Raw genomic sequence first — 72,089 nt, forward strand, 5'->3', positions numbered from 1 at the left:
CTGGCTTCTGCTATGTTTACTGCTGCCCAACAACTGTCATACATTGGTATGTGCAAATGAACATTAGCATTGACATCTGATGATGAAGTTGTAATAATACATTTGTGTAAGTACAGACTGACTCCAGATTGTTTTGTGAATCAAGGGTGTTTATTTCAGTGCTAATAAGTAGAGGGGATGTGCAATGGGCTGGGGTGATGGTGGAGGAATGCCCAGGATAGAGTCCAGTCTGTTTGTATCACAGGTGCATTGTCCAAGGGGGCATGGGAAGTGGAGCAATGGCAGTTCAAGGTGGACAGTGTGACAGAGTGGGAAAGAAGGGTGACAATCAGGAGAGTCCTATTTCCTAGCGGGTGTCTTGGCAAGGTGTCTTCAGCCTGGATCGCAGGGACCATTTGCGGGGTGGTTCTCCTTCTGCAGGGGGTGGGGTGCTGGTGGCCTGTTGGTCCTGTGGCGGGACCTCCTGTCCACTAGCGTTGCGGACTTGGAAGGCTGTTCATCGTTCGGGCTGGTGTCAGGGGCCCGGTGGTATGCCACTGTCTCCCTCATGGTATTGGCCATGTATACCAGCACCCCTGCAATGGTGACCATGGTCGTGTTAATGGACTTCAAGTCCTCCCTGATTCCCAGGTACTGTTCCTCTTGCAGTCGCTGGGTCTCCTGAAACTTGGTCAGTACCGTGCCCATGGTCTCCTGGGAATGGTGGTATGCTCCCATGATGTTTGAGAGTGCCCCGTGGAGACTGGGTTCCCTGGGCCTGCCCTCCCCCTGTCACACAGCAGTCCTCAAAGCTTCCCTGTTATCCTATGCCTCTATCCACTGAACCGTGTGCCCACTGCCACTGACCCCAGGTCCCTGATTGTCCTGTGTGTGTGAAGTTGCCTGGGGTCCCTGTAGTGGTGGGCACACTGCTGATTGATGTGTCCTGGGGACATTGTCACGGGCCCACTGAGTGGGTGCTGTGGTGGTGTTTCCTGAGGGGGAAGGTTCTGTGGTGATTTGGGACTGTGGCAGGGGAACCGACCGTCCAGAGGTCCATGATGGGCCGGGCTGGTCATCTTGATCCAGGCGTGCAGAGCTGGTGTCGTCACTGTGGGCCTCTTCTGTCGGGGGACTGGATATGGCTGGCACCTCCTGTCCGGTGACGTTGTGTAGGGGTCCTGTTGGGGTGTAAATGCATTGTTATTGTATAATGTGTGCCATCTTGTGCAATGGGTGTGTTTCCGTCCACTACTGTGCTTGCAATATCGCCTTGGCCCTTGTGTGAGTGGTGATTGCGTGCCCTGGGTGAGTCTCTCCGTTGGACATGCTTTGGTGATGGGTGTCCATGCAGGTCTCTGATGGGTGTCCATGCATTGTTGTCACATGCAGGGCTTGGTATTGGGATGTGTGGGTTGTTATAGTGGGGCATATGTGACATATATGTGTATATGTGAGGTGTTGGGGTGATGGGAATGAGGGTAGGGGTTGTGGTTTGTGGTGACATGCAGGTAGGGTGGGGGGATATATTAGTAGAGATATTACTTACCAGAGTCCAGTCCTCCTGCTACTCCTGCAAGGCCCTCAGTATGCATGATTGCCAAGACTTGCTCCTCCCATGTTGTTAGTTGTAGGGAGGAGGTGGGGGTCCACCGCCAGTCTTCTGCACGGCTAACTGGTGTCTGGATACCACGGAACGTACCTTCCCCGTAGGTCATTCCACCTCTTCCTGATGTCATCCCTGGTTCTTGGATGCTGTCCCACTGCGTTGGCCCTGTTGACAATTCTCCTCCATAGCTCCATCTTCCTTGCAATGGATGTCTGCTGCACCTGTGATCTGATTAGCTGTAGCTCTACCCGGATGATTTCCTCCACCATGACCCTGAGCTCCTCCTCAGAAAACCTGGGGTGTCTTTGAGGTGCCATGATGTGGTATGAGTGATGTGTGAGGTGATGGTTGATGTGATGTGTGGGGTGATGTGTTGGGGTGTGTGGTGTTTTGTGCGTGGATGGTGTATGAGTGATGGTGTTGTGTGCCTCTGAATGCTGGTGTTGTCTTTGCTTTTCTGTCTCTCTGCTTCTTCCAGAAATGCCATTGTAAGGGGTTGTGGGTAATGTGGGTGTGTGTTTTATAGTGGTGTGAGTGTGTGGGTGTGGTGTGTGTATGTGTATCAGGTGTGTGTATTTTGAATTGTCCAATGTGGTTGTGTTTTGTAAATGTGTGTGTATTTTGAGCGCGGTGGTGTGTACCGCCAATGGTTTACCGCAGTTGAATGAATGCTGCTCTGATTTGTGGGTCATGATAGTGTGGGCATATTCCTGTTGGCGTGACGGTGTGGGTTTTGGTACAGCCAGTTTATCACTGACCTTTGGTTTGGCGGACTTGTGTAGGTGTCTGTATTGTGGAGGATTTCTAAGTGTGGGTCATAATACCCGTAACGGATTTCCGTTGTGGACACGGTATGTTAGAGGCCGTCAGCACGGCGGTGAGTGGACTTTACCACCAGGGTTGTGTTGAGGCCCTAAGTGTTGCACTGCATGAGTAGTGCCACATGGTAACATGGAGGGCACAGTTTGGCTGTGTAGGGCTACTATGGTGTCTCTACATCTGACACCACTGTGGTGCAAGGAGGTGGTAGGTTCCATCCAACAATAGAACACTGCTTCAAATATGGACTACACAATACATCTTTGCAATGGTTTAACCATCAGCTGGAATTAATATGACTCTTCCCTGGTCCCTGAGCTACTACTCAAGATTGTCATGTCTATCAACAGAGACCTATGAAACCATTTTTAAAAAACAGGAACATACACTATACCACAAGCAAGTCTGAGTCACCACTCCACCTACAGATAACAACTGCCATGGTATATTCCAAACCACTCTCAAGGTTTACCAACACATCTTTTCTCATTCCTTTGCAGCCGATCAAGGTTACTGCATATAGCCATAGGTAATAACTCCATTTGCCAATCCCACAATGGTGGAAGGGAGCGCAGATAACAAAGCGCATAGAAGAACACGCAATGTGGTGGAGAGGACATTTGGGCTTCTGAAGTCAAGGTTCAGGTGCCTGGCCCTGACAGGAGGAAGCCTCTTGTATGCTTCACCTCTGGTATGTAAAATCATACTGGCATGTGCAATCCTCCATAACATATGTATAAGAACAAATGTTCCCTGCGATAAGCAGGTTGAAGTCCCGAACGAGGAGGAGAATGATAATGGTGTAGCTAAGTTGGAGAGAGAACAACATAACAATCCACATAGCATAGAACTTTTATACATAGTGACTGGACTATCATCAGCACATTGTAAATAGCACCAATAAAATACTTTGCACCTGAATCTCCTTGGTGTACTCATTCTCCACTACATATACAATTGGAATGTAACTCAAACCTCAGGGAGCACATAAGAAACACAATAGTTACAAGTATTGTAGCAACATCGTTTGTGAGGTAAGAGGGTCCATTGCCTCCATTTCACATATCATTGACACGCAATTCATGTGCATGTGACTCTTGAAGGCCTAGATCCATGCACCACAACATATATTGTGCCGACAAGTGGGGAAGGTACTAATTCCTAGCCCTTTCCCCACATCATCACTACGCCTACCAGGATGTATGCAAGGGGGGCACACATTTGGTAGGGGCTTTGATCAAATGCGTTTAAGTAATGTAGGATGTGAACGCTGTCACATTGCAGGGTGATTGCTGCTTTGCCTGTACGGTTCATGTGTGACAAGGGGGGGGGCATCATTGGTAATGTGGACCTTCAATAATTGTACAGGGATTGTGACCAATGTTAGAGACAGAGCCTGCGCTGTGTATCCATGGGATTATGTTCTGACACTGCCATTGGGCAGAACCCTCCACTGGCTCCCCATCAAAGAACGGATCCATTTTAAATCTCTCTGCATTGTCCATAGGGCCCTACATGGTAAAGGTCCCATCTCTCTAAGGAAACGGATCTCCCTGCATACTCCTTCTAGGAACTTACGTTCCTCCTCTCTTAGGTATGCACACATTTCTCGATCTAAGAGAGCCTGGGGCAACAATTCTTTTTCCAGTAAGGCCTCCCACCTTTGGAATACTCTTCCTTTGGAGCTCCGTTATGAATCCTCCGAGCACCTCTTTAGGAAAAAGCTCAAAACTTTTTTATTCTGTAATTAGCATTGATCCCCCCTCCTATTTGTGCATTGCTGCTTTTAGCGCTGGGATGCCTTCGGGTCGCCATGCGCTTTACAAATCTTATAAACTAAACTAAACTAAACCCTGACACATGGAGGGCTGTACTTCACTTATGGCACACACACGTTGGCTGTGGAGTGCGCTATGGGTTGCCAGACAAATGATGCAGCTAAGGGTGCTGCATCACTATCCAAACATATGACCCACTGTCGGGATCTAAGAAATATAGGGGCACTGCACCACCAAATAATTGTCTGGGTGGAATGTAGGCAGAGAGTGCTATACTCCCTATGTACATAAGAAGCACACTTTTCACACAAATCTGCTTTCTTGGCACATGCCTACAGCAATTCCAGATAAACATCTGAAAATTGATGTACGGGTGTATGTTCTAGGTAGCAAAAGGTATGCTAGTACCAACAATGCTTGACATGTGTCAGTATGGTTACCTAGTATGCTCTGTATAACAACATCGCACAGCACATAGCAATACACACCACTCATTGTCACTCACATGCCAGAACAAGTGCAAGGTAGCAACAGTTACAATTGATCCCATGCATGTTTTGGACTCCAACATGGCAATCAAATGTGGGATGTGCAACTATGTCCAGTAATGTCCACACATGTCACAGAACCATCAAAAAAATGAATGGGAGTAGAAGTAGCCATATATGTTGCATTTGGCTAATGCAAAAAGCAGCACTAAGATGATTTCCCACATCAACATCATTCAGTCATGGTAGAAGTTACCTAGGTTGTGGCATGCTGGAATAAATGCATACCCTTGTTTAACAGAGGATGTGGATAGACAGCTGAGAGATACCCACAGATACTTGCTAATACAACATGGGAGATGACTTGGAGACTACACAAGTGCTGTGGCAGGTGTAATGTCATGTGTATGTGGCACTCATTACATCTCACAAATACCGACAATGGGATGGTAATTATAATGCAGCCAGTAGTAGATGTGTACATCTACAACTTACACGTCACATGTTGCACCCTGCCCATGTATGACCAGACAATGTTGCAATAGAAGATGTGTACAAAGTGCAAGCAGCCTAAAGAACGGGAGCAATGTAGGAGACAATATATACCTTACAAGTAATGCGGTAAAACATGGAGAAGGAACACTCATAGAGCAATACTTACTGTGCAACACATCAATGTCTACATGTGAACATCCAACATGTGCACAGAGAGGGTGGCCAGGTCAGTACATAACCCAGTCATGTTTGCCACAACCATAACCTGGTAGTTACCCATCGCATGCTAACATGACAGGAGGCAGTGACAGAGAACACCATCTGTCCCCTGGCACGCTACCAAAAAGTCACAACAAAGATACAACCCCAAACCAAGCTGCCATGGAAATTCCTAAGAACACCAAATGATGAGACATGTCCAACACGTGCAAGTACCCAGTCCTCTGTACATAAGAGGGGAAGGCTGACATTCAGTACCACAGAGGAAAATGTGATATCCTAGTCCGTTTGATCACAATTGTGCATGTGTCTGTCTGCAGGGGAGTGTGCATTGTTCTGCTGATTAGCAATCATGAAGAGGCTAGATCCTGATTCAAAAACCCTAACACCACTGCTCTGGCTACATAAAATAATGACATTGTCAGAGGCCTGATTCATGTGCACAGTGAAACTGAGCAATGTGGATCTCTGTAAACCTGTCCCTTCACTTGCAACCATAGTTTTGTGTTGCCAGACAAACTCCCACAGTAGCGATGAAGAGTGGGCTGCCATCTATGCCAGACTGCAACACTGATACACAGTGGTATGCCATTGTATGTGACAGTCATGACAAACATGATGTGGACGAATGTTGGTGCCTAGTTGGTGGCATGCACACATATACTACATATCTCAGCACACATACTACTAAAATGGCTCAGGCATGGTAATGTGTATATGATTCTGAACAAAAGGCAACCTACCAAATATGTAAGGGTATATGTCTCACAAAATCACTGACTGAAAGAAATGACCCTCAGATGTGTTCCGACAAACGGAAACATAGGTCGCACTGATTTGGCTACACAGGCATATATCAAAGTCCATCATGAGTCCATGCAGGAAGATAGTTATGTGAGGTTTCACAGTCCATAAACACACCACTGTGGTCATATGTTACTGAAATGACACTACATATATCTTTACACACACATGGCATATAGCAACCTTCAGTGACATGCGTTCAAACCAACTCATGCAACTAAGATGCATGGGGAACTATATGTCACACATGTAGCAGAGCATCTTGAAGGCAAAACCAACAACACACCACAGAGTGGACGCACATGCACATGCAACTTGCCTGGGGTAATGTGATGTCAGACCAGTCCTAGTCCACTGCATTCTCTGAGTACAAATTGTCATGGCTGTCACATGCCTTACCATGTTTTGGACATACGCCATCATATATTTTGCATTGTTGGTATGCGTACATTTGTATGTCAGGCATAGCAATGTAGTACTCCCACAAACAAGTGCTCAAAAACATATGTACACTCATAGTATACATGCGCTAATGCACAGTGTAGCTACACATGCGCATATGCACAAATTATGAGTAATTGCATGCAGGAGACACATAAACAAACCTATAGGTTCAACATACCAATGTCACCGTAAAGATGTGACAGGATAGTTACACAGATGTAACCATACCATGATTACAACATTGTTACATCACCCATGTGACATGGTAAATGAATCTGGGTACACTCAAAGCCTACATTGCAAAATTCCTTGAATTTTTGTCATGCATCAAAAATTAATGACACAAATGGCTCAAATCTACACTCTGCAACACCATAAAAATGACGCCTGGCCCCTGAGCGTCCATCAGACGTTCACAGGCCTTTTAATGCACAATGGGGAAAAATTAATCGCATGACTGTCATGCCTCAAAAATGTATACTCATATGCCTATACCATACTTTTCTCCTAAGCAAAAAGATGTCTAGCCCCTGACCATATATTGCACGTCCACAGGCCTTTTCACGCACAATGGGAAAAGTTCTACGCATGACCGTCATGCATCAAAAAAACAATGCATAAATGGAAACGTAACACACAGGCCCAGGACGTGATGAAACAGGACATCCTGCCTGCATACATGGTACAGTGAGTCCACTTTCACTGTCACTTCCCAGTCTTATTGTCTGTGACTGTATGAGGGTGTGTGGAGCTGGTGCTGTAGGTGATTTGGAGTATTTGGACTGTTTCTGTGCTGTGTCCTGTAGCTGTTGTGTATAATTTGTCTTTTAATCTGTCTGTTGTATAGTAATTGTTCTGTATCTGTCACTGTATTGTGGGGTGTTTGTCTGGGGTAGGATAGTTTGTAGGGTATTTGAGGGAGTTGGGATAGTGTTAGGGCATTTTTTTCCCCTGCCAACTGCATTTGCAGTGCATGAGGTCATGAAAAGGGAGGATGGTCAGGATGTCAGCCGATGAGCTGGTGGGCTTCATTTGGCTGGTACAACATTGCCTCCCCATGATGCTGGTACTGGGTGCCCTTGTAATTCAGGAATACCCCACAGAGGCCAGGAAGCTGTGGTGGGGCAAAGTGCCCCACCACCGTACTAGAGTTTTTGCCACTGGAATGGACAACCACCAATTAAAACACCATTGGGCTGACCTCATAACAAAGGGAGCAAGATCTGCTGGATCACCTGGGCATTGAGATTGGTGGAGAAGTTGGTAAGTATCCCATTTCCATACGAAGGGCCAGATGTAGGAAAGGATTTGTGAGTCGCAAACGGCAAAAATTGCCGTTTGCGAGTCGCAAAATGCATTTTCCTATGCAGAAATGCATTTTGCGAGTTGGGACCGACTTGCAAAATGCATTTCCTTATCGCAAATAGGAAGGGGTGTTCCCTTCCTATTTGCGATTCGCAGTGGTATGCAATACCATTTGCGACCGCATATGCGGTCGCAAATGGTGTCGCAGTTACCATCCACTTGAAGTGGATGGTAACCCACTCGCAAATTGGAAGGGGTCCCCATGGGACCCCTTCCCCTTTGTGAATGGACCACAAATAATTTTTTCAGGGTAGGTAGTGGTCCACGGGACCACTACCTGCCCTGAAAAAATACCGAAACTAAAGGTTTCGTTTTTTTTTAAGTGCAGCTCGTTTTCCTTTAAGGAAAACGGGCTACACTTAAAAAAAAAAACTGCTTTATTTAAAAGCAGTCACGAACATGGAGGTCTGCTGACTACAGCAGGCCTCCATGTTTGCGAGTGCCCATAGTCGCTATGGGGCCGCAATTTGTGACCCACCTCATTAATATTAATGAGGTGGGTCTTTGCGACCCCATAGCGACTCGCAGACTGTGTCTGAGACACCGTTCTGCATTGCAAATTGCGACTTGCAATTTGCGAGTCGGAAGGACTCGCAAATTGCAAGTTGCAATTTGGCTACATCTGGCCCCAAGTCCACTATTTGTATGTTTATGACAGGTGCTGATACGGTTGAGTGCAGCATGTCATGTTTAAGGATCTGGAGATGTCATATGCTGCCTGTACGAAGTACCCAGCACTACCTTAGGGCTGCCATTCTAATGTACAATAATGAAGCTGAGGCAGAGCAGATGTGCCATCTTCCCTGCACAACCACAAAGTGTTGTGATGCATGCATAGGACAGCTCGGATTTGACAGCACAACATGAGGCCTGTGCAATGCATCATGTATGGGAGGGGGGGACCAACACCCGTTTGGGGGGCATATGTACAAGCCTCTGGTTAAAATGAGAAATATCTAAATCCCATTTTTCATGCACTTTGAATGGCTGCTGAGAGCAGGTGTTATATGGGGGCTTTTAAAGGTATCTGATGGGCCCCTATGTACTCATCAGAAGTCGTGATGATCTGTTTAGTTGCAACTTTTGCTGGGTACACCATTTTCCTCCATATAAATGATGCAGTTGGACCCTACCTGCATCATGCTGTGCCTTAATTCTCATTAGGCAGACACATGGCAGGGGTAAGGGGTGCACTGAGGACCACAAGGACTGTAGTGATGCACTTGGTGCTGCACCACTGTCGTTCAATGTGCCCCTTTGTGTCATTGGCCAAAGCCATGTAAGTGAGTATGACTATGCACTGAATCCAGACTGCTAGCACTTTCTTCTTCCTGTACATTGTTTATCACATACACCCCAAACTATGGGGGTGATTCTTACCTTGGCGGGCGGCGGAAGCCGCCCGCCAAAGTACCCCCGCCAGAATACCGCACCGCGGTCATAAGACAGCTGCGGTGATTCTGGGTTTTCCACTGGGCTGGCGGGCGACCGCCAAAAGTCCGCCCGCCAGCCCAGTGGAAAACAACCTTCCCACGAGGACGCCGGCTCAGAATTGAGCCGGCGGAGTGGGAAGGTGCGACGGGTGCAGTGGCACCCGTCGTGAATTTCAGTGTCTGCTGAGCAGACACTGAAAGTCTGTGTGGGGCCCTCTTACGGGGGCCCCTGCAGTGCCCATGCCATTGGCATGGACACTGCAGGGGCCCCCAGGGGCCCCACGACACCCCATACAGCCATCCTGTTCCTGGCGGCTCTGCCGCCAGGAACAGGATGGCGGTATGGGGTGTCAGAATCCCCATGGAGGATTCTACAGGGCAGCGGAAAACCGGCGGGAGACCGCCGGTTTTCCCTTTCTGGCCGCGGCTGAACCGCCGCGGTCAGAATACCCTGTGGAGCACCGCCAGCTTGTTGGCGGTGCTCCCTCCAACCCTGGCCCCGGCGGTCCATGACCGCCGGGGTCAGAATGGCCCCCTATGTGTATTACCACACATAGGCCCATATTTATACTTTTTGACGCTAAACTGCGCTAACGCAGTTTAGCGTCAAAAGATTTTGCGCCGTCTAACGCCATTCTGAAGCGCCATGCGGGCGCCGTATTTATGGAATGGCGTTAGCCGGCGCAAGCGGACCGGCGCTGCCTGGTGTGCGTGGAAAAAAACCACGTAGACCAGGCAGCGCCGGCGTAGGGGGAAAATGGCGTTAGGGCGTCTTAAAATGGGGCAAGTCAGGTTACGTCGAAAAAATAGTCGTAACCCGACTTGCGCCATGTTTTTTCGACGCCCATCCCCCATCAACATGACTCCTATCATTGTAAAGATAGGAGTCATGCACCCTTGCCCAATGGCCATGCCCAGGGGACTTCTGTCCCCTGGGCATGGTCATTGGGCATAGTGGCATGTAGGGGGGCACAAATCAGGCCCCCCTATGCCACAAAAAAAAAAAAAAAAATACTTACCTGAACTTACCTTAATGTCCATGGGATGGGTCCCTCCGTCCTTGGGTGTCCTCCTGGGGTGGGCAAGGGTGGCAGGGGGGGTCCCTGGGGGCAGGGGAGGGCACTCTGGGCTCATTTTGAGCCCACTTGTCCCTTAACGCCATGCCTGACCCAGGCGTTAAAAAGCGGTGCAAAAGCGCCGTTTTTGGTCACGCCCACTCCCGGGCGTCATTTTTGCCCGGGAGTATAAATACCACGTAAAGGCCTGGGAGTCATTTTTTAAGACGGGAACGCCTCCCTTGCATATCATTAACGCAAGGAAGGGGTTCACGCTAAAAAATGACGCACTCTCTGGGCACTTTGGCGCCCGAAGCGTCTAACGCCATAGTATAAATATGGCGTTAGTTGGCGTTAGTTTAGCGTCGAATTTGCGTCGAAAAAAACGACGCTAATTCGGCGCAAACGGAGTATAAATATGCCCCATAGTACCACAGGCCTGCCACATCTTACTGACAGTATGGGGCTGCCCTGCATCTGCTCCATCACTGGCACATTTCTCAGAAACCTGCTCAAACACATGCATCCTTGGACCACGGAGCAAGTGTGTCTGTGTTGAGGCATATGTCTATGCTCATGTTCTTATCCCTCCCTGGTCAAATAATGGTATACCATGCCAACAATGGCTGGCCACACAGTATTGGCAATACATTCATAATTTCAATCAGTCAATGTGCAGGTAGGTACAACTATTTAAACATAAATAAACTCCCATGGCATTATTGCTTGTGTGTGTGTGTGTGTGTGCCTTGTGATGGTGCACACACACATTAGTAACTACAAACAAGGATGTATCACAGCATTCCTCAACACTTTGGAATACCCACAACACTTTGGAATACACACACAACCCCTGGGCAGTTGTTTGTCAGTTTGCAGTGACAATGAGGTAGATGTCTTCAACATCCGGGGCAGGCTCAAATGCTATGGGTGTCACAATGAGATGGTCACTGCACCAACAATTGCATGGCCCTCAGAATCAGAATATGGTGTCATGCAGTTGCATATGGTCATTGAGGTGTAGAGCTAACAAACACCTGCATGACAATGCCATGTATCTATGCTGCAGTGAAAAGCACCACAGGAGTGTATGGGAAAATGATGGTTTGCAGGTGCCTGGGTTTCAATTATATGAGACTATGGCCCTCATTAAGACCCCATACTGCCATGGTGGTATGAACCGCCCGGCTGGAGATGTACCTCTCCGACACTGCAGTCCACAGCAGACAGCCGGCGGCATTATGAGCCAGCCTACTGCCATGGTTTCCACGGCGGTAGCACCACCACGAAAAGCATGGTGGTAGGCAGCTCCCCCACCCCCCCCCCAGCAAGCACCTGACCTCCCCACCCCGCTACACACATAGCGCCCCCACCTCCCTCCCCGCATACATGCACACACACACCCATACGCGCCACGCATACATACACACACACATCCATACACACCACGCATTCACCCATTAACCTCCACTTTCAGACACGCAGCCTCTCACATTCATCCATACATGCATTCACTCACACATACACAAATTCAGGCACACATCCACACAAACATACTCACATGCATGCTCACACTCATACACACTGACATGCAGACGTGCACTGACTGCAACATTCATACACGCATTCACTCACATGCATACAACCACACATACACCACAACACTCACAGACACATTCATTCATGCACACACACATTCATACACACAGGCAGACACCACAGAAAACACCCCCCTCCCCTGTCGGACACCCGACTTACCTTGTCTGACGCGGAGGTAGTTTGGCAGGGAACGGGATGGGGCGCTGCTACTGCCGGCCGCTCCCTGCCAGCAGGACACCACCCCGCCATATTAATGGTCTTAATGCGTCTGGCAGCATCCTTCTGGTGGGCGGTGCAGGTGACAGTACTGCCCAAGCACCTCCGACTGCCAGCATGGATACTGCCGGACTTCCGCCCACAATGTTGCGGAAATACAGCAGTACCCATTATATGGCGGTGGTCTTCTGGCGCCTGTGGATTCGGCGTTCTTAAGAAAAGACCGTTGAAGTCATAATGAGGGCCTATGTGTGATTGACTGATCATAGATAGTTGTCAGTTGCTCTGATCTACCACTAGGTTGACTTGCTCACTCAGCCTAACAAGTTGATAGTAAACAATGTTGTCCATTAACTGATATGTACAAATATCACTAAGCAATGTTTTCCATTCATGTCTTGCAGGTGGACCTCCACCCTACACCATTGGTGAAGTCACCAGATTTGAAGACTTTGATGCAGCCAGTAAGTGTCATCTTGTGCGTCATGTGTGCCAATCCAGGGTTTGGTGTAAGTCAGTCTGATGTGTGGAATGCTATGAATAATGGTTTTGCCTGACCTATGATATGATAGCATTGGAGTAAGGATGGTGACATCATGTCTGTTGGAATGTTGAGCATTGAGAATGGTTTGGTTGTAGCACAAGGGTCAACCTGTGCTGGCATGGAATTGTGGGTATTGGAAAATGGAATAGCTGGCCACATAGTCATTGATGTCTATCATGATAGTTGTTAGAGCAGCTGTTTATGTAAATAGTATGCCTGTTGACAACAACTTTGTCACAGCACTATTGACAGCACTGTGTGCCACACATAACTTACACATACTCACGAGACGGTACAGATGTAGGTCATATATATAGAGGTCTCAAGGGGGCTTATGCAGGAGACACTTGCACCACAGGTGCCTCAGTACACTTCAGATATATATTGGTGCTATAGTACTGCAATGACCCATATTGTGCTGGACGACAGCCAGTAGTGTACACAATTAGGAGCCAATTGAGCTCCAGATGGTTGTGGGAAAAGTCAATGAATTTACCCAAGCCAGATCTCATCAGAATTCACAACATGGTCCTGGCACCATGATATTTGTGAGTGATGTAGGTCACATCACATGTGCATATGATGTGAATGCTGAGTGCGCACCTGGTACTTTGATGATGTCTGACATGCATGAGCACATGATGTTCAATATATAAGAATACTGTTGCAGCACTCAGTGCAGGCCTAAGAGCACCCTCAGCCACCATGTGTGTGCTGTTTTACCCATGTAGCACAACGAGTAGGGGGATATTAGTTCTGTAATGTGTAGACAGCTTTGACGTGAAGGTCAGGCTTTGCCCAAACTTTCTGGGGACATTGCATTATTGTAAATGTGGGCATATCATGTCAGCAGATTTACCAGACCTTAGAATAGTTGGTGGGAAGTTTCCAGTCCCCCTATCAGATTGCCCCCACCTTGCATCCATGATGGCTGGGCAAGACTTGATGTTTCACCAGGGATGTCAAAGTTGTGGATTGAATGCAAAGCCCCCCTAATGGACAAGGACACAGGAATCCAGACTTGTTGGGGCATGTGATCCTCCCAAGTTTGATAACACAAATGTTGATCAAGGACAATTTAGTCCACTCACCTCGGGCCATGATGGTCAACAATGGATAGCCGTCATCCCAATGACATGTGCATGATACCGTGGATGGCTGGTAGAAATTGTCATAGATGAGGAGTAAGTCATTGTGGAGAAATGTATGATGGACTGCACGTGTCATCCGCAGATGCAGTGTACATTATGGGGGTCATTATGAACCCCGGCGGCGGGCGCAAAGGGCGCCACTGGCATGGCTGTCTGAACCCCCATATAATGAACACTTTGAGGGCCGCCATAGGCGGCCCTCCTCCACCACCAGGCTGCCGCCGACAGGCAGCCTGACGGTGGAGGGAATCATTTTCCAACAGGGCAGCGCTGCAAGCAGTGCTGCCCCCTGTGATAATGATCCCTTCTGCCACCAGCCTTTCTGTGGAAAGGCTGGTGGAAGAGGTGCTCCGGGGCCCCCCTGGGGGCCCCTTCACTCCCCATGCACTTGGCATGGGCAGTGCAAGGGCCCCTGTGCAGTGCCCCTTTGCGTAGGTCACTGCCCGGTTTACGGGCAGTGATCTGCGCAACAGGTGCAGCTGCACCTGCCGCACACCAACATTGTCAGCGGCTCCATTTGGAGCCACTGTCAATGTTACGGCCCTTTTCCCCGCCAGCCCAGCGGGGACACATAATGCGGCCAGTGGAGAGATAGTCGCGTTGGCGGTCTTCTATTGACCGCCAGTGCGGATCCCGACGGTTAAAACCACCGAGATCATAATGAGGGACTATATGTCTGTTCAACTTCCACCCAATGCTGTATGTGATGCTTGATTCTCTTCATTTTTCAGCTGCCAATATGACACCTGACCAATGGCATGCATACCACAAAAGGGCTGAAAGGTACAGCCACATTTTGGTAGTGTATGCCGGATACCACAGAATGGGAAGGAGGTTCTGCAGGGAAAAGACCACTGGGGAATGGCGTGCGTATGCACATGGGGGACCTCCACAGCAGCTGCAGAAAAAGAAAGACAATGTTGGCAAAACATCAGGGGTACAGGGGGACTCTGCAGGTCCAAGGCCCTCCATGTCAGCTGCACCTGTTACAAGCTAGGTACCTGTGCAGCCACCTGCTGCGGTCATGCACAGCCAATTTGAAAAGGGCAAGAGACAGGACATGGCCAACATAATGGCCAGACTTGACAGATTGGAGAAGGAGAGTGCCTACAGCAAGAAAATTATGAAGTTCATCAAGAAAAAACTGAAAAACATGTAAAAAGCTTGTTCCACAGCCTCCCAGTTCCTTCCCTTCCCTTTTACTGTTACATAGTTTTAGCTGGGTTTTAGATGGGTAGTATTAGGTTAGTGTAGGGTAGGCATAGGTTAGAGGTAGTCATCGTTTATGTTGTCCTACTTGTATCTTGTCTCTTAAGAGGGGTGGGGAACTATGTTTAGAGTGTGGTGTTACATGTGTAAGATAAGTTTAGAATAGGTTAAGTAGGTGTAGTTGTAAGTTAAGTTAAGTTCGTTTAGGTTGGTGTAGGGCAGTTTTTAGGATAGTAGTAGGTATATGGTTGTTAAAATTTTACAATAAATCCTGCTTCTATAAGACTAGTTTTTTCCAAAGTTGATTGAGTGTCTGGGGGTTTTCATGTGTGCACTGGCCACGTTGGAGGAATGGCCGAGGGTATGCTTAGTGTTAGTGTCTTGATTTTCAAGGATTACAAGGTGCATCCCCTATGACCAAGGAGCTGTCAGATCAACTAGTCCATACATTTGCCATCCATTGTTCCAGCCATTTACAATGTGTATGCATACTTTATCTTGGACACGTAGGTATGGAACTTCAACTGTCATTGGTGGGGTCTTGCAGTTTCATTGTTGGCAAGTGTGGCAAATCTGACAACAGGCAAAATTGGAACTGTATCCTGCAACACTGACAGGTGCCCATCACTGATAAGGATAGCTTCTTCTGTACCACACAAATTAGTTGTACTGGTACACCGATCTGGGTAAATTACCATTGACTTGGTTCTGAGCCATGTATGCCGTATGTCAACTTCAAAGAATATCTGTTCAATATTTGTATAGAATACTCAGTAAGTTGGTTGTAGCGACAACACCATCATTCATCTTTCTCATGTTAGGATCCTAGTGTGTGGCTTTGTGTCTGACAGTAATGCACTCATGTACTGATTTTCCGTACTCATTGACATGGATTAACACAATGCAATCATTTAGCGGAGTAGACGGATCACAGTAAACTGAGACATGCTACATATATACAAGGTGCTTCATTTACAGGCGCAAGTGTATTTTCAAATGCTATAGAATGCACAGTTCATAGACCCCAGGAGTAAACGTTAGCTATATGTTAGCTGTCTGTAGCACAATCAGAGTCCAGGGTTGAGGGACATGTCATTAGTAGTGTGAATTAGTGAGGAGGTGAAATATTGCCAATTGATAATGAGAGTACATAGCAAACAAGTCAACAGTGGTTGGGTGAAGAGAGCACATTTCCTACTGTCACAACACTGGCATTAACTTAAGCTCAGAACTAAGGAGATACTGTTCATGTGGCACAGACTGGTGCTACCGAGTGCTTTTCCTTGTGAATGTTATTCCTTCCACATGTTCATTCTCTGATGTGTGTGGTGCCTCCTGTGCCATGGCTGGTGCTGTTGTAGAGGTAGAGGGGGCCACACACAGTTCAGGGGATAGAAGTGTGGAGACAAAGGACTTGGCAACTGCCATTTGTGGGAGCACATAAGGCATCACTGCAGCAAGGAGGAAATGCTGATTTTTCAACACCGCAGCAGCATCACGGTGTTAGGCAGCCATGTCTTCCCTGAGGGTGGCCACTTCCCGCTGTATGGACTCCAGGATACTCTGCATAGCCCCCAGCCTGTTGTCTGTTTTGCTGGTACCCGTTTGGGAGAGAAATTGTTGTAGCCTCTGCCTCATCTCAGTAGCTATGTTGGCCAGGGACTGCTGGAGACCATTTATCGGGGAGTGGATGCCTTTGATGGCAGCTGAGTTGTCCTTATTTGGACTGAGGCACTCTGCACTCCCTCTAGGCTGCCTGCCATGGTCTCCATCCCCACCCGCACCTGCTTGGCCAACTCCTGGACTCCAACAATTTTCTTCTGAAAGGTGATCTCTGGGTTCTCGGAGTCCAGGGCTGTGTCAGTACTGGCTGGTGGTGTGTGTTGGTAGCTGGGTGGTTCATGTGGAGACCCCGCAATGCTGTGTGTCCTCGCTGCGACTGGAGGTGGTGTCTGGAGGGATCCTAGCACATCCTGGAGAGCCTGTTTATTGATGGTTGACAGTTGGTCATCCATGTCATCTGTAAAATCCATAACAGGCAGTTCAGCAGGAGGTAAGCAATCCATCATCCTCTGCAATGAGATAGTGTAAAGTCAACCTTAGGTTGTTGTGGCTGTTGACATGGCACATCAATTATTTGGTACTGGAAGCTCAGTGACATGTTACTGACCCAAGGTTGCAGTTGTACATTATGTGTTGCACTGTGCATCACACATGGGTCAAGCTCACAAGGTACTTTGGGGCATATTTAGGTGCCCGAGCGCCACCGGAGTGTCACTTTTTCGTGAGGCTCCAGTGGTGCAAAGGCCTGCGCCATATTTACAAGGTGGAGTAAAGCCACTTTTTGTGGCTTAACGCCACCTTGGAAATACGGACACATCTCATGCAACACTTTGCGTGCAAGGAGCGTGCCATGGGTGTTGCTGTGGGCGTGCCACAGTGCGTTTGACATTACCTCAGATTTATGAGTTTTCGTAAACCGGAAGCAGCGCCAAAATCCAACGGCAGCCCTTGGATGGTGTTAGCATGGCAAAACGAGGAGAAATGCTTAAATGTCTCCTAAAGTTTTACGTTTTCCATGTGTACTGCATTCTGCAGCACACATAGAAAGATAAAATCACCATTTAAGTTTGTTGTTGTGCAGGAAGGTTTTCCTTCTTGCACCAAAAACAATCTCCCCCTCAACGCAGCCATCCTTGCACTAAGGCCCGTATTTATACTTTTTTTAGCACCGCATTTGCGCCGCTTTTTGACGCAAAATGGCGCAAACCTACAAAATACAATGGTATTTTGCAAGTTTGCGCCATTTTTGCGTCAAAAAACGACGCAAATGCGGCGCACAAAAAGTATAAATACGGGCCTAAGTGTGGCTGAGTTGGCACACAACAGCTAATTTACCACTGGTGCAGGGGGAAACACAGGGGTGCACTGTATTCTTACAAATACAGCGCATCCCTGCATTTTGAAAATGACCAAATGTGGCGCAGCACCACGCACCGTCATTTTCTGTTTAATCTGGGCCTCCGTCTTGTCAGATGGTGAGATTGCAGTTACTGGTACAGCTGCACACATGATGTTCACAGACATGCTCCATGTGTTGTATGTGTTTTATTTTGTGGCCATTCCCATATGGCGCATATGGTTGTCTCTGAGTTGTTGTGAGTTCACCCTGTGTGGGTTGCGTTCTACTGGTTGCAAGCCATAGGGCAGATTTTTTCTCAAGTGAAACAGCTCAGGGCAGCAGCAATATGTGTTGCACGACACTGCACCAGTTTAGATATGCAGGGATGTGCCCTGTTTACTTGAATATGGTACAACCATGCAATTCCCCCTGCGTCTGCGCAGATTTGTTCTCCCTGCACCAACACAGGCATTGTTGCAGCATGATGAAGGGGTGCTTGCCTTGAGGAGATGATTTGTTTATGTGTGGGGAGGTGTCCCTTCCTGCACATGTACAAGCTATTTTTGCTAAGGTGCATTTCAATGTGTTCTGCAAAATGCAGCACACATGAGAAGGGCAATGCAACAAGGAGTAAGGGAAGCATTTGGCCAGATACACCACCCTGACACCACCCCTAGGGTGGTATAGACTTCCGTCTTAGTCTCTGATGTCCAAGTTGTGTAGGTACAGGGGTTTTGACAATATGCACATGTTGGAGTATAGCCATAGTGAGCGGCTTTTGTCCACGTTGTGTATATCTTGGAGTGCACAGCACAACCAAAGTGTCAGTACATGTGTGGCTTGGGTGGGGATGGAACATCTTGATTCAGGTCCTATGTGTCCCGATGCAACCCTTTAGCATACATTGAGCATGTCCTATGTGCCTCCCTTTCTGCCTTTTGTAGAATTCCAGATATTCCCCCCTGCAACTTACCCTGCATTTGTGGTGGTTCTTGGTAGTCTGCACTGTCGTGTCCTATGATTTCAGTGACCTTCTCCTCCGGGATGACAGCTGCAACCATCTCCTCCAGCTCATCCAGGTCCTCCTGTGGTGCAGGACTTCCACCCCCAGTCTGCAGTGCTGCCTTTTGGTTCCTGCTCAGTTTCTTCTAATCCTGTGCTTGCACTCGTGCCAGTGCTTGTTGCACTAGGTGACAGTCCTCTGCTACTCTATTGACTTTGTCTACTATTACCTGCCATATTGCATCTCCCCTACCAACTGGCAATTTGGAGGTGACGAAGAGCTGGTGTTGGTGTTCTGTCACCTCTCTGACCAGGATGTCATGCTCCTCCTCACTAAAGCAACACTTGTGCTTTCCCTTCTCCTTCTCCTGGTTGGTACTTGGGTGATTTGGGTCTCCCTAGGGTCTCTCCTGGCCTGAAAACTCCATCTTCTCTTCAAATTGCAATTTTTCCTGCTTGTGCATTTTGTTTTGACCCTAATGCGGTAACCCATTTCGCGACATATTTACGAGACGCAAAATGGTCTAGCGCCACTTTTCGAGCATCAGCATCATATTTCCTTACGGCATGTCACAATGGTTAACATCATTTTTTTTTTACGTTAACCCTTCCTTAGCGCCATTGTGTGTCATTTCTTAAATATGGTGCACGGATGGCGCTAGGGAATGACATTAGCTTGCGTTAAAAAAGTTGCTTTTTGGAAGACAGAGAGGAGGGTCTATTTCATAGAACTATAAAACAGCTTGAGAAGGTGGTGACTCAGGCGGATGTTAGAGGAAGAACTTCACAAAGTTAGGAATGGGACAAGGATTGGGATGGGGAGGTAGCATATACATATATAAAGATAGAGATCTTCAAGCACACAGATGTGGAGTTTAGAACATTCTGGTTTTATTCTATACTTCCCTATATATGTACTCACCTTGATGATTTAGCGGTAGTCAATATTCTGGAGACAATATAAATATGTGTAAACAGGGACCACTCCTACAGGGAATTATCTCGTAGAAGCACTATCTGCACAGGAAGACTAAACATCAAATTTGCCTCCTTCTCAATGAGGGACGTGAGATGGCAAAAAAAGTTGGCAGAACGCCCAGGACTCTGTAACAGAATAAGAGGTCTATAACCAAAGTTGTGAGGATGTGTGTGAACTATACATCAGAGAGAGGGTGGTTGGAAAGAGAGCATTGCATCTAGAAAGAGAAAGAGGCAAATAGAAAGTGCAATGGAGAAGGAGAAACATAGAGAGAAATAAAGATAGAACTATTATGTGGGAGATGCGCATCTAAAGAGAGTGTGAAATAGGGATTAGAGATAGAATTGAAAGGTCGAAAAGCATAAAGAAGGAGAGAGTGCGAAAGACAGTAGGTAGTATGCTTTGACAGAGTAAAGATAAGTGGCCACACCATGGTTCTTAGAACAATAGCCCCTACAAACAGACTCAAGAAATACAAGAGTGAGGGGAAGAATAAGGAGGATGGAAAAAAGGAGGGAGGGAGGGAGAGAAGGAAGGGGAAGGGGAGAGAGAGGAGGGGGGAGTGGAGAGAGAGAAAGAATGAGAACGTATGAGACCAAAAGACAGAGGATAGACAGTTTAGTAACTAAGGGTTAAAACAGCACATGACAGAAAAATTTTCCTTGAAGGTTGGAGTGTCTCAGAGGTGTTTAAGAGGGTCTGGTAAAGGCTGCTACTTTGATTCTTGCAGGGATTGTTTTTCCATTAGGGCTCTGGGGCTGTGCCCCTCTGAAATTCCTACATGTTACTGCAAAAAATATGAAATCGATTGATTGATTTATTCAGAGATACGATTGTATCTCTAAACAAATTGATGTATTTAAGTCTGGGCTGCCTCTCTCAGGCTGCCTGCCCCAGCTCGCTCTGAACAATGAGCCAGAATTCAGACAATAAATCAACTTTCTGCAATGTAGCACACAACGCAAGGCTTACCTTTCTAAAGCCTTTCTGTGCCATGGTAGTTTATGGTATTATCCACTGAAGGCCAGTGATGCTCTCAGTGTCATGGTTTTGGGCGCTGCAGGCTGGATCCCTGCATAAGGGCAGTGGTCCGTCATTCATTGGTATAGATCGCACCCTTTCTAATTCATCATTGGATAGAACTGGATGTGAGTGCCATAGGTGAGATCTGGCACCTTGTCCTCAGGAATGGTAAGTGTTTAATGCTAAACTTGTATTATGTACATTGTTCTGAGACCCCTGGTCACACTTATCTGCCCCACTATAATACCTCGGGCCATGTCTGTAGGTCACTGGCCCCTTTTCAAGTGGGGCTGCTATCACTGCAGCTCCCACAGTGCAGGGGGGCTGAGTTCCAGGCCCCCCAGCACAGTATCCGGGCCTGAGAGCTACTACGTGAGCCCAGAGAGGGGTCCCTCCATGTACTTTGCAGGCTAGCCACCTCAGGTTTTGTTACACCGCTGACTGCTGTATGCTGTATGCAGGCAGACAGCATAACAGCAAACACACAAACGTGATGGGAAGCATGCCTGCAGTTTGTCCAACCACCTTTTCTTTTGCCCAATATGCGCCTGAGGCTGGATCCAGCCATATGCAAATCAGCCTTGGCCATGCTCCTCATGGGAACAGTCCAGTCCGAACTGCAAGGCCAAATCCCCACCAAACCTGAACACAATCAACCCAGGACTGGTTCTGCCCTGATAAAGGCTCATCAGCCATGTATAGCGTGGGTCCAGTGACACAGTGAGTATGGGACCCACGTCTTGGCATATCTTTGGTAATGAGCTGCTATTGAATATCGATGTGCTGAATAGCAAGGCTGCTTAGTCGTGATTCCACCTTCTGCCTCTTTAACCCATCACCACACACTCCCTGCCCTTTTTGTCACTCTATTATTATTTTTTTCCTCCCTGATTTCCCTCTTTGTCATATTTCTTTTTTTTATCTTTTCCTTTTTCTTTCCCCCTTTTGTGTTTTCCCTGTGTTATTATGGATCAAAGACTCATGAGGAAAATAAGCACTGGTTACCAAAAAGGGGTGTCGGGGGATCTACCTGCAAACACTTGCCCAAATAAAGCACTGCCTGAAGCTACTTTCCACATTTTCTGGAAGCATTGCATCCCCTTGATTACCTGGAAAACCCCACTGATTGTGTCATGTGAGTGACACATAGCCATAACAATTTAGTAGATAGTGCTGAAAAATGCTAAAACACAAGTACTAAATGAAAGAAAAACCAGCAATTAACCACTTAGGGTCAGATTTACTTAACTTTAAAGCAATGCAGCAATTCAGAATACAGCACAGATGCAAAGAGAAAGTAATGAGGAGAAAAAACACATTTCTCCAGCCTCAGTGGGAACACCATTTTAACATAAACCCATGCTTACTGAATACCGGTTTGTGTCAAAATACATTCGCAGATGCACAAGAACGCCCATGCTCCACCCTCCTAACACTGTCCTGATGCAATGTAATGCAAGGCCCTGCATTACTGTTAGGAAAAAAGTATAAACAGAGCTATGCAAATCTTGTTTTTGGTAGCTTGGTAAATCCCAACATGGATTTTGGGTCAGGCTGCATCACAACTGTGGTGCAACCCCTCAAGCAAATTGTTGGTAACGTTGGGCCCTAATGCTTGAGCTAAATTCTCCTTGCACATGCTTGTTATTTTAAGGTGCTTCTTTTTACCACTTTTTCCATGTATTGGAATAGACAGCAGCATGCCCTTGCACTTCAGTGAAGCTTTCTTTTGTGGGTGCTTCCTGCTGGAACAATTAAATGCTCCGTAGGCCTCATCGGCTCCTTTATACTTCCAGAACTTGTATATGTAAAGAGCAGGTTCCCCCAAGTGTTTGTGTTTCTTGGAGTTCAAATAACAGATGTTTATTGTTACTCATCTGTACTGATTTAATCTCACATCAGAAGGAGGAAAAGCTGAGTGGATCTATCAGGATTCGAACCTGTGACAATGAGGTCAAACACAGGCACCTGAAAGGAATGCATTAGGCCACTGAGCCACCAATCCAGCAATTTAAGTACCTCGTTAGAGCTTTTGTTTATCATAATGCAGAGCCATCAGAATTTGGTGCCCGCTCTTATTATACGATGATGACATTGTATTCATTTATTGAACCCCAAATACATAGCAAAATGGTACTATCAATTTATAGAGATTACAAGGATGGTCACAATCTAACTAAATGTCTAATAAAGTGAAATAGTGTATAAATGTTGTGGGAAATCGATCTTTCCTCTATATTTACCTGATAGTTTTTGATTAATGGACTCTGATAGCCGACAATGTTGATGCGAGCACGTTTTTATTCTTTGAGGGGGCAAACGCATCACTGAGGTCAATGGACGGGCCTTTTGACCTAGAAAGAAATGTAGTGAACCATACACATTTTACATTAACACCACAAGCAATGTGATCACCATGACCAATGCATCCCCGGAAGGAAAACTCCAATCAGGAATAAAGTTCAAAGCTTTATTTTACAACCACAACGTCATGAAATCAGACTTTTCCTGAGAACCATCTTCTATCTGTGTGACTGCATGCATGGTTGCAACAATTTATTCCATGTTAAATCGACAAGCCAGAATGTTCTAATTTCAAGGACTCTATGCTAAAAGTCTCTATGAATTGAATAAAAAACCTACTGCTACTTGCAAATTTTCTCATGAGAATAGATCCTAGAAAAAAGCTCATGTTAGGAGAAAAAATGATTGCAATATTTGTTACATGACTGCAAATAATTCGAGTTCTGCAGGCCTTATTACGCTAACATATGGACTTCAAATACATTACAGGTTATTAATTGCAATTGAATTAAACGTGTAAAATCTAAACTTTTACATTTATAAGCATTACATTTTGTTAATGAAACAGTTCATTTCTTTTTATAAAGGAACATTTTGTCAGTATAGTGCTGTAAATATGACAGAGAAGTGGATTTCTTTTATTTCTACTCGACACTTCAATAAATCACACCTGAAATGCCTAATAAGCAAATCTGTTTCACTACAAATGATTAAACTAAGACCTAAATTATACTTCAACATAGCTTTCATCTTGCTAATATGTTAATCAACAAGGTAGGCACAATATGGCCACCACAAAAATGAAAACATTAGAAGATTTTGTATGCGTGTCAGTGCAGTTTTCTACCTTGGGCAGTTAACATGAGATGTTATAATGTCTGCTTCTGCTGAGGTTTGGGACACTAAACGCTTTACTAAAGTTTTATGCTCCAAAATTGACCTCTATGCAGTTTGTCTCTGCCTTAAGTATGAGAACTCTATTGTTGAAATTTAATGCTGGTAACCACAGACTTCACCTTATAAGTAAACCAGGCCAACTTAGCCTCTGTGGTCCATCTTTAACACGATGTCATACCACACCATGTGTTAACTTTACTGTTTCATTCTTTATAAGAGAAAATTAATCTCTAGGCTTCAAGGAGCAAGATGAAGACGTCACTGCATGTTCCAAACAAAATGTATTTTTCTTAAGGCTGAGTTTAGCTGTCCTACATTGAATAACATATTCTGTAACAGTTGTGTCCCCATGTGCCTGACACTGTGAGCACGAAATCCTTAGTGACAAAATTCTTGAATTATGTTACAAATGCTTCTCTTTGTATGATTCTTATTTGTTATAAGCCTGGGAACCGTGCACTAATGTAGTGAATGCATGAACCTTTTGTTTAAAATCCTATAAAAGTGTGTGATTTTTGGATATTGGGAGGAGTCCTTTCCCTTCCTCTTAGAAGGCCAATCTTTGTCAGTTTTGTCTCCGAACTCTCCTGAGTTCATGATTCTCGGTGTTTGGGGTTAGCACATTGTCTGAATTACTAGTTGATTACTTAGAATTTATGCCTTATACTTTACATATTTTCAAAGTAAACCTTTAAGCTTAACATTTTTGTGTCTGTCCACAATGTTATTAAGAGACAAGAGAGGCAGGCCCATCGGGGAGCACTAAAGTTTACATAGGGACTACACTGCTCCAGGCCTGGGAACATCACTGCTCACATGGTAAAAATATTTCATGTGGGGTTGCATGCTGACAACTGCATGCGCAATTTCATAAAAGCGGAATTATTTTTACAAATACATTTCCATATCTGACAATTTCATAAATCAGATGTGAAGTGCACATAAATAGTATAGGCTGCCTGAATGTCAAATTACAAATGTGAGCCTGCAGATGTCTTCTCCACTTTCATATGGATCACACCTGATGATGTGGACTTAGCAAGCCCTATGGCCTCCAAGGAAAGGCCTGGGTGCGAGGTTTATGACTGTTTAGACGAGGAGTGCTTTGGCTTGCAAATTTACACCCAGTTGCCTAGAGCTGAAACCTAAAGCAAAAGCTGTACACACACTTTGATTATACAGGTACCACAAATTATTTCGATTTATCAAGTAAGTAAAAATGTAGCTGCTGCATGTAGCTGATTAAGAAAAATAAAAAATAAATAATAGTTACAAGAGATTTGTGCTATATGTTTCAAAGGTTACTGTTGTTAGTAGCTACTTTTTCTGTCTTTAAATTAAGCATTTGGTGCTGGTGGGCCTTTCCTCTGATATGGTTGAACCTGCTGTGGCATCCAGGGATTAAGGGCTCACCCCTGGGAGAGATGACCCCCTGACATTGACTAAACCTTTTTTAGCAGAGGTTTTTCTGCCTTTAATTTCCCTTACTATAATAGTTTCTGAGACCCTTCTCCTTTGAGGAGAGACACCATGAAAGTCCTGGAGAAAACACTCATCATGAGTGATGCAGGGGAGGGAAAAAATAGATCTGCCTAGACATGGTGAGATGTTTCATTGACCCCCTGGGAGCAGGAGAATTTTATATTGAGAGAACATAAAAGAAAGAGAGTGAGGGAGAGAGACAGAAAGAGGGAGACATAAAGAGATGTGGAAATTCAAGAGCATGCTCAGTTCTGCTATTTTGGAAAACTGAAAAATACGGCTTTGCGACTGCTTTGCAAGTTTGCTTTGTCAATTTGCAGTAAAAAAATCAGAAAGGGGAACTACATTATGGTGTTGTAAAACAATTGAATAGAATGTGAGGGAACTAATTTTGCTTTGATTACTGCAACAGCTCTCGAGGCAGAGAGGGGACTGGAACAGATGGCTGGCTACCTAATGAATCCTTGAAGAATTCTCATCTGCCCCGTGAAGAACTGAGGAGGGGTGTCTCCTGCTTTACCTTGAATCCCTAGGGTTGCAAGGGAATTAGGTCCCGATTTAGATCTTGGAGGTAAGTATACTCCATCAAGACAGAATATGCGTACTGCCAAGATAATGGTCCGCCCACTCAATTCAAATGCAGAGGGCCATCGGTTTAGCTATGGGGGTGACTACTCCGTCACTGCAAACCTCTTTGATGGCCCGACATAGTAAGACCCATAGGAGAAATGGCTATATGTCTTCCACCCAATTAGGATGGGCTGCCATATAGTCATTTTTTGTACTGTCCGTTACCACAAAGCAAACCCTAGTGGTAGGGGACAGAAAAAAACGAAATAATGCCCACTTGCCATGAGAGATAATTCCCAATGACAAGAGAAGCATTTAATTTTTTTATTTTCAAAAAGAAAATCCTGCTTCTGAATGTTCTTTAAAAGAAACAGAAAAACTGTTTGGGACCGGGCTTAGTCATGTAGCCGGAGCCTTGCACCACACAGTGAAGAGCATTTACATGAACCGCAGCAGCAGAGGTTCCTGCCAATGCTTCATAAATGAGCGCCAGCCTGGCCCCCTGGCAGAACAACAGGTTGCCCTTAGAAATATAAATTGATCCCCTAGTCTCTTGCTTACATCATGATGAAAAGGGGGACAAGGCGTCACCAGGAGAATCTTGCTTGCTAAGAGGAACTTTTTTCTTAAAGGTTAGAAAAAGTGTAGCAGATACTTGGAAGGACATAGTAAAATCAAATTTGTACTAGAACCCTCAGCATGATGTCCAAGAAGCCTCTCCTTGAAGCTTGACAACTTCCGAGAAACCAAAGAAGTTGTCATATAACATCTGGAAAAGTAAGGTACGATTTCCTGGTTTGGCAAACTTTGGCGGGTTTTTTGCACCAAGAAACGATGCACCTGCAGAAATGTGAAGACAAGGAATCTGATCTCATAGAACTCGGCCCAGCTATCTCACAATATTCCGCTGGCAGTGCTTAATTTGAGCCAGTGGGTACCGCCATTTACTTTTCGGCATTAAAGCAAGAGAGGGAAAAACAAATGAAAAAAAAACGAGGAAGAGAAAGATGGGAAAAACTGTTGCAACCAGAGAAAGCAGGAACCTGCAACGGTGGGACAAAGAAGCAGGGAGTGTCTGGTAGAAACTTAAAGAGGCATGAGGTGTATTCTAGACATCACAGCCCTGGTGTTCGGACCACCGACATTTAAAGCCTCGGGCATCAGGCACTCCTTCTTTTACAAGTTAAACACGGTCTGCAAAACTTAGATATTGTCCTAAAATGGGTCTACAGAAGGTGCCACTTCAGCGGCTACTTTTTCTAGAGTTGCCCCATTCGGAGATTTTGTACTGTGACAACCAAGGCCCCATCAGGATAGCATTTTGCCCCTCTGGAAGCCAGCACAGACACAGCATTCATCTTGCTTCATTGATCTATTTTGAAGAGATATCTTTTGACTAATTCTGTCAACCTGCATCATTTTGCTCCCTGGGTTTACAGCTTCATATGTTTTCTAAATCTCCGTCCTTCATTAGTTATGACAGTGACCAACAAACAAGCTCTAAACAACCGTAACTATAATATTGAGATGGTGTTACTGTTTTCTTGCCACAAGCAATTTTCTCTAACACAGACCTTAAAGCCAGTGCTAAACTGTCAAGGGTACACTTGGGATTCGTTTAGAAAACCTGTTTACTTAACAGGAAGAAGATCTGACTTTATTGGGTTTCAGCTGCAACACATAGAATGATGGAGGCATGTCTCTTCCATTTCTTAGCAAACTGATATCCTAGCCTGGGTCTGAACAACAAAAGAAACATAACTTTTTTTCTTTCTTTATTTAAGGTATTTGATGTATTTGTACCTAGCAACACGAGCAGTGGAATACTTAATAATTATTAACTCTACATGAGCAAATGTTACATGAGAGTGAACAAGACAGATAATTAATCATTACTGTTTCCTTACACTATATTTCTGATAATAATTGGCTTACAAATTGTATAAATGAGAGCACTACACTAGCCAAAACAATTTGCAAGTGCATGCATAATGTTGCTCTGTCCAGCCTCTGGTGTTCTCATATATGCCAGTTATTTGGAGACTTAGGTCTCCAAGAACTTCTTTCTTACGGATAATTGCTAATTAATTATCTGTTATCAATACAAAGCGGAAATTTCTTGAATTGTTAAAGTTCATAGTTCAGGCACATCTGTGTATGAAATGCTCTGCGGCCCAGAGTTGTACCTGACAGCAGTCAAACATGTGAAAGTGAGAATTTTCTAGCTCGATTAATACTTGATGAGTTGGCTACTGTCTGGTAGCGCAAGGGAAGACCGCACATGGAGAACAAGAGTTTTAGTGTATGTGATGATGGGCCTCAGCAAACTAATATTCATGCTATCTTTAGATATACATTTTAAACAGTGACCCAAATTTAAAATTTTGCTTCTACTCGGTTATAAAACAATGCTTCCTTATATATGCTTAAGCCGTACAATATCTACACAAGCTACACTGTTAGTCAGTCTTACGCAAAACCACCTAGATTTGACGAATATTCTTTATTTGCTGTCATTGTTCTATGTCCTGGGTAGACCTTCTTTGGTTTAAAATCAAGGAGACTAATGTCCTCTTGTAATTTGACACAGTTTTTGTTGTAAAATGATTTTGCATCTCACCTTATGATATTTGATTATTGCATCATTTTATGGTTATTGTACAAACTGGATACAAAGAGAATGGAGATATGCTTCTTTTGATCACCCAAAAACATTCAAAGCTGCAATGATAGTCAAATATTTTCACCAGTGATACATTCAGTGTGTAGTCATCACAAGCTGCAGCCACTCTACCATCCACAGTTTCTCTGGCCGTGTTTGTCAAAAAACATACACTAACTCTGCTTCTACATATTTTTCTGTTGCTACATCACGGGAAAACTTACTTGACACCACCTGCCTCCATGATGTCTTGATTCACATCATTGTACAAACTCTGAAGCAAATCTTCTTAAGCAGAGGCTGGCTGTTTCATAGATGGCAACCTCAGTAGAGTATTCTCAACAGACAATAGTGAAACTGAACTAAACCAATCGCTTCTTTCTTGTCCCTGAAGCACTTTGCTATCTGCTTTTGCGTAGGATGTATTTTCTAGTTCACTCTTTTGAAAGCATATTCTCCTTTCCATAGTCAATCCCTACGATATAGTCTGTTCTTCAAAACTTGATCCAGCCTGTTTACACAATATTCCTTACTTGTTACTCATTCATTATCAAGTTTTGGCCATGCTGGTGAATGAAATTATAAGGTTCAAGTAAGAAATGCCTGGTTTGCTGTATGATTGTTTGTTTTGCACCACACATATTGTCCTGGCAATATATATTTTTTAAATGTCTATAAATATAAATATGTAGTGTGGCCATAAAGTCTCGAGATTGTCCTTCCAGAGATGGTTTTAACTCAATGTCAGGGCATCTGGATGAGAAGTGAGGTGAAAGATATATAACAATGGAGATGATAGACATTACGAAGGATGCCTGAAGATGCTGGGGCACCACGTATTGTTGTTGCTAGAATGACTCGGATTCCTCTTTAAAGGCCCTCTTTAGAGCATTAATGATGGAAACTTTGATCCGTTGACCTCTGAGATTCCCCACGAGGAAGTAAATAAAAGGATTTAGGTTGCTGTTGATGGTGCAGCAAACAATGGCTATGTGTAAATACTGAAAATGGTAGATATCAAACTGGAACAGGAAGTTGAATAGCGACATAGGAGCACAAAGAATAAGGAAGGCAACAACAGTGCTGATGATGAGTATGTACACTCTTGGTGGGTGATGTCTTTGAGAGGTCCTGTAGATCTGGATGGCCAACGCCAAGTTGGACAGAAGAATCAATGGCAGGCAAATCATTACACTTGAAATTGTTTGTAGTGCAGAAAGTACTCCCCAAATCTTGTCATCTTCAAAAACATACTGCGCTGCCATCGGGGCACAAGCAAAGACCCAGGTAGCAGCACTTACAATGGTGGACTGGTGCTTGTGGCGGCGGCATCTATACCAGATGGGGAACTTGACCGAAAGACACCTCTCCAGGCTGATGACTGTAAGGAGGTCCTGGCTGGTGAAGTACCCCAAATAAAACAAATCTGCCTGAACATAAGTCAAGGAATCGTTCTTCATGACTCCATGCACACGCAGTAGATACAGTGATATCAAAAGGATGAACATGAGCAGGTAGATAAAATCTGCAATGGCCAGGTTTAGGATGTAGACAGTGAACGGGCTCCTACGGATCCAGAAAGTAAGGTACCAGAGAACCACGGCATTCCCGAGAACCCCAAAGATAGAGATACCAGCAAAGAAGCAGAGCAAGATCTGATATTTTATATCAGCTTTGGGTGCTGTGATATTATAACCTTCATCGTAAGTGTAATAATCTATCAGGTCTGAAGCGTTGGTAGTGGTGGGATGAATGTAGGACATGGCCATAGCACTAAGGCTTCTTCCACCTGTAGCCAAGACAGGAGAGTAACAAAGGTAAGCGAGAACTGCAGAACCACAAACAGGAGTTACAGGTGTTTCTCTTTACACAATCGGCTACGTCACATATACATGTGATGCATATTGGTGTCACAGGGATGGGGAAAATCAGTTTATAATAATTCATACACTTCCATAGGTTTGTAATATCGAAACATTCTCACCTTCAAATATTTCTTTAAACTTCTGCAAAGCGCAAAGTTGGGAACGTTTTTTTTTTCATGCATACAAATTGTAATACTAGCCACTACTGCTCAGTAAATATACATCTCACTCAACTGACTGTCAATTCCTCTTCGGGTCCTGACGATGTGACTTCCGGCGGCAGAGGAGGGGTTGGACACGTGCACTTTCCCTTCCTGCCGAGGTTTAATTAAAATCTGTGGTAAGCAGATGCCAAACCTGCAGGCAGTGGTGTAACGCAAAATGATTGGCTCCTTGCAGAATGTGATGAGGGGCCCCTGAATCTCCAATTTCTCACAGCTATTCATTGGCAGTAGCCTTAAGGTGGGCCCCCGTAAAGGTTCGGGAGCCCCTGAAGGGTTGGGGCTGCTTTAGTTCCCTGCTTGAAGGCAAAGGACTTAGACAGACACCTCTCCACCCACCACCCCCGGAACAATTGCTTTCATGATTGCTGCCACAATCCGGGTCAATATAGTTACCCTAATGCAATGGGCATCATGGTACTTACCTGCTAGTAACAGACAATGTTCTTCAAAAAATGTTTTATGTGCTTGAGAAGTAACTTTAATGTTGCACTACAAGCGGGGACATATTTCGCCATTTTCATTTCAAACAAAGCTTTTGCCCACTTCTAACTGTGCTCATCATTCTTATGACAGGGCTTCGAGTGGGAGAGAAATTTAAAGTATAATACTGTTCCAGTATTTCCCTTTTGCCATTGGAAGCTAAGGCAAAGCCCTGAACGTTAGTAAGAAACTTTGGAGTCAGATCTTTGTGACCTAGCATTCAGCTATCTAGAGCCAGGCACCCACCGCAGGGAATTAGGAACAGAGAAACTAAAGTTAGCCTCAGGTAAAGTCCTGAAACTTTACCACCTGCTAGTGTAGCTTAAATTTCTCACGCGCCGTACTGGTGGAGACCCTTTTCAAGCAGCACCCGAACATGACAAGAGTGAGTCTATGATGACCTAGTTCGCGGACATATTATTCCACTGTAAGGTCTAACCACCCACTATTGAACTGGCTGTTGATCTACATGAAAGAACATGGACAGGGACCTGCTGATATCATCTAAGATTCCAAATAAACTCTAGTAAGCAGTGCTGACTGACCAGAAACATTCAGTTGCAGTCACCATTACTTAATTTTAGACACGGAACACCAACAGGTTAAAAACTTTACTGATGGAACACAAAGGTTGGAGCAAAGCATCCTCCCAGCCTCAGAACAATATGGGGGCCAATTCAAGCCACAATTATTTCTTCAAAAAACCTTTTCACTGTGGGTTTCTTAGGACCACTTGGCCTAAGATGGTCAGTGTCACATAGGAGGAGATGGAGTATAAAGACCTGGAGACGGGTCTGCAGCCTACAAATTGAACCAGAGAGGCAACAGGTCTATGGTGGATCCCAGGAGTGGGTAAGCCAACTGAAAAAATGAATTAAAATAAAAAACTGAGTAATTATAAACACTGAAGAGAGGCCACATGGTGGGTAGTGGGTTGGGCCCAACGCGTAGTTCAGCCAAATCTCACTACACACATCTGAGAGCCATCCACAGTTGGTGTTAGCCACAAGGAAGAAAGGGTGCAGGATATGTCTTGGGGCTTGGATGCAAACCAGGTTATGTGAGCAACCCCAACTGTTCACAACCTTCGGCTCTATGGAGCGACATTTGGCTACATGTTTAGAACTGGGATCAACGCATGGCATCATGATGTGATTTTATTTTATTGCTACGAAACAAAACCAAACAAGCAAGGCGATTGGTTTGGCTTGAATTGGCTTTTATAAGCTGCTACACCTACTGCCTTTGCAAAACGCACCAGTACCACATTTTAATTAAAAAAATAAATAACCTTAGAAGCACCCCTTGTTTGTGCGACCGATGTCTATGGCCAAGCAAAATGGCAGCAATGAAAGGCAGTGTGGGTTGGTAGCAGTGGCTGACTGTTACAGAAGGACTGTAATCTACACAAAATACTAGAAACGCTTTATAACACTAGCCTTCTAACTACATTATTTGCATACTAAGGGATGCCCATCTTTATGTGTCTAATTGACTCACCTACAGTTGGCATAAGTTATCTTACTTCTAAGCCCCTAGTATATTGTACCAGGGATACCTGTAAGTTGCAGCACTTATTGTGCCACCACAAGTGTGACAAAGCAGAGAATAACTCCCAGCCTGCCATTGCAGATTGGCAGAGCAGACATACATCGCTTTAACAGTATATGGCTTTCTTTTAAATAAATAAAGACTGCTAAGTAGCATGTACATTAATTTCCTGGTGTTATCATTATTTACTGCCTGGCTACAACTCTTGTCCTGTCACCATCATGGAAGTCATTTATGGGTTGCCAGGGGTCGCAGCTGGGACCCCTGGCTTTTCCTTTGCTACCTCTGTCACTGCCTTTGCAACCCCTGGCTTCAGAGGTGGCAAATTCAGTGCCAGTGCAAATTCAGTGCCAGGAACACAGGGGCAGCTCGTCCTTATGGACGTCATTTGGGGCTCCACTTTCTTTGTTTCCAATTTGTATTACACTAATAGTGAATAATATTGTATTTTTCACTATTATTGTAATATAAATGGAGTACTGTTAGCTGGAATATGCCCTTCCTCGGCAGCTGGGATGAGTACAAAATTATTTTAAATGTATGTTGTGTGCATGTTTGCTGGTCAGAGTGTTTTTATGGCCCAGATCGTGAAAGGTGTCATGTAGCGCTGTGCAGCAGCCAAAAATGCTGCGCTGTGATGCGTGACAAGGAGAGAGCAGGAGAGCGCCATGTTCACATTGTAATGGCAATCACCTCTCCCTAGCGCCAGCGCTGATTTCAGCTACCATGCGCCATGCACACACCTTAGTGCCATTTTTCTGGGATATCTGAGTGAGTCTATCATAGGTTTTGTACAGGAAGGGTAAAGGCTTTTCCTACTTTGTATGTGTGCTGTACAGTGCAACACACATCCAAACTCAGAAAAGCAGGGAGAAATAAAAACATTTATTCGTTTAATGCCTGCTTCTCAGCTGGGCTAATGTTTGGCGCTAAGGGCCATATGTACGAACACTTTTTCCCATAGACACAGAATGGGGAAAAACCTTTGCTACATATGGCCCCAAACCCTTTCTTCTGATGTTTCAGAATGGGGTTTGGCACCAAAAAGCATGGGTGATTGCCCGGGTAAGCCCATGTACCACCCATGTAACGCTCCCTTGACGCAAAGTAATGCAAAGCAGTGTTTTGCTCTGTTTGCGTTACTTTGGAACACAAAGTAATGCAAATACCTATTTGCGTTACTTTGTGAATCCCAAAAAAGTTTAGCATCAGTTTAGCATTACAAAAGTAACTCTAACCCGACGCCAAACCTTTGAGAATCTGGGCCTATGTGAGAGAGTGTATTTAAGTGTGAATTTGTGCGCATGTGTACGTATGTGTGTGTGTGAGTGAAAGTGCAGGTCAAGGGGTGTGAGATGCCACTTTCATTACCTCTAGCATTTCGGTGAATTGACGTCCATGGTCACCCTAATGGTTTTAGAAAGTAAAAAACGACATCGTATTGAAGATTCACCTAAATGGAGCTCCGCTATTCTCCTTTCCACCATGTAAATTCCTTTCCAGGGTGGGGAATGGAACAGATTAGAACCAGATTTACTGTGGATGTAGGGGATGTGTTTCTCCATAGGTAATACAGTATCCACATCGAGAAAAAAACAAATGTGTGCTTTCACTCGGGTGTTCTATTCTCCCTCTGTGGAATTCTCACATATGAAGAACTCCATACAATAGGAATATGGTCCAGCAAGGAAAATCACATGACTATCCCAGGAATACAGTATGTATGGAAATCTACACCTTGTGTATGTCCATTTAAAAATCGACTTGCCTACAGGACCCTAGCACATGGTGCAGAAAATACACCGAGAGCCTGGAAGTTAAGTGCCGTCTGCGGACTGCAGCACCTAATGTGCCATCCACAGAGTAGGCCCAGAAAACATGGCTTCACGTCTACCATATTTGTGCCTGGCTGCACCAGCCTTAAAACCTGCTATTACATCTATCATAATAACCCGTTTTGACAGGAAGGAAACCCTGCTTATAAATACTATTAAGTCACCCCTATGTACTCCTGGTTTCCCCTAAGGTTGGGATTCTGATATTTAAAAGTGAAACGTCCAAAATGAAACTTGCCATGTTTCCCCAGTGACTGGCATTCGAAAGTCATTTTCGCTGGTAGGGCTATAGTTTAATTTCAGAAAATGTCAAAGTACAGACTATTATAAACTTGACTCTGTAGTTTTTGACAGGAAACGGCTACAAACGTCAGCGAAAGATTATGTTTAATATTTATGAATAATGCAATTTAATTAGAAAGTGCAGTATTTGATACATATTTTTAAAAAGTAACTTTTAGAAGGTTACTTTTACCTGCCATGGGCTAATTAGCAGGAGCCTACAGACAGCTGGGCTGCTACTGCCTGAGCAGAAACAATGGATGGCCTAGCTATGGTGAGGTGCTTTCCTCCCCTTCCAAAGAAGACCAGACTGGGTGGACCCAGCAACTTAATTAATCTGTAATTGACCTGCCCTTTTACAGGTGAATGTAAGGTGAGACACAGGGGAGGCCATCTTTTCTTCCTCTAAGTAGGCGGAAAGCACCCCCGGAACCAGTTTTAAGTGACTACAAAGGATTGGGCTACTCATTTCCCTGGGCACAACTCTAGGAGGCAACACGTGCGCAGCACATGGGAGAAAGGGTTCCCCCACCTTGCATTTCAGGAGTAAGGTGATATTATTTGCAGAAGGGTAGAACTGCTGAAAAAGAGGATAGGGTTGCCCACCACAGTCATATGATGCTACCCCAACAGCCTCTCTACTCTACTATCTCCGTACAAGGAGAAAGTTCAATCTCTTTTTTTAAGGATTTCAGTAGTGCAAAGCAGTCAGATGTGATTGTCCTTATTTGTGGTTTATAGAAAGGTAGCTATCAAATTTTATGCCCAAGTTTTTCTCTTCACGTTTGGGAACTGAAGGGTGCCCTAGGTCTGTCAGCCACAACATTCCAATGTGTCTGACTTCAGCTTCAGACAGCTGTATTACATCGAATTTGCCCGCCACTTCAGGTATCCGTGCAACCACACCATCATCCATGTGCTGGACGGCTACCATCACCTGGGTAGCATCTTCATAGGATATGAGATTGAAACATCAGTGCTCCACGATCTTCCCAAGTGCTGGCAAGTAAAGGTTAAATAGCATAGGACTCAGCGTGGAACCATGTGGTACCCCGCATCTCAAATTTATGAAAACCAGAGGTGAACATGGGGAGATTGATTGCTTGCTCCCTCTCAGATAAGAATGACTTTATCTAGCTGTTGGCTGTACTGGTTATCCCCACATCCCTTATTCACTCTAAAAGGATCTCATGAGAGACTGTGTCAAAAGCAGTCGAGAGATCCAAAAGGATGACCCCTGCTTTCTTTCCAGTGTTTAAGTTAGATTTAATATATGTAATATATTCAGTGAACTCCAAAAGAGCTACTTTTGTGCTAAAATTATTGGGGAACCCAGTCTGAGTATATTGCAGTATATCATATTTCCCATAGATTGGGAAAACTGGGTGTTAACCATGTGCACCAGCATTGTCCTAAGTACTGGCTGAAGAGTAAAACAATTATAAATCTGCATTGTTTTTAAGCAATGGAAAAACTAATACCTTCTTCCACATCTAGGAAAAAATGCCTGATCTTAAAGATTGGTTAAAAACAAGAATGATCTGTTTATTTAAGCAAGGTGCAGTAAGTCTGAGACTTGTTGAGGGACATACGTCTAATGGAGAGCTGGAGCGGGCCATCAAATAGCATTGCTTCTGATTCTGTAAGGGATATCTACTGAAAACTGATACTACTTTTCCTCCTAAATGTAATAGGTTTTCCATGTGAGGGGAAAGGACGACCACAGCATTGCCAATAACCAGATTACAGCAATGAACATAATTGGTGAATTATCACACAATGCTAATGAGATTTCCACATTTTGTTTATCTCCAGCCTGGGAAAGAAGTTACTTTATTATCTGGAATATTGTTTTGGTTGAGTTACAAGCTTTATTGATTTGATCAGTGTAGGCATTCGCCTATTCTTTCAAGATCTGTTTTTTAGAAGGCACTGACAGCAGCTGTAAATGCTGCCTTATCTCAGAGATCATACCGCCTTCTCTGTTTTCTTTCTAGTTGTTTACAGAGGCACCTTTCTGCCTGGAGAGATGGTGAAAACCATGCAACTGAGGGGAATTTGCATTTCGATGTGCCCTTTTAAATGGGTGCTAATTTTTTTTAATGCCCGAACAAGGGACGCATTAAACACATTTACTGCATCTTCAAACCTAACTCTGAAGTAACATCTCTTAATCTAAGAAAGTTAATTAGGTTAGGTTCCATGAAAAAGGAACTAGATAATGGTCTGACCATGTTGCAGGGTAGGGATTTGAGCTCACCAATGTGGTCAGATTAGAGAAAATTAAGCCAAGGGTATGCCCTTTATATATGTAGGCCCTCTTTGTGTAAGGTTCAGATTGGCCTTGGCTTCCCTTAAGAGTGTTGCCCCTTTGCAGTTTACATCATCCATATGGATATTAAATTTTCCTCAAAGGACCCATTTTCTTTTACCTTCCCCTTAGCTATCGTGTCAGCTTCCTCACTTCCTCACGCTTTTACTCATGTCTTGGTTTAGTGATCCATTGCTACGGAAGCGCTGGGGCACTCAATGAGGAGCTGTTGTGCTCTACAAATGCCATAATAATAATGATAATTATAATAATAATGATTAGGTGGCAAGTCTAGCATTCCCATGTTTTAACTTTTTAATGTTACCCCCCATCTTAAATAAGATGCCATAGCATTTGTCGCTACAAAAGTGAGAAGTGCTGGCCGCGTTTCGGTCACGGATGGGCGTAGACAGGCTTGCCTTTGGTATGCCCTCAGAGTGACACCGTTGCACTATGTGCATCCACTTCACATCCACACATCTACAATTTTATGGGTGTGTGAGGTGGATGTGAGTCTCCTAAAGACCACACCTAGGTCGCCGACTAAACATGGTGTCTTCCAATGTGCCTCAATGTTCGTTGAAAAACGGCTGCTATGCTTCCCAATAACACAGTTACACAAAGTCCCCGCAAACCAGATTCTCAGCTTCTAAAAATTAATAGCATATAAAAATGTCCCCTACACAATTACTCCAAATTATTCCCCCCAAGTTTGAAAGTGCATAAGTATTTAGGAATTCTAAAAGCCACTGCTTTTTACTGGCTCGCAATTGTCAGTCTTCTGAGTCTACAGTGATAAGGAAGCACGGGTATCCAGAGGAGAATCAAAGAGCATTCTCCCCTCCAGAGGTACTTGTAAAAAAGCTTGGGCCACTGAAGCTAGTTTGGTTGCCACGGTCAGTCAATCCAAAGGCTGGCATGAGGTTGAATACCTCACATCTTATATAGATAATTGGGACATTTGGTTGCACAGCCTAAGTTATGTTGTAATTTGATTCAAAAGAAGTGGTTGGTAGTACGGAAAGATAATCATACCATTCATACAACAGTGAAAATCTTAATTAGTCACTGGTGATAGGCAATCAATTCCCTGAACTAATTTATTGTGTTTCATATAGATAGTGCAGTAGTCTAGATTTAAATAAATTAGGGCATCCAGCATATAGGAACATCTACTTCAGAACTGTATTAAACAAGTAATAATACACAACACAGACAGACAAGGTTTTTAACAATTTCAGTTGATTGTGATTGTACTCCAATCATCCTTATATTCCACAAAGATTAAGGGCCAGATGTAGCAAACCATTTGCGACTCGCAAACGGCGAAAATCGCCGTTTGCGAGTCGCAAACGTGGGTTTGCTATGCAGAAATGCATTTTGCGAGTCGGTACCGACTCGCAAAATGCATTTCCGACTCGCAAATAGGAAGGGGTGTTCCCTTCCTATTTGCGAGTCGCAGTGGGATGCAATACCATTTGCGACCGTGTACGCGGTCGCAAATGGCATCGCAGTTACCATCCACTTCAAGTGGATGGTAACCCACTCGCAAATTGGAAGGGGTCCCCATGGGACCCCTTCCACTTTGTGACTGGACCCGAAAATATTTTTTCAGGGCAGGGAGTGGTCCAAGGGACCACTCCCTGCCCTGAAAAAATACCGAAACTAAAGGTTTCGGTTTTTTTTAAGTGCAGCTCGTTTTCCTGTAAGGAAAACGGGCTACACTTAAAAAAAAAAATACTGCTTTATTTAAAAGCAGTCACGAACATGGAGGTCTGCTGACGACAGCAGGCCTCCATGTTTGCGAGTGCCTATACTCGCTATGGGGCCGCAATTTGCGACCCACCTCATGAATATTCATGAGGTGGGTCATTGCGACCCCATAGCGAGTCGCAGTCGGTGTCTGAGACACCGTACTGCATTGCAAATTGCGACTTGCAATTTGCGAGTCGGATGGACTCGCAAATTGCAAGTCGCAATTTGCAAAAATGCTACATCTGGCCCATAGTTGTGATCTTCAGGCTATCAAGCAATCCACATAAGAGATAGTTGCAATGTGGAACACATCAAGTAGATACTACTGTCCATTTCTTATAGCAGATGAGTAAAATTATTTTAGATATTGTTAGAAATTCAAGCAACTCCTCCAATGCAAAAAGGGTGACGCGTTTCGGCCCCTAGTAATTCCCGGTCTCCTCAGTACCATAGGAGAGAGAAGTACCTGCTGCGGGAAACCAAAATATATCTTGCTCCAAAGCAACGGGGAATTCAGATGCAAAAAGAAGCAAACAACATGAAGCAGCGACAGGTTGTGTGCGCTTCGGAACCCAGTCTAATCTAATTAGCCGAACCCTCCCATGGGCACCAGGCGCAGTGTAGGAAAACGATCATGAATCCTCCTTCTGGGTGGGCAGTGCTTAAAAACTCAGGCATCTGCTAACATTGGAAACCGGAAATGCGTCCTTTGGCGGCGCAGTTGTAGAGCAGAAACATGGAGAAACTTCTCTAGACTCACTGATATCAGGGTCCACTGGGAGAAAATGTAGGGACAGTCAGAAAACCTTGAACAAGGTCAGCGTGACGCAGCTTTCACAGCCAGGTAAGATCTATTGCACTACTCCTCTTAGTAAAACTAAGCATAATGCCATCATTCCGATTGGGATTAGAGAGCAAACAGGAGTTTGCATCTGACTTTGATTCTAACTTGGATGCCAATATGGATCCATCAGGTTCCCTTCTACCCCTAATTATTGCAGAGAAAAAACATAGGGTTCCAAATTTTAAGTACTACAGTTTTATCCCCCGTCCCACTCAAGGAACTCAGACTGGGGGAGGGGGTAATATTACACTAAGGAGAAATGTAACTCCTGACATGGGTATTTTCTCCTTGCAGTATTTCCATTGCAGTAATAGTATGAGTTCTACACAGACTGATAGTGTCACACCAAGAGCCAATGACTGAAATCCAGAGCACTACTGAAGAACTGAAGGTCTTACATCACTTCTCCTCGAGATTAATCCTTGGTATCACAAGAGATGACTGATACTGGTGACTTACCCTGGGGAGAAAAGGGAGTTGGGAAGAGAGAAAGAGAGAGCGAGAGCAATGGTTTCGGTGTACCTGTGAAAAGAATGGTTTGGTAGTGTTAATCTTTCTGAGCAGGACTATTCACATTCTAGTGACAAGGCACACTCTTTCAATCAGGATAGGTACTCTGCAACAGGAAAGTAATCACTTCAGACAACCATACTTTTACAATCAGCCTGAGATGGGAGCCTTTATTAAACACACCAAACAAAAATGACTCTGCAGAATTTAAATCCATGTGAAGGGTCCTTGAGAACTGACCTCTGGGCTGAATCCTGTGTGATTATTCTTAACCCTCTGCTCAGATGATTCCAAAATCTGTATATGCCCTTACAGTTGTGTTACTTCACACAACTAGTACTTTTCTTTTTGGCCAATGAAACTTATTCTAACTCAAGTTGCTAGGGTGCCCTTGAAGGAAAAGGGGAGACCAAAAACTAAGGGTGCCTAGTTAGTGCACTAATCTGAGGTCCATGTAACGGGCTGGCATCACTGCAGCGCTAAATGGTGGTGAGAGAGTGATGATCATATTCAAGGCAATGGGGGGCATGGTGGTGGCAGCTTAATGACCAAGTTTCAAGGCTGTTGGAAGCTATCACGGAGGACAGAGATTCATGAGGGGTTGTTGGTCCAGGATTTCTCTGCATCCTCCCCGGGGCATCCAAATACCCCGCAACCTGAAGAGGATCCAAGACTTCATGCCAGAAATCGATGCAAGACCATGGCTGCGTGAAAAATATTGACGCATCGTCTGTGTGCTCCCGGAGAAACCAACCCCGTTTTCCACGCATCTCCTCCTTGGCAGTCCTTTGAGGGTAATTTAGACACAAACCAGGTACTTTGTGCTTGCAAGAGACACTTGTTGCTTTTTAAGAACTAAAGACTCTTTTTATCATTTTCTAAAGTGATATTTCAACGTGTCGTTTTGACCTGCATTTAATCTGAAAATATTCTATATTTTTCTAAACACTGTGTGGTGTATTTTTGTGGTGTGCACTGTGTTATTGCATGAATTATTGCACAAATACTTTACACATTGCTTTCTAAGTTAAGCCTGACTGCTTAGTGCCAAGCTACCACAGGGTGGGCACAGGATAATTTGGATTGTGTGTGATTTACCCTGACTAGAGTGAGGGTCCTTGCTTGGACAGGGGCTAACCTGACTGCCAACCAAAGACCCCATTTCTAACTGGTCAGAAAAAGAGAAGGAGGAAGGAAAAAAGTTTTGGGGTGACCCTGCAGAAAGGCCATTTCCAACAATCATAGTCAACCTCAAACTTTGACTTTGCCCTGGTCTAGTGTAGCCAGATGACCAGATTGGCACTTTTGGTTTCTATGCACTAGAAAATATTCATTCTATTAAAACTATTTTGGTGTCATTTTAAAGTAAAATATATACTCTATTTTTATAAATTGGTGTTGGATTCTATTTACTCTTTTTTGATTTTTAAAGGCTTTACATACCTGTCTCCAAAGTTAAGCCTTGTCTCTTATTGCCAAGCTACCAAAGGTTGAGCTGGGTTTAATTTATTGAGACCTAACTGGACCTAGTGGGGGTTAGTGGCCTATTGCTATGTGCTAAGTGTAGGTACTTACCTGCCCTTACCAGTAATCCACTTCCCAACACTCCCCTTTCCAACTTGTCTGCTCCACTAGTTCACTATGAGCATGTGCTTTCAACCTAGCTCCCTGTCACATGATTCGGCAACATGTCTTCTATGCTGTTTGACAATAGTGAGCTCCCGACGCCTGAGACGCACGCTTTCGGAGCATGGTCTCCCTTTCACTACACGCCATCCAGTGCTTGGTCCACATGATAATGGAGTGTGTCCTTTTTGACCCTCCAGGCACCACCTGATTCAGCACACAACAGCGGATTTCACTAGGAGCCTGAGACACATGAGGTTCAAGCGTGGCCCCTTCTGCCTGACTTCTCATGTCCCTAAGGTGACTCCGGGGAACACCTGAGCAACCGTTGACCTTCAGGTTGGGCCCACCTCAGTAGTTGTTAATTGTTTTGAAGGTTAGGTCTTGGCACCAACACGATTTAGGGCCTTGACAGGATTCTGCGAGACTCTTGGATCATGATTTTATTGTTGGGTAAGCTTTTTGTGTTTGCACCCTGGAATGAATAAAGGTATATGTCGCCTTGGATGGCACAAAGGTCTTGGTGCGGGATCTGTATGATCTTAGGTGCCCAAACTGGTACCTGTAAGGCCCCAGGAGGCCTGTTTAGATTACAATCCACGCAGTTCCCTAAAATAATTTGCGTTTAATAGGCACTTTCACTTGGTGACACTTGGTGGCCCTAATTTGTGTAATTTTGTATTTTATTTTTTAATCTCTTATCTTGTCATTTCAAAGCTTGGATTATCATTCTTCAAGCAATCTTAATTGTGGTGAGTGTGTAGGCTAGTTGATATGTCCCTGTGAACTATTCTTGATTCAGTGTTTTTAATATTTTGCTATAGGCAAATTGTCTCTTGTTTCTTTTCTATTCTATCCTGAAGAGTCCATGAATTTGAACTAGGCCAAAATGCTTAAAATGTATTTAGAGAGGTCCTATACAGATGAAATAACCTGACCAAGTGGCAGAAAAGGAGGATACACAAATTAACCCCTTGTGTGTGCAGGACGGCCTGAAACCATTCGCACACACAATGGACGTGTGCAGAGGACCCCTCAAAGCTGTCTTCTGTACATGAGCAGAAAATCCCTCTGGTACAGGCAGCAAGCTTTTCTTTTACTATTTTCAGTCATCAAGGCTGAAAATTTCCCTTTCCTGTAATGGTGATTGGTGCAATGTGCACACTGACATCATTAAATGAAAGGTAAAAGTAAAATGAGCCGATCAGCTCATTTATTTTCACTTCCATCTGTGCTCGGGGAATATCTCAAGGACCAATTACAATGGAAGAGGTACTGTTGGAAAGGGGACAATCTCCCCTTTCCAATGGTACTGTTCCCTAGTGAATCCCTGCTTGGGGATCGTCACAGAAGGGCAATCCCCAAGCAGGAATCCACCACTAGACACCAGGGAGAGGAGAGTGGCCGTTTGGGAAAGAGCTTTTGCTCCCAGTGTGTATTGTTTTGTAAAATTCAGTCTCTTTGCACCCCCCCCCCCCACACTGTGGACAGAAAGCCTGCTAGGCACCAGGGACTATTTTTCTGCCTGTGTAAGGGTGGGGGCTACCCAGAATGGGCACGGTAATGCCCCCCAAAAATGGGCACAGTCTTTTGCCTGCCCCCCCCCCCGGGGGCAGATGTGGGTTATTACCCCTGATCTTTCCCACCAGGGGGCACCAAGCCCAGTAGACACATGGAAGAATTGTTGTTGTTTTTTTTAAGAAAGAATGGGCTGGCCACAATGGGCATGGCATTGCTCCCACTACAAATAGATGGGAACCAAAGTATTTCTGCCCCCAGGGAACAGATGAGGCAATAGCCCTCAATATGCTTCCAAAAGGCAGAAAGGCCAGTAGACAACAGGGATTTTTTTGAGTTAATTGTAGGGGTGGGGGTTGCCCAGAATGGTCATGGCAATGCCCAAACCCCTCCCAAAAAATAGGCACAGTCTTTATGCCCCCCTGGGGGGCAGATGAGGTTCATTACCCCTACTCTGTCTCCATGGGGGCAGAAAACCCACTAGGAACTAGGGAAGTATTATGTTTTTTTATTATAAGAGACAGGTGGGGGCTGCCCATCTTGGGCCTGGCCATGCCCCTGCTCCAAATAAATAGGGAATGAAGTCTTTCTACCCCCATGTGGGGCAAATGAGGCCATATCCCCCAATCTGGCCCCTGGGTGGCAAAAATCCCACAAGGTAACAAGGATCTTTTTTATGGGAAACGTCTAGGGTTGGGGGCTGTCCAAAATGGCCATGGCAATGCCCCCAATCCCACAAAATGAGCTTTCTTCCCAGGGAGCAGATGGGGGTAATCACCTCCCATATACCCACAGGTCAAAAAGCCCACTAGACAGTAGGGAATATTATTTTTTTTTAAAGGAAAGAGGGGTAGAGGCTGCCCACCATGGGCATGGCCATGTCCCCACCCCAAATCAAATCAAATCATTAACATTTATAAAGCGCGCTACTCACCCGTGCGGGTCTCAAGGCGCTAGGGGAAAAGGGGGGGTTATCGCTGCTCGAACAGCCAGGTCTTTAGGAGTCTCCGGAAAGCGGAGTGGTCCTGGGTGGTCCTGAGGCTGGTGGGGAGGGAGTTCCAGGTCTTGGCCGCCAGGAAGGAGAAATATCTCCCACCCGCCGTGGAGCGGCGGATGCGAGGGACGGCAGCGAGTGCGAGGCCAGAGGAGCAGAGGAGGCGGGTGGGGACGTAGAAGCTGAGGCGTCTGTTGAGGTATTCCGGTCCCTTGTTGTGGAGGGCTTTGTGTGCGTGGGTGAGAAGTCGGAAGGTGATCCTTTTGCTGACTGGGAGCCAATGCAGGTGTGTTGGAAAATGGGTTATTGGTAAGGGCAGGTAGGTACCTACACCTAGCAACAAGCCACTAACCTCCAATTAGGTACAGTTAGGTCTCAGTAAATTAATCCCAGCTCAACCCTTGGTAGCTTGGCAACGAGCGTCAAGGCTTAACTTAGGAGACAAAGTGTAAAGCATTCAAATATCACAAAACAGTAATTAAATAAAACACATGAAACAGTTTAAAAATCCAAAACCAATTTATAAAAATAGTTTATATTTTTATCTTTAAATTGACACAAAAACGAATAAAATCGGTTCAGGGGAACCGGAGATATGAATTTTTAAAGTATTATTATTTTCTAGTGCTTAGAAACAAAAAAGCGCCAATCGGGTCATCTGGTTGCACCAGGACCGGGGCAAAGTCAAAGTTTCAGGCCGACCGCGATGGAGCCCTGCTCGGCTACAGGTCGCGGGAGGCCTCGGTTAAAAAGTTACCTTCTGACTTAGTCTTTATTTTGAAGTTTTTCTTCACCGGGACGAGCCTGCCAGTTGAATCCGACCTCCTGGAGCCCTTGTCCGGATACGCGATGTGGGTTTCCTCGGTGGAGACTTTTACCTTCGGACTTAGTCGTTTTTTCGAGATGAAAATCCTTCGACCGGGGTAAACCTGGATCTTGATCCGACGTCCATGGAGCCCTTCTCGGATACGATGGCTGGGAGGTCCGGGTCAACTTTTTACGTTCGGACTTAGTCTCTTTTTTGGATGTTTTTCTTTACCGGGACGAACCACGAAGTCAGGCCGGGTCGCGGTTGAGGCAAGCCGGCTAGAATTTCCGCGGCGGGTCGGTCCCTCTCTGGAGCTTTTTTCCAAAAATTCTCAAATCTTTTCCAAACTTCTGGGGCTTCACCCAGATGTTCTTTTAAGGTTCTTTTGGGGTCCACAGCTCACCCCAAGGGTCCAGAAGTTCTGTGATGGTCCTTGGGGGGTGCGGACTTCAACTCCCAGAATGCACCTGGCGCAAACTCCTTTTTGGCCACTGGACAGTGGTCAGCTGGTCGCTTTCTTCAGGAGTTGGTGCAGGGGACTCTGGTTAGCAATTTTTCACCTGTAGCAAACAGGGAGTCCCTCCTTGAACCAGTTGAAGCCAGGCAAAGTCCTTCTTGTGGTGAAGCCCAAGTGTGCAGCTGGTGCAGTCCTTCTGAGTGCAGGTTCTAGGTGCAGGCCAGGGGTCCAGCAGGGCAGTCCTTCTTCTTCTTTAGTTCCTTTCTTGTTGAATTCTGGAGGGGATCTGAGGTGTGGGTGCAGGTCTGCCAGTTTTATCCTTGCTCCTGGGTGAAAAGCAGGGGGGTCCTGGTTCTCCAATCAGGGACAGGGTCGTCCCCCTGTGATGACCACTTCCTGTGAAGTGTGGCAAAAATCCATCCCAGAAGGCAACAGTCTCTAAAAATCCAACATGGATGAATCTGATTTTTGGAGGTTACATCTGGCTGAGCCCACCCACTGGTGTGGCTAAAAATCATAAACACACCCCTCTCCTGCCCTCTCCTAATCTAATCAAGGGGGCACCTAATTGTCTGGGGTTGCAGGATGTGGGGGTGTTGCTGGGTGCTCCAAATGTCCTTCTCTGCCTTTGAAGACCAGTTTGGTCGCCCTCCCCCTTCCTGCCTCACCATCTGCTGAGGGGAGATTCTCTCCCCCAAGCACATTCCTTTGTGTGAAGTCAGGCCACTTCACACCTCATCAAGGTAGCCTGGCAGAAGCTGCTGCAGGCTGGCCAATCAGAGCACAGCAGCAAAAACAATGCAGAGCTGAAATTGGCAACTTTTTAGGTAAAGTCTAAACTTTTTACCTGAACAAGTTATATTAAATCCAACAACTGGAAGTTGTGGGATTTATTACAACAATTAATTTGATACCAAATTCTTGGTATGTAACATTTAAGGAGACTTTAAAATTTAAAATAAAGTCTGCCCATTCTAGCCTATGAAGGCCATTTACTTCAATGAGGGAAAAACGAATTTGGCTGTTTTTACCTCACCAGGGCTTATAAATCTATTTTTATAAAGTCCCTGCTTATAGTTACATGGCACCCAGCCCTAGGGGCACATAGGGCACACCTTAGGGGTGACTTATATGTAAAAATAAGGTAGTTTAAGACTTTGGAAGTACCTTTAATTCCAAAGTCGAATTTGCATATAACTTTAATTTAAAAGCAGCCAGCAAGGCAGGCTTGCTTTTAAAATGACACTGGGCACCTCAGCAGTGCACCTAGGTGTGCACCACCTATGCTGTGGTCCCTAAACCTACATGCCCTACCATATACTAGGGACTTATAGGTAGGTTAACTTAGCCAATTATAATTAGCCTAATTTGCATATCCATTTTACACAGAGCACAGGCCCTGGGACTGGTTAGCAGTACCCAGGGCACCTTTAAAGTCAGGAAAACACCAGCAAAAAGGGGAAAATGGGGGCAAAAAGTTATGGGGCCTCTGCAATCAGCCCTGTTTTCTCACACAACCCCCCCCCCAGCCCACACGCCCAGGAGACTCAGCCCAACCCTGGGAGAGTCTTCCTGGCTTGTTAGGCGAGGAAGACAGTGAAGAAAACTGGCTGTCCCTTTGCAGGGCCTACTCTGCCTTACATCCTCCTGTCATGGTCACTCCCTCTGGGTAGTGAATCCATCCCAACAGTGAAAGGACCCATCTCAAACTGAAACTTCCCTCTAGGGGGGTCTTCCTCCTCTCTCTCTGCCAACTTGGGTAGTGAGGTGCCCACCTCCCCTACTCCTAACTTTGCTAGGGCAACACCTAGCTTACCCAAAGAGGTCACCCAACACTTGAGCAACCCCACCATGACCAATAGGGTCAGGGGGCCTACTTTGCTATTGGCCTTGGAGTCTGCCTCCCAGGCCAAATACAGTGCTGCCAGGAAGGCTAGCACCCAGCAGAGGCTACTGACAGCTGTCAGTACCCAGAACCACACCCTAAGCTCTCCACTGACAGGTGGATGAGCTGCTTTAGGGGCATCTTTGGGGTCCTGGCACCCCTCTTGCTGTCTAGAGTGGGGGGCTACCACCTCCTGTGGCAGACACCCTCCTTCCACTCTCCCTTCTGTCAGTGCAGGGGCAACACCTTGCATCTGGACAGCTGCCTGACTACTCAGGACTTCCTTGGGGTCAGGGGAGGCCTCACCAGTGCCAACTCTGGGCTCCCCCCCTACTGGGGCAGAAGGCCTTTGGCTCACTGGAACTCTCTTTAAGAGTGGCCTACCCTTCCTTTTCTTCTTTCCTTTTCTTGGGGACCCCTGTCTCCTAACTGTAGGGACTGACTCCCCAGGACTTTGGGTTGGGGGGGCGCCCTGGGCGACCACCCCATCTGGGACCAGACTCACCTCTGGCAGGTCATTGCCCAGGATACAATCTAGGGGGAGGTCAGCACTGACTACCACTCTAATCCAGTCAAGGATACCCTCCCTCTCTAGGGACACTATGGCTACAGGTTTGGAGGTGACCTCCCCTGTGGCTATCCTGACTTTCTTTGTCTCTCCTGGGACATACATGCCTGGTGTCACTAACCGGTCACTCACTATAGTGTGACTGGCACAGGTGTCTCTCAGGCCAGTGGTAGGGATCCCATTCACTTGAATGTGGTGGAAGTGCCTACTCCCACCCTCAGGGATCACCAGCTTACCATCTGGTCCTGTCTCCCAGCTCATTGCTAGGAGGACTTCATCATCTGAGGAATCCTCCTCTAAGGCTACACTGGACAGCCCAGTGCTAACCACCTTCTTTGGACAGGCTGCATCTCCTCTGAAGTGACCTGTCTGCTGACAGTCAAAGCAAGCCCTACTGTCCAAGAGCTTTCTTAACCCTGGGTCTCCCTGTCTCTGCATGTCAGAGTGGGAGTGGGATTTACTCTCCTCCTTCTTAGGGTTCTGGGGTACAGAGGGAGTCTCTGTGGTGAGCTTACCACCTCCCTCCTTAGGTTTTTGGGGACCTGACCCCCCCTTCTTGGAGTCTCCCCCCTGGGACTTGACAACCACCCTGGTTCTCAACCACTCATCAGCTGCCTCCCCTAGCTCTCTAGGGTTGGTCTGCTTAGAGTCCACTAGATGCTGGCGTAACCTTTCTTGGATACAATTGGTCAAGATGTGCTCTCTCATGATCAGATAACCCCTCATAAGTATCTACTTTGTTACCAATAATCCAGCCCTCTAGTGCCTTTAGTGAAATGTCCACAAAGTCAACCCAAGACTGGGTACTGACCTTCTGGGTGTCCCTGAACTTCATTCTATATTGCTCTGGGGTCAGACCAAACTTCTTGGCTAAGCACCTCTTCATACTAGGGTATGAATCTGCCTCCTCCCCCCTTAAGGTCAGAAGCCTATCCCTCCCTGAGTTGGGGACCAACTCCCACAAAAGGGAACCCCAGTATTGAGGCCTAACCCTTCTCATTTGGAGTGCCCTCTCAAAGGCCCCCAGCCACTTATGTATGTCATCCCCCTCTACATAAGCAGGAACCACCCCCTTGGGTAATCTGGGGCAAACTCCCCCACCCATGGACACCTCAGCTTCTTTATCGCTGCTTCCATCTCTTTTCTCTTTGTATGCCCACTTTTTCTTTTCTAGGGCCAGCTTCTCTGCTTCCAAAGCTATGTATGCTAGCTGGGCCTCCAGCTCTCTTTCTCTGATGGATGGGTTCTCTCCTCCTGAAAGGACCCCCTTCCCACCACTAGCTTTGGATCTGCCCCTAGTGACTGTGTTTACTGAGGACCGTTCTTCCTCATCCTCACTTGGGCTCAGATGCCTTCCCTCCCCTGAGTGGTTAGAGCTTGCATCCTCCCTTCTTTCTCCTTCCTCTGGAGCTTCTTCTGACTCTACCTCTTGGGCCTCAGCCCATGCTGTCAGGGATGTGATCAGGATTTGCTTCCTGAGATCAGTGGTTGCAGGCAACCCTCTTTCAATACACAACCCCCTAAGCTGGACTACTGTCAGTGTGGGTAGGCTAGCCAGCTCAAGCTCCATGGTTCCCTAGTTTTGTGTCAACAAAAACTTTTTGCAAAAATTGGAAACAAGAATTATGAAAAATTACAAAAATTCAATAATTGAAATGAATCCAAATTAAAAATTAAAAACAATTTTTGCACTAGGACAATTTAAAGGATTTTTCATTTGTTTTACCTAAAACTGTAACGTGATACTGAACACAAGTACATGATCCCGTCGCTGCTTCCAATTATGTTGGAAAATGGGTTATTGGTAAGGGCAGGTAGGTACCTACACCTAGCAACAAGCCACTAACCTCCAATTAGGTACAGTTAGGTCTCAGTAAATTAATCCCAGCTCAACCCTTGGTAGCTTGGTAACGAGCGTCAAGGCTTAACTTAGGAGACAAAGGCCCTCATTACAACTTTGACGGGCGGCGGAGGCCGCCCGCCAAAGTTGCGCCGCAGGAATACCGCACCGCGGTCTGAAGACCGCGGCCGGCATTCTGAGTTTCCCGCTGGGCAGGCGGGCGGCCGCCTTAAGGCCGCCCGCCAGCCCAGCGGGAAACAACCTTCCCACGAGGACGCCGGCTCGGAATCGAGCCGGCGGAGTGGGAAGGTGCGACGGGTGCTACTGCACCCGTCGCGTATTTCACTGTCTGCTATGCAGACAGTGAAATACAAGCGGGGCCCTCTTACGGGGGCCCCTGCAGTGCCCATGCCATTGGCATGGGCACTGCAGGGGCCCCCAGGGGCCCCGCGACACCCCCTACCGCCATCCTGTTCCTGGCGGGCGAACCGCCAGGAACAGGATGGCGGTAGGGGGTGTCAGAATCCCCAAGGCGGCGCAGCATGCTGCGCCGCCTTGGAGGATTCTGACGGGCAGCGGAAAACCGGCGGGAGACCGCCGGTTTTCCTGCACTGACCGCGGCCAAAGCGCCGCGGTCAGAATGCCCTAAGGGGCACCGCCAGGCTGTCGGCGGTGCTCCCGCCAACCGCGAGCCTGGCGGTCACAGACCGCCAGGCTCGTAATGAGGGCCAAAGTGTAAAGCATTCAAATATCACAAAACAGTAATTAAATAAAACACAGGTAACAGTTTAAAAATCCAAAACCAATTTATAACAATAGTTTATATTTTTATCTTTAAAATGACACAAAAATGAATAAAATCGGTTCAGGGGAACCGGAGATATGAATTTTTAAAGTATTATTATTTTCTAGTGCTTAGAAACAAAAAAGCGCCAATCGGGTCATCTGGTTGCACCAGGACCGGGGCAAAGTCAAAGTTTCAGGCCGACCGCGATGGAGCCCTGCTCGGCTACAGGTCGCGGGAGGCCTCGGTTAAAAAGTTACCTTCTGACTTAGTCTTTATTTTGAAGTTTTTCTTCACCGGGACGAGCCTGCCAGTTGAATCCGACCTCCTGGAGCCCTTGTCCGGATACGCGATGTGGGTTTCCTCGGTGGAGACTTTTACCTTCGGACTTAGTCGTTTTTTCGAGATGAAAATCCTTCGACCGGGGTAAACCTGGATCTTGATCCGACGTCCATGGAGCCCTTCTCGGATACGATGGCTGGGAGGTCCCGGTCAACTTTTTACGTTCGGACTTAGTCTCTTTTTTGGATGTTTTTCTTTACCGGGACGAACCACGAAGTAAGGCCGGGTCGCGGTTGAGGCAAGCCGGCTAGAATTTCCGCGGCGGGTCGGTCCCTCTCTGGAGCTTTTTTCCAAAAATTCTCAAATCTTTTCCAAACTTCTGGGGCTTCACCCAGATGTTCTTTTAAGGTTCTTTTGGGGTCCACAGCTCACCCCAAGGGTCCAGAAGTTCTGTGATGGTCCTTGGGGGGTGCGGACTTCAACTCCCAGAATGCACCTGGCGCAAACTCCTTTTTGGCCACTGGACAGTGGTCAGCTGGTCGCTTTCTTCAGGAGTTGGTGCAGGGGACTCTGGTTAGCAATTTTTCACCTGTAGCAAACAGGGAGTCCCTCCTTGAACCAGTTGAAGCCAGGCAAAGTCCTTCTTGTGGTGAAGCCCAAGTGTGCAGCTGGTGCAGTCCTTCTGAGTGCAGGTTCCAGGTGCAGGCCAGGGGTCCAGCAGGGCAGTCCTTCTTCTTCTTTAGTTCCTTTCTTGTTGAATTCTGGAGGGGATCTGAGGTGTGGGTGCAGGTCTGCCAGTTTTATCCTTGCTCCTGGGTGAAAAGCAGGGGGGTCCTGGTTCTCCAATCAGGGACAGGGTCGTCCCCCTGTGATGACCACTTCCTGGGAAGTGTGGCAAAAATCCATCCCAGAAGGCAACAGTCTCTAAAAATCCAACATGGATGAATCTGATTTTTGGAGGTTACATCTGGCTGAGCCCACCCACTGGTGTGGCTAAAAATCATAAACACACCCCTCTCCTGCCCTCTCCTAATCTAATCAAGGGGGCACCTAATTGTCTGGGGTTGCAGGATGTGGGGGTGTTGCTGGGTGCTCCAAATGTCCTTCTCTGCCTTTGAAGACCAGTTTGGTCGCCCTCCCCCTTCCTGCCTCACCATCTGCTGAGGGGAGATTCTCTCCCCCAAGCACATTCCTTTGTGTGAAGTCAGGCCACTTCACACCTCATCAAGGTAGCCTGGCAGAAGCTGCTGCAGGCTGGCCAATCAGAGCACAGCAGCAAAAACAATGCAGAGCTGAAATTGGCAACTTTTTAGGTAAAGTCTAAACTTTTTACCTGAACAAGTTATATTAAATCCAACAACTGGAAGTTGTGGGATTTATTACAACAATTAATTTGATACCAAATTCTTGGTATGTAACATTTAAGGAGACTTTAAAATTTAAAATAAAGTCTGCCCATTCTAGCCTATGAAGGCCATTTACTTCAATGAGGGAAAAACGAATTTGGCTGTTTTTACCTCACCAGGGCTTATAAATCTATTTTTATAAAGTCCCTGCTTATAGTTACATGGCACCCAGCCCTAGGGGCACATAGGGCACACCTTAGGGGTGACTTATATGTAAAAATAAGGTAGTTTAAGACTTTGGAAGTACCTTTAATTCCAAAGTCGAATTTGCATATAACTTTAATTTAAAAGCAGCCAGCAAGGCAGGCTTGCTTTTAAAATGACACTGGGCACCTCAGCAGTGCACCTAGGTGTGCACCACCTATGCTGTGGTCCCTAAACCTACATGCCCTACCATATACTAGGGACTTATAGGTAGGTTAACTTAGCCAATTATAATTAGCCTAATTTGCATATCCATTTTACACAGAGCACAGGCCCTGGGACTGGTTAGCAGTACCCAGGGCACCTTTAAAGTCAGGAAAACACCAGCAAAAAGGGGAAAATGGGGGCAAAAAGTTATGGGGCCTCTGCAATCAGCCCTGTTTTCTCACAAGGTGTCTCAGGTGTGCGGAGATGTGGCTGTTGCGGGGTACGTCGAGGATGAGGCGGGCCGAGGCGTTTTGAATGCGTTGCAGGCGATTTTGGAGTTTGGCTGTGGTCCCGGCGTAGAGGGTGTCGCCGTAGTCCTGGCGGCTCGTGACGAGGGCGTGGGTCACGTTTTTTCTGGTGTCGGCGGGGATCCAGCGGAAGATCTTGCGGAGCATGCGGAGGGTGAGGAAGCAGGCGGAGGACACGGCGTTGACTTGCTTGGTCATGGTGAGAAGAGGGTCCAAGATGAAGCCGAGGTTGCGGACGTTGATAGAGCGTTCCGTATTAATAATTTATCTTTGTTCGGACGCTCTTTAGGCCGATGAATCTTTTGACTAAGTGGAACTCTCTGTACTCTATATCGATCAATAGCATCAAATCAATAATCAATAACGAACATAAGCAATACCTCGATCAACATAACACTTAACAATTAATCCAGAATACATTTCGGCGAATCCTGACCTTTCAGTCAGGAATACCCACACCAGTTTATTGCAAAGTTAGTGAATTTATTTCCCTATATTAACAAAGCTAGCACAATATAAATGTGTCTCAACACCAAATGATAAACATATATGAACATTAATAGCTGTCCATAACGGCGAAACAAGTGCAATCTATGCAGCATTTGAATCACAAGACATTCGATAATAGCAATGCAAATCACTAATACTATAATCTGTAACGAGCTAATTGCGTACATTTAGTCAGCATAACAAGATCTCAATTTGCATCGTGCGACATATGGAATCCTCGTCTAACCTCAAATTAGCATCGGCATGTGGGACTTCATGCAAAAACAATTTAGCAACATTAATTTGGAAAACTCCTAGCTAGGGATCTTATCAAAATCAGCAGTTGGTCACCTAAAAGAAACACAATGCAATTGTACAATTTCCTTTCATATTTACCAATTACGATCAGCAATCAAGGAAGTCTTCGTCTCACAGGTACCGTTTCTCGATCAGCATGGGACGGGGCAAAGGGGCAGGGGTGGACGGGGCAATTGCCTCACGGCGGCAAGGTAAAACTACTACTTCATGCAAAGGGATCAAAGTTAAAGTCTCTAGGGCAAGAATCATTAAAGTCTCTTTCTCTCGATTAGAGAAAGCATCAAAAACTCTTTCAAAATGGCGTCGCAGCAAAGTGGGCCATAATAGCTACGAAGTCTGCAAAATGGCGGGTATCGAGCTGGTAATGGCTACAATGGCTGGTAATGGCCACTTTCTTCTCGTGCACCTGGTTTTTATAGACAACAGTTCAAATCCAGTAGGGTCTTCCATTGGAGGGTTCATAGGTTAGCTTCAAATTGTCCAATCAAAAACGACAGGTCTCAAGCTTTTACTTAAGCATACATTATCCTTGGAGATGGGTACGCAAGTTGCAACATTTTATACCAATTAGCTCACTTTCAGAGCCTCCATTGTCCGCACCTGCAGATCGACCTTGGAGTAAAGAGAAAATATGCCAGGCTGGCACGAAACCTTAAGATAAGCGTGTGAACGATCTCAGTGGAAAAGTACAGCTTCAAGCAGAAATACACGTTTAATAGCACATTGGAAAAATACGAGCATCTAAACCGTGAGACCAGGCAACTAGGCCAAAGCCTCCGCTAAAGTTATGCTAAGCTAAAGCATTTCAAACAAGCAAATCGTAGCACACGTTTATGATTATGTCGGATTAGTGCAATTCTAATACACCACGTTATATAAAGCACGCTTATAAATGTTGGCAAACTACTCTAAGGGCACATTTTGTCCCCGTACAATCTTTATTAGTTCGGTTAAAGTCACACATGATTATTTCAACACTACGTTTAAGCACTAATAAATGAAAACCTTCATTTTCTGCTTCATCAATCCCTCCTCTGATGACTACTTGTCATCACACCAAATCATGCCCACAAATTTTATTCCATTAAAATTCTGTCAGTTCTCTTTTCCTTTTAATTCCCCTAGTTTGCGCTTTGTATTCTTCTGCCATTCTTTTCATAATTTTCTCTTCTTTTCTTCTCTTAATTCTTTCCATAATCATTATTATTCCCCTTTTTATTCCCCAAATTCCAAATATGCAAATTATCACTATTAAAATTCCCTCTATTACTTTTAACAATATTCCATTCCAAATTCCCCCAATCCAATGTCCCACTGAAGCAAGTCCCTTTCCAACCTTCTCCCACACTCCTGGTTCTTTCAGTTCCTTCAAATCTGCACTTTCTTTTGTTAGATTAGCAAGCATAGTTTTAATCTTCACACTATTGTCAGGAATATATGTACAACAGTGTCGTGCACCAAGCATTTTGCAAACGCCACCATCCTTTGCTAAAAGAATGTCTAAAGCAAGCCTATTTTGAAGAGTCATAGCTCTTTCCGCTGCAAGTTCAGCATCTATCAGGATTATAGCACCTGAAAACTTTGTCAACATGTTATCCACTATAGTAGACAACTTTCTTATTTTGATGGAATTCAACACAACTCCCAATGAAGGAATCATGGCTCCAAATATATCTCCTACCACAGCAGCTGCGGTCTCTCTTTTCTGGATACGATGGGATCCAGATGTCTTTTGAATCATCGATAGGTCATCCAGTTGATAAACCTTTGGGAACACTATACCCAAATAACATCTCCCCCACCATCCCTTTGGAAGACGATAATAGGCATTATACCCACAAATGTAATATACACCTGGAATGACAGGGTCAAGTCCGTTCATCATGAATGTCCATTTGGCCTTAAAGATAAACGTGTGTTTACACTCACTCGCTCCTACAAAAATGTTATCATAATAAGATTCACCTCGATATATACAAAATTTCCCTACATGCCAAGCATCTAAAGCTATTCTCCCTTGTGTCTTTATTGCAGCAAAATCATAATTATCTACTGAAGTCCTCTTATGTAGCTCTTTTTCTAATTTCGTATTCATTTGTGCCCTTCTATCATCTGTACGATCTAAAAAGCTTATTTCTACTGCAGAGAGCGAGCAGGTAAGGTTTTCCCTATGAGCGTGAGCCGTTTCAAAAGGTAGCATTGGCTCGAAAAATTCCCTCATTATCTTAGCATCCCAATCTTTAGCAATCTGACTTAGCTGCGCTATTATAGGAACATATGCAAAAGTAACATCATAATTCGAGTAAAAATACTGTATGTTAGTTTGACCATAAAACCTAGACATTACTATACTACATGTAATCCCGTATGTAAGAGGCATGTGGTGATATGTCACCCCTTCCTTCACTGATGTCGGTATTTGGGTACACACATAACAATCTTTCGCATTCCATTGTCTCAACATATTCTGTTAGCAAGCGATAGAAAACGTTATACGAAAGCTCTTTCTTATCGTGCAAGAGTCTCTCATCCAATGCTAGTCTTTTCAATGCGGTTAGTTCGGTGACAGTAACAGGAGCAAAAGTAGAAGCATCAATTCTCTCATTCTCAGTCTTACCATGTATTCCAAACACAATTGCCATTATTATTAGTACACATGCAATTATCAAGCCTATACACACATATTTACAATATTTCTTTCTATTGTTTTGCGTCATGATCTGTATAGAATCAGAGAGCTAGAAGCACCTATAAATGAAACTATTTAGCAATTCAATTACAAAGCTGAACGAGCATAATGTTCACACAGTTTTCTTCAAGAGGCCAGTCACTTATCGGTTAGCAGCATTTGTCTCAATTCGGCAATAACTCAGTCTTTATCAGTTCAGCAAGTGTCTCATCCGGTTTAGCAATGTCTCAGCTGGTTGTTTGTTTTCACTTTAGATTGTAGCAAGCAATATCATTTATCACCCTTTCAATCAACACTGTCCATAAAACTTTTCTTTTCTATTGGTATCTCTTCTTCTTCTTCGTTCTCGATGCTTAGAGATACAAACTCGTCAGTCCAATCGTCATTGGCTACATACGCCCATTCAGGACCGGAATATCTCCTGTTTGGTATCCTTTTCCTTTTCAATTTTGCTTCTCTTTTCGATTCTGCCTCGCTGGTACTTTCCTCTTTTGTCAAGTCTTTTTCGTCACTTGAGGTTGGTACCACAACAGTCACTTCCTTTCTTTTCTCTTTCACTTTTGGCCTTTCTCCGTCGTTCAAACCTTCTCCAGCCCTTTGTTTTACTGGTGATATACTTAGTCTCCTCTTTGCACCGTGTCCATTTGACGGACCTGCGACCTTTTCTGTGGAAGCTTGAACTATTTCGTTCTGTCCTCCCTTGTCCCCTCTTTCTGGGGAATCGATCACGTTCTCCTTTTCCTCTTCTGTATTGTCTACTTCTGGGAAAGCCCTCCTCTGATCAGGCTCTCCTGCTTTTTCACCTTTTTCGAGCCCTTCTTCACCGTTACTTTCGTCAGGCTCTGTATCACTTTCAGCTGCTTCAGGTTCTTTGTCACCTTCAGCTGCTTCAGGCTTTTTGCTACCCTCAGCTGCTTCAGGCTCTTTGTCACCTTCAGCTTCTTCGTCGCTGTCTGAACTTTCTCCTTGGTCTTCCCCAAGTGAGTCGGTCTCTTCGCCTTCCAATAATATCTCTCTCTCTCCTGCTTCTGCCTGTTCGCTTTCAGTTCGGTTTTGTTCTGTCTCAGCACTCAGCACTGTTTTATCAGGCACGGGCAGTTTCAGCGCTTCAACTTCCTCATCTGTGGGACACAACACCTTCTTTGTGTGGCTGGCGTGAATCCAGTTGGGAACCCCCGCACACTTCACAGCGGTAGTTGTCGTCAGGATCACTTGGAAAGGGCCTTTCCAACGGGGTTCCAGACACGTCTTTCTCACGTGCTTCTTTACCACGACCCAGTCACCTGCTTTCAGTGCGTGTCCTGGACCTTGGATCGGTGGCAAGGTGGTTGCTTCCACCTGGTGAGAGAAAGAGCGAACCACGTCAGCCAGTCCTTTGCAGTAGTCTAACACCATATCATCTGTAATATTCAAAAGCGCGTTTGCGGGAACTGCAGGAAGTCTCATAGCCCTGCCCATGAGAATTTCGTGCAGAGACAATCCAGTCTTTCTATCAGGGGTGTTTCTCATTGACATTAGCGCCAAGGGCAATGCGTCAGGCCATTTCAAATTTGTCGATGCACATATTTTCGCCATTCTTGATTTCAGTGTACCATTCATCTGCTCCACCAGTCCTGATGCTTCAGGGCGATAGCTACAATGCAGTTTTTGCTCAATGTTCAGCGCTTCGCAAAGTAACTTTATCACCTCGTTATTGAAGTGACTTCCCCTATCTGATTCTAAAGAGATCGGGAATCCGAAACGTGGTATTAACTCTCTCAACAATAGCTTTGCAACTGTAAGGCTGTCATTTCTACGTGTGGGGTATGCCTCAATCCAATGACTAAAAATGCACACAATCACCAACACATACTTTAGACCCCCATGCACAGGCATCTCAATGAAGTCCATCTGCATACGACTAAAAGGCCCGCTTGCCCTACCAATGTGGCTCGCGTTCACAACTGTTCCCTTTCCTGGGTTCATCTGCTGGCAAGTGACACATCGATGGCAAACTGCTTCTGCAGCTTGACGAAATCTGGGGTTAAACCAATCAGTTTTGAACAATCTTATCATGGCATCTCTCCCTAGGTGAGCCTGCCCATGATAGAACCGCGCAAGCTGTGACAAGAGACTGTTTGGCAAAACAAATTTTCCCTCATTTGAAACCCATAACTCATCTGGTCTTTTTATACATTGTGATTTAATCCAGGACTCTCTTTCATCCTCCCTGACGTTATTCTGTAATGCTTTTAATTCATCTATTGTATCTACGAGCTTTAAGGCAAATGCTTCAGCTGGTTCTAGTTCTGGCTCACTTATTGAATTCCATTCGTCCCTGAGTAATATACAGTTCAAGGCACAAAATCTCGCGACTTGATCCGCATATGCATTTCCCAGAGAAACATAGTCCTGTCCTTTCGTGTGAGCACTGCACTTTACCACTGCAACTTCGGCTGGCACTTGAATGGCGTGTAACAATTCCCTTATCCTCTCCCCGTTCTTCACTGGGGATCCTGAAGAAGTCAGGAAACCTCTCTGTGACCATAGTTGTCCAAAGTCATGCACAATCCCAAACCCGTATTGACTATCAGTGTAAATGGTGACTTTCATCAATGCAGACAGTTGACATGCTCTGGTAAGGGCTACAAGTTCTGCTACTTGTGCAGAATAGACTCCTTGAAGCCATCCCGCTTCCAAGGCACCTGTTACAGTACATACAGCATATCCTGCTTTCAAAATCCCCATCCCGTCTCTTAGACATGAACCATCAACAAAAAGAATTTGGTCATTTTCATCAAGCTTAATGTCCGGTCGAGGTTTTGTGCAAAAATCAGTCACCTGAAGGCAGTCATGCTCGACGTCTTCAGCGTTCTCAATTTCAGCATTTTCTCCAGGGAGCAAGGTTGCTGGATTCAACGTAGTGCACCTTTTCAGCTGCACATTCGGTGAGCCCAGAATTATCGTTTCATACCTTGTGAGTCTTGCTCCGGTCATGTGCTGCGTTCGGGAGCGGGTCAAAAGTATCTCAACTGAGTGAGGGACCATGACTGTTACTGGGTGTCCCATCACTATTCCTTCACTCTGAGTGAGGCTGATACCAACTGCTGCTACGGCGCGCAAACACCCTGGGAGTGCTGCTGCGACCGGATCCAAAGTAGCTGAAAAATACGCTACTGGTCTGTTTACGCCACCATGGGCTTGAGTCAAGACAGACAAAGAACATGCATCACGTTCATGACAAAACAATGTGAAAGGCTTTGTGTAATCAGGCATACCTAAAGCTGGAGCCCTGCACATGCACTCTTTCAATTCAACAAAAGCATCCATCTCATCTCCTTTCAGTTCAATTTGATCCAAGGCATCCTTCTGGGTCAGCTTCAGCAAAGGCTTTGCTAGAGTTGAGAAGTTGGGAATCCACTGGCGACAATAGCCCACCATTCCCAAAAACTTCCTCACCTCCCTCCTTGTCTTGGGTGGACTCATTTGAAGTACACTCGTTATTCTTTCCTTCATTATTCTCCGTGACCCTTTCTCAATCTGGTGACCCAAGTATTTCACTTTCTTCTGACAGAACTGCAATTTGGAAGGAGACACCTTGTGTCCATTCCTTCCCAAATGGTTCAACAGAGCAATGGTATCGGCTGTGCAACCACTTTCTGTCTTTGATGCAATCAATAAGTCATCAATGTACTGTACTAGAGTTGACTCGAATGGCAATTCTAATGCTTCCAAATCTTTCTTTAGAATCTGATTGAAGATTGACGGTGACTCAGAAAACCCTTGAGGAATTCGACACCAACTGTACACTCTGTCTAGGAATTTGAAACAAAAGAGGAATTGGCTGTCCTCATGAAGAGGCACAGAAAAGAATGCTTGTGACAAGTCGATGACTGAGAACCACTCGGCATCGCAAGGGACTTGAAACATTATCACAGCTGGATTCGATACGACAGGGCAACACTTGACTATGATGTCATTTATTTTCCTCAAGTCCTGCACTAGTCGGACCTTTCCACTTGGCTTTATTAGTCCCATTATTGGTGAATTACATGGACTGCTTAACACTTCTTTCAGTACCCCCTGTTTTACAAATTCGTCAATAAGTTGGGCAACCTTCATGAGGGTGTCCTGTGCCATGTGGTATTGTGGGGTCTGGGGAAAGATTGCATTGGGCTTTACAGTCACTTTCACTGGTTCCACTCCTTTCATCAATCCCACCTCTTTCCCTGTCATATCCCACACTTCCTTTCCGACTGTTTCCCGTAATTCCGCTGGGATATCTTCTTCAGTTATCATCGGGAAAAGACAAATCAGAGGACATTCCTCATCGATGGTTTCCATCTCATCCCCCTCTACGCTGTCCTCTTCTTCCCCATCACTGCTCGTCTGGATTGTTATTCCTTCGTTCGAACACATGATCGACCAACCCAATCTGCACAATAGGTCTCTTCCTAACAGTGCTATCGGGCTTGAGTCACATACCACAAACTGGTGCACCCCTTGATAGTTACCGATGCTGACTGGTACCGGATCTGTTATTGGGTTCGTCAGGTGCCTGTTTGCTACTCCCACCACTTGAACTGTCCTCCCTGAGAGTGGCAAATTTGGTACTTCACTGCTCTTAACAGTTGAACGTGTGGCTCCTGTGTCAACCAAGAATGAAACACGATGACCCATTACTCTTCCCTCTACGTACGGACCCTTTTGATCAACTTCCAAGGATGCTGCAAGCACACAATCTCCTTCTTCTTCTGAACTTTCACTCTCCCATACATTGTTTATTCCACTCTCACTGTGTAGTGGGAACTGTTGCACGGTGCCATTTGTACTCATTACCTGACCCGAGACCTGTGGAGGAACCATCACTTGCTGCTGACTCATTGGTGCCAAGGGTATTTGCATTTGCTGATTAGGTACCATGGGTAACTGCTGTTGCATTGGCTGCATTTGCGTCATCTGCACACGGGTCATCTGCATCTGCTGCGGCTGCATAGGTTGTAATCCCTGCAATTGATTTATGGTCTGAAAATTTGGGTTTGGACCTCTCATTTTCGGTCCCCTCATTGTCTGAAATGCATTGACATCATTGTTTTGCTGACCAATACCTGCACCTGCACCTGCACCTTCCTGTACCACCATCGGGCACTCGCGTTTCCAATGACCGACAATTCCGCACACGTGACACGGCATCACCTTCTTCATTGCCTGCACACCAGTCACAACAGTGTTCAAGTCCGGACCATTATTCACAAAACCTCCTCTGCCTCTGACTCTGCCTCTGCCTCTGGCCTGTGGCTGAAACGCCATGTTTCCCTGCAACTGCGGCTGCGGTTGCGGTACCTGCTGTTGGAACCCTTGCATCCCTTGCAAACCTTGCAGACCTGTCTGAGCTGCTTTAAGTTGCATCATCATCACCTTTTCTTTCAACCTTTTCTGTTTCACTTCAATTTCGTCGCTACAGTATTTCGCATAATTCAACACCTCATCAATCGGTTTCGACTGCCAACAAATCAAATGCGACTTTATCATCTGACTTATCTCTGGCCTCAGCCCTTCCACAAATCTAAACACAAAATGAAGCATGTCCTTCGCCTCTATTGTTTCCGTGCCACTGTAGTTCTTAAACGCCTTCAACAACCTCTCATAGTAACTATGAATCGATTCTTTAGCCTCTTGGGCCGTGGGGGTCGGTGCGGTGCCGAGGGCCGTGGGCCACCAGGAGTCGTCCCAGGCGGACGGGGTGTTGCCGAGGATGAGGACTTCCGTTTTTTCAGAGTTCAGCTTTAGGCGGCTGAGCCTCATCCAATCTGCGACGTCCTTCATACCCTCTTGTAGGTTGGTCTTGGCGCTGGCGGGGTCCTTGGTGAGGGAGAGTATAAGTTGGGTGTCGTCGGCGTAGGAGGTGATGATGATGTTGTGCTTGCGTACGATGTTGGCGAGGGGGCTCATGTAGACATTGAAGAGTGTTGGGCTGAGTGATGAGCCTTGAGGTACACGGCAGATGATCTCGGTGGGTTCTGAGCAAAACGGAGGGAGGTAAACTCTTTGGGAACGGTTTGCAAGGAAGGAGGCGATCCAGTCCAGGGCCTGGGCTTGGATCCCGGTGGAGCGGAGGCGGGTGATTAGGGTGCGGTGACAGACGGTGTCAAAGGCAGCCGAGAGGTCGAGGAGAATGAGGGCGACTGTTTCACCGTTGTCCATCAGGGTTCTGATGTCGTCTGTGACTGAGATGAGGGCGGTTTCTGTGCTGTGGTTGGTTCGGAATCCGGTTTGTGAAGGGTCGAGCAGGTTGTTGTCTTCCAGGAAGGTGGTCAGCTGTTTGTTGACGGTCTTTTCTATTACCTTGGCTAGGAAAGGCAGAAGAGAGATGGGGCGGAAGTTTTTCAGGTCGCTCAGGTCAGCCGTAGGTTTCTTTAGTAGGGCCCCAAATAAATAGGACACAGTTGTTCTGCCCCCCTGGGGAGCAGATAGGGGTAGTTACCCCCAATCCACCCTCCGTGGGGTAGACAGCCCACTAAATGCCTGGGAATTAAAAAAAAATAGAGAGGTGGGGCTTCCAATCACCAAGGGCTTGGGTATGCCCTCCACACCAATTAAAGGAGATTCCCCCTGTGGACTAAAGCATATCATCCCAATGGCTAGCAAGAGGACATTGGACTCTTTTGGGTGTTGATTTTACATATAGGCCAGGAGAGCTTGGATAACTCCCAATATCATTTCACTTGTAATGGTGAATGGCTGCACTTTTTGGGCTTGAGCAGGCTGCCACCTGGAAAAACCTACCATACCTGGACACTTTTGAAAACAAGTCATCTGGGGGAGTCCAGGGCAGTGTGCTTCACATGCAGCCCACACTATGTTCTTACCCAAAATGCTCTGCAAACATAAAACAGTTACTAAAAACACACATTCCCCTCAAATGTCTGTGAGAAAGTGTCTGAAGTCTGTGGGTAGCATTGAATCCCTTTCTCAAGTTCGATACACCTGCCTCCCAATCCTTAATGTCTACATCATTATCATTTCTGTGAGACTGACGACCACTACCATTAAGAAAAACACTGATTGCAACTGCTTACTTCAATATCACAGCCATCATCCTAAATCCCTGAGGAAAACCTCCCATATGGCCAGTTTCTGCAAACATATCGCAATTGTAGCACCACTGCAGACTTTCAAATACAGACAAAGCAACTCTCAACAAACTTGATAGCTCGACATTACCCTCTCACAAGGTTGACCTGGCACATAAGAGAGCTAGAAATAACAACTGAGGAGCCCTGTTGGAACCTAGGGTCCACCCGCAGGAAGAAGTAATCACTTATTTTACAACATTAACCCCTAGTTTAATTAAAATAAAGAAAGTATCAAAGAAACACTGGCTCTATTTACACACAGATTCACTTTCAGTCCCTAGACCATGCTAACATCAAAGACATAATTAATCACATCAGACACACAGGGCCCTTAAATCAGAACAACACCCCCTTTGGGACTTAGCCCCTGTAACATGACACTATCCCTGCGGGTTCATGTGGTGTGTCTATGACTTCACTGATCCCACCAAAGATATAACTGTTGACCATACTCACAGCTGGATACAAAAATCACAGACCAATTGTGTTGGACCTGGCCTTTTTACAGGGTCATCCCCAAACTTTTTGCCTTCTTCCTCCTATTTTTTCTGACCTGTTGTTGTTGGCTTTTGAACTCTGGGCACTTTACTACTGCTAACCAGTGCCAAAGTTCATATGCTTTCTCTGTAAATTGTACTGTTGATTGGTTTATCCATGATTGGCTATTTGATTTACTTGTAAGACCCTAGTAGAGTGCACTATATGTGCCTAGGGCCTGTAGATTAAATGCTACTAGTGGGCCTGCAGCACTGATTGTGCCACCCACATAAGTAGCCCCTTAACCTTGTCTCAGGCCTGCCTTTGCAAGGCCTGTGTGTGCAGTTTCACTGCCACTTCAACTGGCATTTAAAAGTACTCACCAAGCCTTGAACTCCCCTTTTTCTACATTTAAGTCACCCCTAAGGTAGGCCCTAGGTAACCCCTAGAGCAGGGTGCTATGTAGGTAAAAGGCAGGACATGTACCTGTGTGATTTATATGTCCTGATAGGGAAAAACTCCTAAATTTGTTTTCCACTACTGTGACGCCTGCTCCTATCATAGGCTCACATTAGCACTACCTTCATATACTGTTTGGGTGGTAGATTCTGATCAGAAAGCAGTGGACAGGTTATATTTATTATGGCAAGAATGGTAATACAAAATCCTGCTGACTGATGAAGTTGGATTTTTTATTACTATTTTAGAAATGCCACTTTTAGAAAGTGAGCATTTCTCTACACTTAAAATCCTCTGCCTTACAGCCTGTCTCCAATTCATGTCTGGGCTGGATGATTGCTCCCTGGTGCATTTCACCCAGACCACCACAAACACAGGATGCTCAGTCACACTTGCACACATCTGCATACTGAATGGGTCTTCCTGGGCTGGAAGGGTGGAGGGCCTGACACATTTCAAAGGACAGTGGCCTGCCCTCACACAGTAGACTGCCAAACCCCCTACTGGGACCCTGGCAGACAGGATTGTACTCAAAGTGGACCTTGTGCACTTCGAAACTACTCTTTGAAGTCCCTCCCACTTCAAAGACACTTTTGGGTACATAAACTGGGTCCCTGACTCTACCAATTTAGATACTTCTGGACCTGAAACTGCAAGCTGTCAAAAGGAATTGCCTGTCTGCCCAAAGGACTCATCTGGACTGCTTTGCTGTAAAGGACTGCTGCCCTGCTGCCCTCTGACTTTGCTGAGAAGTGCTCTCCAAGGTCTTGGATTGAGCTTGCCTCCTGTTTTCTGAAGTCTCAGGGCCAAAACGTCTTAATCTCTTCAAGGACCTCCTTGTGCGCCAAAAATTGCCGGAAACAACACACAGCCTTGCCTGCAACGAGAAAATCACTGCACAGCCGAACCGGAATGGCGTAGCTCGACTTCTGAGTGAAGAAACAATGCAGCGCCTGCCTTGCAGCCAGAAAATTTGACGCATCGCCTACCAGATCAAAGCAACGCCTGTGACTTCATCCCACACGCCCAGGATTTCCCCACATCATCCCTGGACGTCAAAGAGAAACCCACATCTTAGAGAGGAACCAAGCCTTCGCACCGGAAATCGACTTGCAGCGTGGAAAGAAACAACGCATCGTCTGTGCTGAGCCGGAAAATCCGATGCATACTTTATTTTTCCACGTCTCTCCTCCTCTGCGGTCTCTGTGCGTGTAATTTTTTACACAAACCAGGTACTTTGTGCTAACAAAGAGACCATTGTTGATTTCTAAGCCTTAAGCCACTTTTTTACCCTAATTTAATCAGACAAATATCTTATATTTTTCTAAACCTGTGTGGTGTATTTTTGTGGCTTTTTCATGGTGTTACTGTATGATTTATTGCACAAATTCTTTACACATTGGCTTCTAAGTTAAGCCTGACAGTTCAGTGCCAAGCTACCAGAGGGTGGGCACAGGATAATTTGGATTGTGTGTGACTTACCCTGACTAGGATTGTGGTCCCTATTTGGACACTGGTGTATACATCTGCCAACTAGAGACACCATTTCTAACACAGGCATTAAAAGGACACACCTATTGTAATCAACGGGCCTCCTTGCACTTTGCTCAACTAGCGTAAGAATTTTTGACGCTAGTGGAGCAGAGCACTAGAATGGCGTCAAAAATGTAGACGCTATTGTTCCTAATACTGCCATGGTGCTCTGTATCTTAAATACAGCACACACATGTGGCGTTAGGGGGGGTGCAGTAGGCCCAAGAAAAGTGGTGCTTTACAATTTGAAGCACCACTTTTCTTAAATTTGGGCTATACTTTTTAATTAAACGTATGTTAAAAGCATTGGCAAATTGAGGATCAAACCACCAATTTAGGAAATCTGTACTATACCTCCGTCAAAACTGCCCATAATTGCAGCCCAGCACATAGTGACATCATATCTTGACAGCAAGTCAGAGTTCAAGGGATGTAATGATGTAATTTGATTAAGGATCCTGTGATGTCACTTCTTGTGATATTATTTTTGGTTGATAAGGCATTAGACATCACTTCCTAGCATTTTGGTGAATAACTGTCCCTAGGCATTGGTTTATGTTATGGCCCCCCAAGATATCCACTGCTCACTATTTCTGAACTTTGCTATCTTCATAGAGTAACTTGGAGATATTCTGAATTAAAAGTGTGTAATTTGAATAGATCAGTCACATAAAAACAGACATTTATGATATTGTCCCAGGGCTGTGAAACATGGCGGAGCAAGAGCTGCACAAGGAATAGGTAAAGCGATGAGACAGAGAGGAAGGGTGGCACATAAATGTACTATTAACTGATCACAAAGACTCTGGGTCCAGATGCATCAACATTTGGCACCACACAGCAACTCTAAACAACTTGTTGTGCTGTCAAATGGCGAGAGCAGAAATTCGCAATAAGTACATATGGCTCATTCCTGATCTCTCTCTACAGCGGGTTAGTTGTGGCTGCCACTGCAGGCACCCTTGCACCATGCTGCAAGCATGCCTGCATTACAGGCAGGATTGTTTTTTTGTGCAGGAAGGGACACCTTTCTGCACAAAAGCAATCCCCACATGCATAGTCTCGCTCTATGCTGCAAAATGAAGCACACGTGGAAAGAGCAAATAAGGAGGAGATATAAATATATTTCTCTTGTTATGTCTCGCTTCGGAAGGCGTAGCATTTTTATGCATTCCCAGGTATACTACTCTTAGTAAATGTGGGAATGTGTCAGACTCCATGGGTGGATGCATGGGAACACCCACGTACAACCATGGTTCGCCTTCCCAACTCGATACAGTGACTTGCGCTGCGTTGCGTTACTTCAAGTTTATTATGCCGTGTACGGCCACGCAAGGTACGTCGGCGTTGCATAGCACGGCTTGCGTGGCCTTGCGTGATGCTAGGACAACATAAGCCCTTGATAAATCCGCCCCCTCTTGCTTAAAGCACCGCTGTTCGCCACCGCTTACCGTCTAAGGCAGAAACCCCTCCGGCCTTGAGTTCTGAAATGAGAGAAGCCCAACAAGTCCAAGAGGAGTTAAGATGGAACTGCTGCTGTCCGCCCCCCAGAGGGAAAACATCTCTAGCCCGAGCCCCACCCTGAACCCTGACATGAGAGGATGTATCGGCCGTTGAGCCGACATCGCTGGTCCTGATACACATCAGCGCGTCCGGAGAGAGACCATTAACTATCGCCCTTCCAGGGCGGGCAGCCTTCAGGCACAAGGCTTGTCCTGCCCGCTGACGTTTAGTGTCTCTTCAAAACTAAACTTTCATTCCACAGCTCGAGCGGCCAGAGGGATGGGGGTAACCGGAGGCAGAGGTTAATTCGGGCATAAATCATCAGATGAAGTTACCAGTTATGGCAATGCCAGGGCCGCAGAATCCGACGGTGAAGAATCAGCCAATGTCCTCCCTGAGCTGATGCACTGACAAGAAAATGTGTTTATTTGATAACTCGAAATCCTGAGACTCGTGGGCTCGAAAGGCCTTTGAGGTTCATAAAATCAGTAGCATTCAGCCTGGCATCATACAAGCCCTTATGTCAGTGGGTGCTCTTAAATGCTCATATTCACTGTTACTTTTATTGTGGATGTGTTTATTCATGTGATTGTATGTTTATTGCGTTTTTACACAGCACCAACTCTTGCCAAAATATTATCACAAGTATTGCTATTATAGTTACTATGAGTAGTAGCAGTATAACAGTAGTAGCTGTTGTGTTAGTGATAGTATTAGGAGCAGTGGTAATGATGTTAGTGGTAGTAGGCATGTTAGGAGTAGTAGCAGTAGTAATGGGGTTAGTCGTACTACTAGTAGCAGTAATGGTAGTAGGAGCAGTAGTAGTAATGGTGCCAACGGTAGTAGTAGAGCTAGAAGCGGTAGTAATGGTGTTAGCACTAGTAGTTATAGCAGTAGCAGTAATGGTGCTGGTGGTAGTACACATACTACTGGTGGTAGCAGTGATAGAGACGGTGGAGGTGATACTCGTAATAGTAGTAGTAGGAACAGCAGTAATGGTGTTTGTGGTAGGAGTGCTAGCAGTAGTAGAGGAGGTGGAAGTGATACTCACAGTAGTAACAGTAGTAGTAGGAGTAGCAGTAATGGTGTTAGTGGTGTTAGTCATACTAGTAGTGGTAGCAGTAGTAGAAATGTGGTAGTCATTTTCTTAGCAGTAATAGTAGTAGTATGAATAGCAGTTCTGGTGTTAGTGGTAGTGGTACTAATAGTAGTGTTAATGGCAGCAGTAATGTGTTAGTGGTAGTAGTCATACTAGTAGTGGTAGCAGAAGTAGAGATTGCGTTAGTGGTACTCGTGATATTAATATCGGGAATAGCAGTAATTGTGTTACTGGTAATAGTAGTAGTAGTAATGGTAGCAGTAGTAGGGCTGGTGTTAGTTGTACTCATAGCAGTGATAGTGTTAGTGGTAGTAGTTGTAGTAGTAGTGCTGGTAGTAGTAGAGAAGGTGGTAGTGATATTTGTAATAGTAGTAGTAGGAACCGCAGTAATGGTGTTAGTTGTAGAAGTAACAGTAATAGTAGTGGAAGGAATAGCAGTAATAGTGTTAGAGTTACTAATAGTAGTAAAGGAGCGGTAGTAATAGTGTTAGTGGTAGTAGTGGTATCACCACTATATTATCTGTATTCATGAAGGCCTTTAATCCACCAGTGGCTTCAGAAGTCAGGTATTGTGTATGGATGGTCATGTCACAGTAACTCATAGAAACTCCACACCTAAATGCAATGCACAATGTACAAAGTAGAAATAAACACCAGTATGAGGCATCAATTGTAAACATTCGAGCAGGGGTTTAAATGTTGTCATTCTGAGGGCCAACGTTTGCAAAACGGGATTGTAAATACAAGTGCAGTTGTCGGAAATTCACGTTTGTGCGTTTGCTCCTGGATTTTCTTTTCATTTTGTGGACCTCGATTACTCGCGATTTAGACATCTGGGTCTCATGTGCTTACAATGAGCTTTAGGGCTGAGAGAATATTGGTACTCAATATGTTGGCCATTCTGTGATGTGGCAGAAATTAGTCTGGATGGCCAGGAGTGAGGCGTATTATTTGCTGAATTTCGATAATTTTCAGTGTAGCTGATAGTACTCTAGGGCCTCTGAGATACTTGGCACTGAGTCCAGATTTTTTCATCAATTTTTCATCATGTTCGGCTGTTAGGATAATCACTGAGCGATGCCTGTATGAAGAATATCACTCAAATGATCGCACAATTTCTGCTATGTGTAAAACATGCGATGCAGATTAGGTGAGACATGATAATAACATTTAACTATATATTTCCTACACCGCTCTAGATGAGCGTGGGCTAACTAGGAATGAAGGGACTACTTTCAGATACATAATTACAGGGAACGTTTCAGGCTGAAACACATTTTTGTAAAAGTCTGTAATATATCTGCATTGAATTTAGGCCCATATTTATACTTTTTGACGCACAACTGCGCCAACGCAGTTGTGCGTCAAAAATGTTACCGCCGGCTAACGCCATTCCAAAGCGCCATGCGGGCGCCTTATTTATTGAATGACGTTAGCCGGCGCTGTGGACTGGTGTGCGTCAAAAAAAATGACTCACACCAGGCAGCGTCGGCGTATGGGAAAATGGGGCTTGTGCGCCAAAAAATGGGGCAAGTCAGGTCTGAGGCAAAATTCTTGCCTCAACCCGATTTGTGCCATTTTTTTTTACACCCAACCTCCATTGACATGACTCCTGTCTTAGCAAAGACAGGAGTCATGCCCCCTTGCCCAATGGCCATACCAGGGGACTTATGTCCCCTGGGCATGGTCATTGGGCATAGTGGCATGTAGGGGGGCCCAAATCAGGCCCCCTTATGCCCCCCCCAAAAAACGTAAAAAAATGCTTAACCCAACTTACCTCAACTTCCCTGGGATGGGTCCCTCCATCCTTGGGTGTCCTCCTGGGGTGGGCAAGGGCGGCAGGGGGTGTTCCTGGGGGCATGGGAAGGCACCTCTGGGCTCCTTCTGAGCCCACAGGTCTCTTAACGCCTGCCCTGACCCAGGCGTTAAAAAACGGCGCCCATCAGGCAGGGCGCCGTTTTTTAAGGCCTGCCCCCTCCTGTGCGTCAAAATGACGTCACAGTATAAATAAGGCGCACAGGCCTTAAAGTCATTTTTTAGAAGGGAACGCCTACCTTGCATATAATTAACGCAAGGCTGGTTCCCCCTTCCAAAAAATGGCGCACATGGTGGAACTTTGACGCCCGCGGGGTCGGACGTTAAAGTATAAATATGGGGCAGGCTTTGCGCCGATTGTGCGTCAAAAATTTTGACGCACATTCGGCGCAAACAGAGTATAAATATGCCCCTTAATCTTTTGCATTTGTGGTGTCTAAGTAAAAATGAGTACTTAATTTCTTACTCAGTTTAGCTTGAAGTTCCTTCCTTGACCTGAGAGAAAAACTGAAGAGGGAACAGAAAAGCAAAAATAAAAAAGTGACCACTACCAACAATTCCTCCCAGACAAATATTGTGACACTTGACACCAGATTTTCTTCATTCTGCAGGAGACAAACGCAATATGTCAAGCGCCTAGTACCTGCAGCTAAGATTCAATGACTGATTATCAACCTCACTTCAGAAATTAATTAAATTCCTGGCTATATTTTTTGGAGGTTATCAGGAACAGGATAGTCCAAAGAAAAAGTACCTGGGACCGAACAATAAGTTAAACCTGTGGAGCAGAGGGGCACCCTGCTTCTAATGAAGGTTGGAGTAGTGGTCATGAAATAGATAGAGATTCTGCTGCACCTCCCTTACCCTCTCTTCCAAGAAGACCCTTACTTCTCCAAGCACCTTTCAGATGATGGCTGTTGGACCTGACATCCCCTGGCACAGTTTTTCTCTAACGTTTTGCCTTCCATCCTCCTGTTTTTGCTGACATTGTTGTTGCTGGCTTTAGGACTCTACATACAGTGCTAAGCTGTTTGTGCTCTCTCCTGTAAACATAGTGACATTGGCTTACATTCAATTGGC

General features: G+C 45.4%; 1 protein-coding gene across 1 annotated transcript; it reads right to left on the minus strand.

Annotated features, from left to right (window-relative positions):
* Positions 1-29,876: 29,876 nt before the first annotated feature.
* Positions 29,877-30,806, minus strand: LOC138287079 (proto-oncogene Mas-like). Its single transcript, XM_069227439.1, has one exon. It carries the CDS (start codon positions 30,795-30,797, stop codon positions 29,877-29,879), a length of 921 nt encoding a protein of 306 aa, XP_069083540.1. The 5' UTR covers positions 30,798-30,806.
* Between the last annotated feature and the right edge of the window lie 41,283 nt (positions 30,807-72,089).

Source organism: Pleurodeles waltl, chromosome 4_1 (genome assembly GCF_031143425.1).
Source record: "Pleurodeles waltl isolate 20211129_DDA chromosome 4_1, aPleWal1.hap1.20221129, whole genome shotgun sequence".
Classification (NCBI taxonomy): domain Eukaryota; kingdom Metazoa; phylum Chordata; class Amphibia; order Caudata; family Salamandridae; genus Pleurodeles; species Pleurodeles waltl.

What these genes read in the sequence shown, in the direction of transcription:
- LOC138287079 (XM_069227439.1), bottom strand. Translation starts at nt 30,797, where the DNA reads ATGGCCATGTCCTACATTCATCCCACCACTACCAACGCTTCAGACCTG.